Below are 66,605 nucleotides of genomic sequence, written 5' to 3' on the forward strand. Positions count from 1 at the left end.
TATATTACCAAGGCTTTGACTGGAATGTCATCTTTGAGAGAGATGTCTATAGACCCAGATGTGGTCAGAGAGCTTTAAGGAACTAAGATTGACTTTATGGAGCCAGTGAAGTCCTTTGGAAATACTGGCCTGATACCTTGCTTATAGGGTTCCCAGCAGCTTACCGGGTGAGTAAAGAATGCCACTTCCTGGCAGGTGCAGGAATCTCAGGATATTTCAGGGACCTTGAGAAGAGAAGAATGAACCCAAATCTATAAATTTTGCAGGTGAAGTCTGATGCCAAGTATTTGGCTTGGCTTCTTGGTCTCGAGATCAGAAGTTTAATTTGGAGATTCCTTATGAGAAGTTGCCGCCTATATGATTAACTTCCATTCTTTTTGCAAATAATAAAGCATTATGCAAATCATAAAATTATGCAAATAATAAAGGCCAACTTTGCTGAAACTAGACTTATGTTGCAAATAGATTGCTCTTACTTTGTTTATCTTTGCCAGAAATTGAGGTGATTATGGAGGGGAAAAATGTTTCAGTAGCACACCTTTGGGATTACTAGATTCTGATACTGTTCATTGTAAAGTGGACTAGATCCCGACTCTACCAGGGACCTCTAATGTCTGTTGACAACTCTCCAAACGAATGCTTTCAATTTTTGTCTCACCCATCTGACTTGAAATCATCGGGAAATGAAGCTACTCTTTTACCTGAAGCCCTACCAACGAAATATGAATGACTTAACCTAAAGTTTAGAGAAATCACCACAACAGCTCATGCATGGATAATCTTCATGCCAGATTGACACGGCCTGCTCTCACTCTGTCTAGAGGTGCTTCAAGATGGACACTTAAAAGTCATCTCAACTGGCTGCCTTCAGCACTCAGAAGCTGAGTTGATAATTTGCTCCAATCATTAACTAATGTTTTTTTTTATCCCCATAAAAATGTCTCTTATTTAATACCTGATTACTTGAACCATTGGCCCAACTTTGGGAGCATACCTGCATCGCTGCCTTCTGAAATGAGTTTAACTGAACTGACTTGTTGTCAGGACTAAGAGACTGTTTCAGTAAGATGAAATCATCTACCAACTTAGCCTCTGGACTAAGAAACTTTTTGGAGAAGTTTCAAAGGAGCAAAATTCACCGCCCCAAAATGAGTCTCTTTGGCATGTGGATAATTGTAGGCTAATTACTTTTAAGAAACCAAAGGCTCAAGAAGAACTTTTGATCTTACAGTAACTGCCTAAAGGAACTTAGACCAAGGATCTTCTCCAGAAAGGGAGCTACCACCATATCTCCATAGAGGATTACAGTATGATGTGAGTTAGGGGTACACAGGGAGGAAGTTACGTTCCATTGTTTCTGTATGGTCCAGCAGATATTTGTTTACAAAAAATGTACTCTTTTTCATCTTCTTATGAATTGACTTCCTTCCCTTATGAATTGACCCGGGGCGCCTGGGTGGCTCAGTCGGTTAAGCGTCCGACTTCGGCTCAGGTCATGATCTCACGGTCCGTGAGTTCGAGCCCCGTGTAGGGCTCTGTGCTGACAGCTCAGAGCCTGGAACCTGTTTCAGATTCTGTGCCTCCCTCTCTCTCTGACCCTCCCCCGTTCATACTCTGTCTTTCTCTGTGTCAAAAAAAAATAAGTAAACGTTAAAAAAATTAAAAAAAAAAATGAAGTTCCAGGCCCTTACCTCTTTCTCCTTAGCTCTGGATGGCATATAAGACTTAATTGCCTGACTGACTGGGGGCCTCCTATCCTGATGGAGCCCCTGTATGAATGCAATTAAATTGATTTTCCCCTGTTAATCTGTTGCATGTCAAATCAATTCTTAGACTAACCAAAAGAATATTGTAGGGTAGAGGAAACGTTTCCTGCCCAATATAAGTCCACGTTTATCTTCATTAACATATAGGTCAGTGAATAGGAAGAACTGGTTAGAACAAGAACTCTTAAGGAACATCTGGTTATTGGCAAAAGAATAGACAAATAGATCAATGGAACAGAATAGAGAGCCCAGAAATAGACCCATAAATACACTCAACTGATGTTTGACAAAGAAGCAAAAGCCATCCAATGGAGAAAAAGAGTCTCTTCAACAAATGGTGCTGGAACAGCTAACTGGACACCCACCTACAAAGAAGTGAATCTAGCCCCCAACCTAAAACCCTTCACACAAAGTAACTCAAAATGGACCATTGACCTGAGAGGAGCCAAGATGGTGGAACAACATGGAAGTTTTTTTGTGTCTCCTGCCCATGAAATGGACCATATACCCGAATGTAAAATGCAAAACTTTAAAACTCCTGGAAGACAACAAAGGAGACAAATCTAGATGACCTTGGATATGACAATAACTTTTTTACGTGTAACACAGCAGTATGCTCCATTAGAGAAAGAATTGACAAGACGGATTTTATTAAAATTAGCAACTTCTGCTCTACAGACGATGTTGTCAAGAGAATCAGACGACAAGTCACAGACTGGAAGAGAATATTTGCAAAAGTCCTATCTGATAAAGAGCATCCTGTCCATTCCCTTCATTCTGCTGAGGTCCAGAGAAGCAAAATGCCTTGTCCAAGACCACTGAGTGGGAAAGGTAGGTCTAAAATCAGGTCTCATCTCTTTCTTCCTAACTTAGGTCCCCAGGGATAGCCTTTTGTTGTCTAAGCCCCACCCCCCCTCCACCCCGCCACTTTGTCATGGCTCTCAGCTTCCTGGGAAATAGCCTTTCTGTCATAGTAGTTCCTTCTCCTGTCATCAAAATTCTTCAGTACCTTGCTGCTTTGGGAAACAGTAAACAAATGCATAGTCTGAAGTTAATGACCCACTTAGCTTAGGACATTTGCATTTCTAAGAGGTTGTTAAAGATGACAGTGTTTTAGCACAAAGACATGAATTCTCAGAGGAAGTTTCTGGGGTAGGCTGGTGAGGTTAGTGCGGTGACCTGGCCGAGATACCTCAAACCAGAGTCTCCATAACTCAGTCATTCTTTCTCCTTTCTTCCCTTCTGGCTGTCTTTCCTCCCAGGTTTTCTCTTCTTTTGGATCAGCAGCTGATTGTAGTGCTGCATGGGGTGGCTCAGTTCTTAAGGAAGTGGCTGTAATGAGGAAACCCTAGAGAGAACTGATAAAACAATCACGGGGATCCACTAAAAGGGTGGTCAGAGTATTAAGAGGAAGAGAAACAAAACCCAGCCAAGCAGAGAAGAGCAAAGAGCACCTTCTGTATCAAGTGGCCAGAATCGGAGAGTGTCTGGCACTGGGGTCCTTGGAGTTTATAGCATTAATTGGCCCTTTCCAAAGTGGGTCCATAGATAATGTTCCCCACTGGAAGCAGTAGACTAGACTCTCCCGGTCCTTTAATGACAGTTATGACTGATGGGGTTTTGGAGTGATGGGCGTCCAGAGCTGACAGCCAGGAAAGAATTCTTGAGAAGTCTTTGGCGTGCAAAAATGGTGATTTTATTAAAGCATGGGGACCGGACAGAAAGAGTTGCACTGAGGTTGTGAACAGTAACTGGTTATATACTGTGGAGTTAGGGGAGGTAAAGGCCAAAGGGAAACCTCCAGAGGGACTTTCATATGCTAAAGAGGACTCATAAAATGCCAGGGACCTTACTATTGTCAAGCTAAGGTTGTCTTTCTTCTAGCAAAGCATTATCGTTAACACAGTAGGAGTTCCTGGAGATTAGGCTATTGATACGATTGCCCTTTTCTTGTAATATTACTAAGATATTTATAAACTGAAGGAGTCTCATGTCCCAAAGGACTGTGAGCTCTATCAGTTAACCATTGGTTTTCTGTCCCTTTCCTTTGTCCTTGGGCAGCCAGGAGTGCCAGAGGACTATCACACATATCCTACCTGGAGGTGGGGGGTTGTTAGCTTGTGCTTGGCCCTCAGCTTGCCTTCTGCTTCCTCATCAGATAACAAATCAAAGATCACACAGCTCGGGGACCCTAGGTGGCTCAGTCGGTTCAGCGTCCGATTTTGGCTCAGGTCGTGATCTCACAGTTTGTGAGTTTGAGCCCTGCATCGGGCTCTGTACTGACAGCTCAGAGCCTGGAGCTTGCTTCGGATTCTGTCTCCGTCTCTGTCTCTCTCTCTCTATGTCCCTCCTCCACTTGTGCTCTCTCTCTCTCTCAAAAATAAATAAAGTATAAAAAAAATTTTTTTTTTTTACAGATTACACAGCTAGCAAGGGTGAGATTTTTGATCATCTGGGTTTGTCTGTCTCCAAAATTTATGCATGTAATCACTGGAATTTCTTGACTTTCTGGTGGGGGGAGGTGGGGGGGGACTTCCTGATTTTTAAATCGTCTCTGTGCTGACAGCTCAGAGCCTGGAGCCTGCTTTGGATTCTGTGTCTCCCTCTCTCTCTGCCCCTCCCCCGCTCATGGTCTGTCTCTCCCTGTCTCAGAAATAAATAAACATAAAAAAATTAAAAAAAAAAAAAAACAACGGAAACATCCAGGAAAACTGAGTGACTCCCCAAGATGGCCCAAGCCATCACTTTAAATGTTATCTTCAGCTAAAGACAAAAGAATAAAATTTGGAAGGGGGAACCAGTTATAGGAAGTTACTGGCAAAAGCACAGGAAAACATAAAGTTCTTACAGAGACTTAAGTCTGTGCCCTCTCCATTGATAAGGGTTTCTTGTGATTCAGAGTCATCCTTCTCATCTTGGTACAGAGAGAGACACCCTTAAAAAGTGGAAATTCCCTTATAAATGTAAATGTAAAGTTAACTCCTACTTGGTTTCAGACCTTCTCTTGTGTCTGCTCTTACTTAAAAATAACCAGCTCAAGATAATCTTTATGCTAAAGAGGCATGTTTTGGGGCAGCATATTCTGCTCCCCTTCACAAAAAATCAACAACAGCCAACTAGGCTTTTGCAAATAATGCAACTGCTTAAGCAAGAGCCAATAAAATGATTACCTTGCTTTGCTATCACCTTTTCTCTATAGAAGTCTTTCCCCAAGCTTCTGTCGGTGGACTGCTCCAAAACACGTCCAGATTCCCAACAGGAATTGATTTTTGCTCAAATAAACTAAGACATTTTAATATGCCTCGGTTTATCCTTTAACTGTTTCTTCATGTGCAGAGGATGATATACTTTACCTTCTGAAATTGTTGTGTTAAGGATAATATGTATAAAATACCTCCTCCCCGGTAAGCATTCATATGCTTACATAACTATTAGTTTTGGTCTCTTAATGTGTTAACTATATATTACTCTATGCTTTTGTTTTGTCAAATGACAATGAAGGAACAAGTTTGATGTCCTTTATTTTAGGGAGTCTGACATGATAGAGAATAATGAAGTTTTGGAGTGATGGTGGGGTGATCCAGAGCCAACGACCAAGAAAGAATTCTTGAAGATGTCTTTGGTGCAAAAAGGTGATTTTATTAAATCACGGGGACAGGACCCGTGGACAGGAAGAGCTGCACTGGGGTTGTGACAGTAACTCATTATATGCCCTCAGGTTGGGAGAGGGTCAGGGATAGATTAAGTCTAAGGAATTTTGGAAGCAAGGATTCCAGGACCTTGAGGGGCTAGCTGTTGGTGGAGAAACACTATTTATCACCTTTAATGAAACCTCAGTCTTGAGACCCTTCAGATGCATATGAGGGGCGGTGGGGGTGGGGGGGCATAAGCTTGGAGCATGATTGCCAGCATATAACCTGGGGCAGTTGAAATAAAGGAAGTGAATTACAGGATCCTCAAGGTTGGGACAGTATTAAGCCAAGGTTTTCTTCTGCCACTAGCAAAGTGTCATCCTTTTTGCAGCTGAGCTCCTAGAGGGAGGTCACTCTGCCTGTTTCAAGGACTTGTCAATGGAATATAGACAGTAAGGGAATTTAATTTTTCATTTGCCTTAGTTTCCCACATCACCATGGCAAGCACTTAAACCCCTTTCCTTTGTTCTTGGGTAGCAGGAGTGTCCCATCACACAGATCCCACCAGGGTGGGGGTGGGGTGGGGTGGGGTGCTAGTTTGTGCTTTGGCCCCTCAGCATGCCTCATGCTCAGTCATCAGAGAGGGGCTTCATTTGGTCCATTAAACTGAAGCACTGGAAATCACTGAGAAGTTTTTAATGGGCAGAATGACAGGATCAGCAGCATCGTGGACCAAGTGTGGTCTTTGGTGGCAAACCCAAAAATCATATAGGTTACCCCCTTTGCTAGAGCTCCAGAAATACAGACGATAGCATTATGATAGGAAAAGATAGGATAAAATATGCAGAGAGGGAAGGATTAGGATTTGAGGTCCCTGGGTGGGGAAAAACACTTATTTTGGAACAATGCTGGGAGTGTCTGACTCCCTCAGGCTTAAGGTTCCTCTTAAGAATGTAACAGGCCCCTATGGGAATGCAAGCTGGTGCAGCCACTCTGGAAAACAGTATGGAGGTTCCTCAAAAAACTAAAAATAGAACTACCCTACCACCCAGCAATTGCACTAGTAGGCGTTTATCCACGGGATACAGGTGTGCTGTTTCAAAGGGACGCATGCACCCCCATGTTTATAGCAGCAGTTTCAACAATAGCCAAAGTATGGAAAGAGCTCAAATGTCCACCGATGGATGAGTGGATAAAGAAGATGTGGTATATAGATACAACGGAGTAGTACTCGGCAATCAAAAAGAACGAAATCTTGCCATTTGCAACGACATGGATGGAACTGGAGGGTATCATGCTAAGCGAAATGAGTCAGAGAAAGACAAAAATCATATGACCTCACTCATATGAGGACTTTAAGAGACAAAACAGATGAACATGAGGGAAGGGAAACAAAAATAATATAAAAACAGGGAAGGGGACAAAACAGAAGAGACTCATAAATATAGAGAATAAAGGTTACGGGAGGGGTTGTGGGAGGGGGGATGGGCTAAATGGGGAAGGGGCACTAAGGAATCTACTCCTGAAATCATTGTTGCACTACATGTTAACTAATGTGGATGTAAATTTTAAAAATAAAAAACTAAATTAAAAAAATTAAAAAAGAATGTAACAGACCCCACCTACTCCCCCTCAGGTTTCCCTCAGGAATTTGACTGAAAGACCTAAGTATGGCCATAGGTCACTCCTCCTACAGTGGAAACCAGTCAATCAGGAATGGACAACCCAGCACCCAGAGTTATCCAGCCAATAAGGGTAGGAGCTGAGAAGGAACAAGGGGGAAGGGAAAGGGGTGGTGACCAGAACCTCCCAAAACGAGGCCCATGGCCTGTGATCCTCGGGCATTCGCTTTCTAATGTCCGCACTGTAAAGTGAGCTTTCCTCCTACTCTTACTTTCTGACCTTACACTCTAATAAGCTCTTGCCTGCTACTCATTTTGTGTCCATCTCGGTAGTCTTCGAAGCCGCGGGACAACCAACCCTGGGTATTGAGGTAAAGAAAATCCTGCAACAGCATTACATTTCCAAGTGGCAGAATGAGAAAGAAGAATGGCAAAGCAGGTGTGAAAGGGTGAAAGGGGGTCGTGATGAGAGGGGGAGGCACCAGGATTCTAATGCCAGTGTCTTGGGCGGAAGAAGTCCCTGCCGTGGTGTCAGCATGTTCTCATTCTAATGAGCTTGATTTTGATGTCTCTGGCATTTGTAGAGGACCAGATGTCAGGTGGGGCCTCCCTCAGTTGTGAAATATACACTCAAATTTCAACACTTTGTAATTTGGCAACAGTGGCAGCGAGGAGGGAGCCTCAGGCAAGCTGTCACCCGCAAACACAGGGCCCCCACCCCAGGTGTGACATTCCTCAGGCTCTCCTGGCTGCCCAGGAACAAAGGAAAGGGGAAAACATGGTTAGCTGATCAGAGATCACAGTCACGGAGCACTGGGGTCTCCATCAGTTTACAAATATCTTGGTAAATTACAAGAAAAAGGCGATCTTATCAATCGCCTAATCTCCAGAAACCTGTAGACTCGGTTTCTTGGAGCCCCAACCTCACCCTTCCATCGTGATATGGGGAACCAAGGCAAGAAGGAAATGGCAGGTGAAATTAAGTTTCCTTATAACTGGCAGCCCAGTGACAAATACTTGAGGCAAAAACAGAGTAGAACATTTCTCCAGGAACCCCCTACTGAGGTAATGTTAATGCCTTCCTAGAGGGAAAACAACCTTAGCTTGACGATAGCAAAACCCCTGGCATCTTTTGAGTCCTCTTTAGCATATGAAAGTCCTTGTAGAGGCTTCCCTTTGGCCTTTACCTCCCCCAACTCCATAGTATATAATGAGTCACTCCTCACTACCCCAGTGTCCCTCTTCCTGCCCGTGGGTCCTGTCCCTGTGCTTTAATAAAATCACCTTTTTGCACCAAAGACGTCTTTTTTCTTGGCCATCAGCTCCGGACCCCCACTACTCCAAAACCCCACGATTAGTAGTCAAGAATTCTTAGTAGGGTTCTATGAGTCTCACTTTTGTAAAAGTGTTAGGGACTCTCTTGCTCAAAAGTAGATCCCAACATTTAAAAACAGAAACAAATAAGACCACTTAATTCATGCTCTAACTGAAACCCATGGTGCTCATTTTTTGTTGTTGTTGTTTGTTTGTTTCTTTAGTAGGCTCCTTTCCCAGTGTGGGGCTTGAACTCAGGACCCTGATATCAAGAGTCATATGCTTCACTGACTGAGCCAGCCAGGTGCCCCCCATTGTGCTCATTTCTTATTGCACTTTCTTGAAGCATTGATGAAAGTATTTGCAAGGACCGAGAACATTCCAACCATCAGGCCAGAAAAGCCCTGATAGCAAGAGATGCTTAGAAGACCACCCCCATACACCCCTTTCCTGGTCAATGATCAAGAACACATACTGACCCCCACCCATGATCATGTGCTCTCCGCCTGCTCTCTTGTATGTACTGCCCCTCCCCCCCCACCTCTCCTTATGAAATTCTAGGTGTCCATCTTGTAAGTGAAGCAGTTGGTTGGGAAGGCTTGGTTGTCTGTCACCTCCCCTGGCTGCTGGCACCAAAACCAATTTTCCCCTTTCTCTTCCCAAACCTCATCTGTTGCATTATTGTCTTCTTGAGTGAGGAGTTTGGCTGCTTGTTAGGCCACAGTCTTGGCAAACCCAGACAGGACAGGTGACCTTGATTTGTCTAGGTCAATGAACCTTGGGATTCATTCCCCTAGTTGGAGCAGTTGGCCAGGGCAGTGCACCGGGGCTGACTCATTCATTTCCTGAGTTCGTGGCTGTGATAGATTGTTCAGTAACAAAAGCATCAGACTGGAACAGTGATTGCCTGTAAATGACCAAAAAACCTAAAAATGCCCGTGGGTTAAGATCTGATGAGAGTTCATTTCACAAGCAAGTGTAGTTATTTCTGTGGCAAAAAATAATTTAGGGTGATAACTGAACAATGAGGCTACTGACAAATTTCTAGAACCTTTAAACAATTTCTGGAATACCTAAATCAGTAAATAGATCCACATGCGTATAACCTAAGAAGGTTTAACATCACTTCTTACTTTATAATGCTTCCCATATAACTTAACACACCAAATAAGCCTAATTAGTTTACTAGCTCTCCTTCACAGAGGTGATAAGTCCTTTGAGGTTTCCAGGGACCCTGTAGGAAATCTCAAATCACAAAGACTCTATTTAGAATGATTTAGAAAAGTTGTCAAAATGGCAAAGGGTTTGAACATTTGACTCAATAACATCGCAGATCATTATGAAATAATACATAATTACCTATTTAATAAAAGTGACAATAAAAGATTTTAAAGGCAAATATGGAAGGTTACATAGTTATGAGCTCTTAATAAAATATTATTGAGCTTAATAAGATAATAAAAGAGCTAATACTTAGCTCTTTTAATATGAGCTAATACTTAGCTCTTTTAATATTGAGAAGACTGAATTTTCTTAAGTAATCAAAGACCTGAAAAAGACAACATGAAGCACAGGAAATTATTTTGGTAAGACACAAAATCATTGCTTTCCAGGTAGATTACCCAAAAGGTTAAAAAAAAAAAAACAAAAAACAACTTTCAGGAGCGTGGGTGGCTCAGTGGGTTGAACATCTGATCCTTGCTTTCGGCTCAAGTCATGATCCTGGGGTTGTGGGATGGAGACTTGTCAGAGTCTGTGCTGAGCGTGGAGCCTGCTTAAGATTCTCTCTCTCTCTCTCTCTCTCTCTCTCTCTCTCTCTCTCTGTCTCTCTCTCAAATAGAATAACGAAACTAAAAAAAAAAAAAAATCTTTCACAGCTCTTACCGAGAACAGACCAATATGGTTGGACCTAGAGAATATCCTAAGTGAAATAAGTCAAACAAAAATATCAGATGATTTCAATTATAAGTGGAATCTAAAAGGCAAAACAAATGAACAAACAGTAGAAACAGACCCCATAAATAGAGAGCAAACTGCTGGTGGCCGGAAGGGAGGGAGTGGGGGGAAGGGCAAAATCGAAAGGGAATGGGAGGTACAGACTTCCAGCTATGGAATGAATAAGTCATGTGGATGAAAGATACAGCCCAGAGAATATAGTCAATGGTGTTGTAAAGCACTGTATGGTGGCTGATGGTATTTACACCTGCCTGAGCATAGCGTAGTGTAGACTTGTCTAATCACTATGTTGTACACCTGAAACTAATGTAACATTGTGTGTCAACGATACTTCCATCAAAAAAAAAAGGGAGCTGACCAAGAGTCCAAGGAAACTTTGTCCTTTTGGAAGAGGACTTCAACTACCTTCACTTTGACCTCAAACTTTCTAATTGATGAAATGCTTCTTTAACTCAGCTCTGGCAAAAGACCTTGCGGGCAAAGCTTCCCGTGATGGGAACTGAAACTACCCCTCAAGCAATCAGGAGTGCCCCGAGCCAGCAAGACGCAGCTTGAGATTGAACCTAAGACAACGATGCACCTGACCTTGACTGCCCACATGCATGTACTCCCCCATCTTTGTCCCACATTTTCCTTATATAAACCTGGACGTATTTTCAGCACTTTGGAGACCGTCTTCGAGCCGTTCCTCTGCTGTCTTCCTGGTGGTGGCCTCACTGAAATAAATTCTTTTTCTTCTTTTACCACTACTCAACTCTCTGCCTTTGGATTTTGTCAGGGGCGGGTGGCCGGATCTCGTCTGTCTGGGACTCCCAGAGCCTGCTGTTCTTGTACACCTGCACCCCAGCTACATTTTCGACAAAGAGAAAGCCAAATTCTAATTTTGCATCGGTGTATTTTTTATATTAAAATTCCTTTTTCAACTTTATTTATTTATTTTGAGAGAGAGAGACAGAGAGAGCCGGGGAGGGGCAGAGAGAAAGGGAGAGAGAATCCCAAGCAGGCTTCGCGCCATCAACCCAGAGCCCAATGTGGGGCTCGAACTCACAAACCGTGAGACCATGACCTGAGCCGAAACCGAGAGTCACGCGATTAACCTACTGAGCCCCCAGGTGTTCCTACGTTAAAATTCTTAAAAAACAAAAAACAAAACAAAACTTAAATAGACCCATTCCAATCTTAGCCGGCTTGACCACACCTAAAATTGCTTTCCCAAGATTCATTTTCCATAAGTCTTCTATACATTTTTTATCTCCATTTAAAGTTTGTCCTGTTTGTTCCTCTTTCTCATTTTGGAACAATTATTTTAATTAGGACAAGCTTACTCTCTTTTTCCCTTAACAAAAAGATCTCCGTCTCTCATACCTCTTCTTACCAAAAACACATACTACTTTGCTTGCTTAGAGACGTTTCCCTTATTATTTCTTGTAGATTTAATTACATATATTAATTAGAATTCTTAACCCTCAGAATCCTTAATTCTTAGTGAAAACTAAGAGGTAAACAATTGTGGACTGTTAGGCTAGCATTCTTTGGACTGGCAAATTTACAAACACATTTCATAATTTCTAGCATTTTCTTCCTCACTCAATGTGGCACCAACCACGTTTACTAATACACCCAGACACCTTTACTTACTCTGTAAAAGGAAGCCAAAAGTGGATAAACCTCTGTTCAGGAAGTAACGTTTCAGTATTTTATTTAGAAATGATCTAGATAGGCAACAGATACCCATCATTTAACTTATCTTAGTACGACATTAAGATTTCAAGTTACCGAAAAGATTTTGGAAAAATTTTTTTTTACATGTATTTATTTTTGAGAGACAGAGAGAGACAGAGCACAAGTGGGGGAGGGGCAGAGATAGAAGGAGACACAGAATCCGAAGCAGGCTCCAGGCTCCGAGCTGTCAGCACAGAGCCCGATGCAGGGCTCGAACTCACAAACTGTGAGATCATGACCTGAGCCGAAGTCGGACGCTTAACTGACTGAGCCACCCAGGCGCCCCTGGAAACTTTTTTTTTTAAGTTTATTTATTTATTTTGAAAGAGAGAGAGAGAGAACATGCACGGGAGGGGCAGAGAGAGAGGAAAAGAGAATCTCTAGCAGGCTCCGAAATGTCAGCGCAGAGCCCCATGTGGGGTTCAAACCCAGGAACCGTGAGATCACGATCGAACATTTAACCCACTGAGCCACCCAGGCGCCCCTAAACTTTTCCTTAATATTTGTGAAAAGTTTAAAGATTTTTCATTCGCTTAGTTTCCAAATAGCCTTTCCTTTTCTTTCTTTCTTTTTTTTTTTTCTGATAAGAATTGCTTTCCTAAACCTTACACTTCACAGAGCTAGCCCAGATAAGGGTTCCTAGAGAAGAGTGGGTAGAATTTTCTATCTTGAAAGCACAGGGAAAGAATGCAAGTTTCTTCGAGAATGACTTCCATTCCGTAAATTAGAATTCGACAATACCCACAAACCTTTTGAAATACATAGAGGAAGTTTTGGAATCAGCAAAAGGGTAGGTGGGCTTTGAATTGCTCATAGAGCTGACCTTCTGTTCTTGAAAGATTCAACAAGACAAAAAGAGCTGTTTTTAATTCCTCAGAGAATTGGGTTGCAACCTGAATGACATTTAAAGGGCTGGCCCACTAGGCCAGCTACGTTTTCTTCAATTTGCTTCTTTATGTCAGGAAAAAGATCTCAACTAATTTAGAAATCAGAAGAACCTATGTTCTAGATTTACAGTTCTTTGTTGTGGAATGTTTTTCTTCTCCTCCGAGTATGTAAAGTTTCTATCGGGAGGCGCCTGGGTGGCTCAGTGGGTTAAGCATCCGACTCTTGAGTTCAGCTCAGGTCATGATCTCACAGTTCGTGAGTTGGAGCCGTGCATGGACTCTGTGCTGACAGCAGGGATCCTGCTTGGGATTCTTCCTCGTTCTCTACCCCTGCCCCGCTCGCAGTCTCTCTGTCTCCCTCAAAATAAATGCATCATCTTTAGGAAAAAAACAAAGTTTCTACTGGGCTCTGATTATCCGCTTCAAATTTAGTCAACTTCTGATCATAGAGCTACTTAAAAAATCATTTCAAATATCTTGTCCGGTTTCAGCTAGAACAAACTGTAAATGTTCCTGCAGTATTTTTTTTTTTTATGTTTATTTATTTTGAGAGAGAGAGAGAGAGAGATAAAGAGTGAGCAGGACAGGGATAGAGAGAGAGGTAGGCAGAAAATCCCAAGCAGGTTCCCCATTGCCAGTGTGGAGCTTGACATGGGGCTCCAACTCACAAACTGTTGAGATCACGACCCGAGCCAAAATCAAGCGTTGGAAGGCTAACCAACTGATCCACCTAGGCACCCCATTGTCCCTGCAATATTAAACAATCCCATGGACCTAAGAGGCACCCCCAAAGAGGGTGCAAAAGGTATTAATCCTCCCAAGATCCAGAGCCACTCCCAAAGACAGCCAAAAGAAGGACTTAGACAATTCTCTGAGAGCTGGCAGCAGTTGGAAAGACTCCAGCTAGAGACAGGGGCAACCCATGTTTCTGTCTAGCTGTATTTTGGGGGCCTCCAACCTCACAGTTGCCACATGAAGTTCTCAGGACACAAAACAAATAAGAAGGCAGTAGATGCTCCTGAGAAAGAAAGATTTGGGAAGTAATGGATACCCCCAAACCAAAGTCACAGGAGCCTGAATTTAGAAAGGAAAAGACAATGCGAAATTGTATTTTCTTCTCTTGGCCAGGCACTACAGAGATGGAGGAGAGCTGACTCAGATAAGAATTCTCACTCTTTGGGGCTCCTGGGTAGCTCCATCAGTTGAGCATCTGGCTTTTGATTTTGGCTCAGGTCATGGTCCCAGGGTCGTGGGATCAAGCCCCTGCATCTCTCTCTAAAAAAAAAAAAAAAAAAAAAATTCTTACTCTTGGCCAGTTTTTGCCAGTTTCCCCAAGATCCCATCTGCAGATTCTAGACTGAGAGGGATCTGAAGTCGAGGGTAGCTCCATTATCTATCTGAATTTGGAAAGGTTTTCCACTAATTAAAAAAAAAAAAAAAGTTTGTTTATTTTGGCAGAGAGAGAGAGAGAATGAGAGAGAATCCCAAGGAGGTTCCGAGCTGTCTGCACAGGGTCTGACATAGGGCTCTATCCTATGAACCATGAGATCATGACCTGAGCCAAAACCAAGAGTCAGACTCTCAACTGACTAAGCCACCCAGGTGCCCCTCCACTAATTTTTTAAAAATAGCTTAAAGAATTTTTTTTTTAATGTTTACTTACTATTTTGAGAGAGAGAGAGAGAGAGAGAGGGAAAGAACGAGTGTGAGCAGGGCAGGGGCAGACAGAGAGGGAGACACAGAATCGGAAGCAGGCTCCAGGCTCCGAGCTGTCAGCACAGAGCCGGACGCGGGGCTCGAACTCACAAACCCTGAGATCATGACCTGAGCCAAAGTCAGATGCTTAACCTACTGAACCACCCAGACACCCCTAATTTTAATTTTAGTTTCCCCTCGGCTATTTAAGGGAATAACTGATAGCAATTGACTGGAGAATTCCTCTGAGGGTAGATACGGGAGGTGTCCATAAGGTCACTACCTTGTCAGGCTCGTGTTTATGGCCTTGTAGTCTTTTCAGAGTGGAAGGCAATTCAGATAAGGAACGAGTAGGGTGTGAATACGCGAGTGAAAAAGGGGAGTCATGCTAGTCTCACAGTCTTTTGTTTTAGATGCCTCTTATGTCCTTAACTTTTCATTGGCCTTTTGCAGTGAATCTCTCAACGAAGTTATTTTCGAATCTTGAAGACTTTTGGAAGCTTCTTCACGCCAATTAAAATAGGTAGCCCAGCACTTCCGTCGCCATGACCATGAACAGCGCAGGGGAGGCCTGCACGGACAGGAAGCACCCGTAAGATAAGTGCTTTAATCACTGGTTTGCCGAGAGGTTCCTCAACGGGGACGGCTCTGGGGACCCGCGCACCGACCTCTTCAAGCGCTACCAGCAATGTGTTCAGAAAGCGATAATGGAGAAGGAGCTTCCCATTGAAGAACTAGAATTCATAGATCACAGTTCTTCTTGACCTTGACGGTCACCTTAAAAATAGACTCCTTGAATCAGGAAGTAGAGGGCACTGGGTTTCGTCAGTTAAGGCTGTGAAAGTAGCCATCAGTGTGAATGAGGAGTTTAGGAGGGAGGAGGTTTCTTTCCTCCTGGATTTCCTCTCGCTTGTAAGAGGATGAACCATCACTCTTTGCTTCGAGATGATTTCTCGCATACTCTGGCATCTTGCAGGCACTCTTTGTGCTAAAACGGAATGATTTCTTGGGATTGTGGTTGCAGTGCTTGGTCTGGGATCAGCTCCGAATGTCCTTTGTATGGAAACACTGATAAACTTGTCAGGATGATGAAGATTGCCTGACCTCTTGAGTTTTGCTGCAAAGGACATTAGGTACACGGTCCTGGGGTTATGACTCATGGAAGCAATTGGTTGGATCTCTCTTGTCCCTCAGGGAGCTGATGCTCTGAAATGGGATCCCAGCACAAGTTTTAATCAGCGCTCGGGAGCACGGCTGTATTTGTACATAACTGTTAAGATCGCTGGCGGACTGGGTTGGCCAACAGGAAGACCGCTTGAACAGAGTTCCCTGCCGTAAGACGAGGGGTCAGATTTCAGGTTAAGATGTGAAAGCTTGAAAAATGTTGCAGTAAAAACCATTTCAGAGCTCACAGTGTAGCTGAGGAGTTAAGATCCTTGGAGTCACTGTGGAGGAACATCCTGCGTTGCAAAGATTTGCGGTTGCCAGCTTTCAACCCAGGCCGATTAATTAGGCCAACCTGTGTTTATCAGAAAAGTGCCCAAATGCTGCACCTGGTTAAACGGGAGAAGAGTTTGCTGTATTTGCCTTGTAAGGTCTGTAATTATGAAGATGGAATGAACTGTAACGTCTAGTTTTCAGTAAATAAATAAATAAATAAATAAATAAATTGATTAATTAAAAAATAGGTAGCTCACTCTGTTTGAATTGGAAACCATGGGGCGCCTGGGTGGCGCAGTCGGTTAAGCGTCCGACTTCAGCCAGGTCACGATCTCACGGTCCGTGAGTTTGAGCCCCGCGTCAGGCTCTGGGCTGATGGCTCAGAGCCTGGAGCCTGTTTCCGATTCTGTGTCTCCCTCTCTCTCTGTCCCTCCCCCGTTCATGCTCTGTCTCTCTCTGTCCCAAAAATAAATAAACATTGAAAAAAAAAAATTGAATTGGAAACCTTACTTTTAAGTGCACTTCTTGTTTTCTTTCTTGTTTTCTTTTTTTTTTTTTTTAATGTTTATTTATTTTTGAGAGAGAGACACACACCCAGGGGGAGCTGGGGAGGGGCGGAGAGAGAGGGAGACTCAGAATCCGAAGCAGGCTCCAGGCTCAAACCCATGAACCGCGAGATCATGACCTGAGCTGAAGTCCGATGCTTAACTGACAGAGCCACCCAGGTGCCCCTCAAGTGCACTTCTTAAATGAATGATCTTGCCTTATTAGAATGTTTCCCGGAATAGCTGTGGTCATTCTTGTGTGTTTTAGTAAGACTTTGCCATTATTTATAGATGTCTACAGCTTCTAGGACCGTGGTTCTCAGACATCAAAGACGCAGGTGTGCTGGCAGACGACAATGCTTGATTCTTTGAAAATTGAGGATCCCATTTCGTTAGCCAAGGCGTGGGTCTCTCGGAGCCAAATTAATAACCGAGGGGGATGTGCCACTGGGTTGAGGGCTGTGTAGTGTTGTCCAGCAGACATCAGTGCTTGGGAATTTTCTTGGGTTAGCAGGTGACCTAGTGTCGGTCTAAACTGTTCCATGACCAAACTTCTGCTAGCATGGGAACCTTAGATTTGGGTGGTAAGTGCTCTAATGGCTTTTAAGACCTTGACCCATGCCTACTAATTTTGTGGCTTTGGCTTCCAAGATTCTCATTAGCAATAGATCTCTTATCCTTTTTACAAAGATTATCCCCCCACCTTCACCCCCGAGAATATTTCTTTATAGTGGCAGACACTCAAATGGATTTTTTTTTAAATTTTATTTTTAAGTGATCTCTACACCCAATGGGGGACTCGAACTTACAACCCCAAGATCAAAAGTCACATGTTCTACCCACCGAGTCAGCCAGTGCCCCTCTAGTGAATTTCAGCGGTCTGCTTGTGTCTTCTTAGATTTTGATGTGCTGTCCACCAGAAAGGTCCACATTTTTGTCTCTGTTTATTTCCTTAGGTCCTCCAACTCTTTATGCTGTGGACTTGCCTTGAGGCTTTGCACGTCCCCCTAATGGCTCCCATCACACTTTTCTTTGATTGAAGAAGACCCACTATTTTCCCTTGTTGAAATAATCCTCCTTAATTCAACCAGACTTGCTGTCTCAGGCTGCCTGAGCACCGTCCCTGAGACCTATCAGCACCTCCGAAAGACACTTCCCTTGGAGATGAGGTGGACTCCAAACCCAAATATGGTGGCTCACTATGTCTCACCGTGAAAAATTCGGTCTCTCACACCCTGATTTTCCTCCTGGAAGGAGTAGAACAAACACACTTGAAGAACTCAGCGTATGAAACGGGCAGAGCTCAACTGGAAGGAAGTTTGCCGGAGATCCCAGAAAGCAGCCAAAGGGGCAGGGAATGAAAACGGCTCTGTGGAGACCTTCGCCTGCATCTAGGCACCAACCCCAGATTCTTAGTAACCGTCTTGGGCTCCCATCCTCATTGGCAAGACCGCCAAATGACAAAACTAAAACAATTAATAACGAGTTCAATGTCCTTTATTTAAGGGAAAACATTCCATGGGTTGGGGGAGTACAGGACCTCACAAGCAGTAGAGCACTCTTCCTGAGGGATTTGGGGGAACAGTGAGTTTTATAGATCATTGGAAGAGGCAACTAGGAAATGGCCTGATCAGCTGGAAGGTTGGAGATTTCCCTATAAGGCTGGCAGTTCCCTCTTTTCTAGGATATGGAAAGCTAGCCAAAGCCACGTAGATAGATTGTGATTGGTGTACATGAGGTTTCCTTGACAGGTGTTTCCTGTAAGCACAGGCTGACTTAGATTTAGATTTTGTGACGTGGGCCAGGCCACTGGCAGGGGGGCTTCCATTTTGTGAGTCTCGAGATACAAATTAACCTGATTGGTTTCTAATGATATGTTTCAAGTATTGATGTCCGATCATTGGTGTCTTGTCACCGGGGAAGAAATTCACCTGAAAATCAGATAAGGGCTGGAAATAGATTGGGGTTAGGAGCATTGAATGAAGCCAGTAGTAAAAGCCTGCAGCTGATGGGCCGAGGCTGTTGAGGTTTCTGAAAATTACGGGGGTGAGAAGAGGTGTGACGGTGTTATTTCCTTGAGTATTAAAGCTTGCTTCCTGTGAGGGCATTTGGGAAAGAGGCCCCAGGAAAGGGCCCTGAGAAGAGAATCTTATGTTCTGGGTATGAAACGGTGATGAGGATGGTGATAGCAAGAAAAGGAAACTAGCCTTCATTGGGTACTCATGATGCACCAGGCACTTGGCTAGCCCTCCAATTTTCATTTCTCTTCTAAAAGAACCTTGGATGCAGTGGTTCTCAACCCAGGGCAACTCTGCCTCTGAGAGAACATTTGTCCAAGTCTAGAGACATTTTGATTTTCACAACTAGGGTGGCCCCTGGCATCTCGCTGGTAGAGGCCAGAGGTGCTCTTAATTATTCTACAATGTATAGGACAGGCCCTCCCCGTGAGAACCGTTTGGCCCCAAATATCAAAAGTACTGAGGCTGGGAAATTCTGCTTGAAGGGTAGTCCTGATTACCTTCTTCTTCTTCTTTTTTAATGTTTATTTATTATTTTTGAGAGAGACAGTGCAAGCAGCGGAGGGGCAGAGAGTGAGAGGGAGACACAGAATCCGAAACAGGCTCCAGGCTCTGAGCTGTGAGCACAGGGCCTGATGTGGGGCTCGAACTCACGAACCGGGAGATCGTGACCTGAGCCGAAGTCGGACGCTTAACCGACTGAGCCACCCGGGTGCCCCTGATTACCTTCGTTTTTACAGATGAGCTATCTGAGGTTCTGAGAAGCTACCTAGCACTCAAAACTAGACTTATCTAGCTCCAAGGCCCGCGCTGCTTGGCCATAGTGACAGGGACAGGGATGGGAACGAGGGTGGCAAAGATAAAGAACCAGGGCACAGCTTGGTGCTCAAAAGATCCCTGTTGAAGGAACGAGCAAAAGAACGCATGTCCAAGGGGAATAAGGGGATGGGGATCATCATCCTGATTCCACCTGACACACCTCTTTGTTCTTGTTCCACCATCCAGGAGTGAGTCAGGGATTGGATAATAAAGAAAATCAAATGATGGTGGGCGCCTGGGCCTCCAAATGGAACTAGAAGTCAGAGAAGACTGACTCCACATTCTTTCCCACTGCTTTTTCTAAAGACCTGGGAACAGATAGGAGGGTCCGAGCTGAGCTTGGGTGGCCATTCCCCTCTTGCTCCCAGAGGCTGAGCCCGGCTGTGTCCCAAAAGAAGAGGAAGAAGTTGTTTCCCAGTTGCTGAAATTTCTGTGAATTTGGAATTGGGCTGAGCCAGATCCATTCTGGGAAGCTCCGAATCTTCTGGGAGGGAACGGTTGAGAGGAAAAAGGGTGGAAGGGGAGGGGCCTATGGTAAAACAACATTTCTTTTCACTTCCTCTTTGGGACTTCAGAATTGGTCTGTCCTCCCCCCGGGTGGAATCGGTCAGGCCTCGAGAGAAGTCTGGGACTGCCACGCCGGTGCTGCCAGGGCCACCGTGTGCCAGGAATTGATGCAGATCCCTTCAACCCGCCCCCTCCCTGCTGCCCGGAGTGACCGAGCCGAGTGTGTGCCCTGCCCCCCTTTGGGCGACATGCTACTGTGGACAGCTCTGCTCTTCTTGGGTGAGTCCGGGTCCCCAGAGGCAGGTGCACTTTCCTACCTCAGCTGCTGCCACCCTGGTTGGGCGGAGGTCGGGCGAGGATGAGGGGTGGCACGGGAAGCCCATCAAGGAAACGAGGAGGGTGAAGGCCCGCTGATGAAGAGCAAACTCGGACAACCCGGCTGGCCTTGGCAAACAAGAACACTGGCAGTTTTGGTGGTTGTTTTTAGTGTCTTTTGCCCAGGATCCCCGGGGCAGTCAGGTCACTGGTGCTCTGCCACTCATTACACCCGAAAAGTCCAGTGACCTAGATTTGAGTGACTAATGAGTGGCCAGCACGTTTCCCTTCCTTAGAAATTTGTGTTTCCCAGGGACCAGATCTCAGGCGGGAGGGCTAAGGCTGTCTGAGACAAGGGGTAGGGAGGAAGCAATAGCCATTCTCTGTGCCCCTGAAACCACTTCAGGCAGCAGAAGCCTCTTCTGTTCATGTGTCAGATTTCCCTGGGAAGGAGCACAAGAGGGTCTGGGTTATCCAGGGAACAGGGGCTCAGAGGACACCCAACCTGGACAATTCTGGAATCGCCCATCGTAGGACCAGAGAAACCACGCATGCCTCTTTGTACTGCACACACGCGCGGGGCTAGGTCCTGGGTCTGATCGTGGAGAAAGCCAGAGTCCTAGGCCAAGATGGAGAGCCAAAGACTGATGGTGCCGGCTGGGCAGAAGTCGGGGGAGACCAACTAGGGGAGCTCTATTGCCGGGATTGTCTCTCCAAGCTCAACTGCTAGAGTTTCCAGCCTCAAATACACCTCAGGATGGCCCCAGAACCCCGCAAGTCAGGGACTCTGACTGATAATGAAATCTGGGCATCTCTGGGAGCCCTCGGCCCTCAGTGCTGAATGATACCGGGATAGGGGGTGGAGGTGAGAAAGAGAGGGTGTTCCCTCAGGAGCAGGATAAAATGGACTGAAGGGGCAGAGCATGTCAAAAGGGCGCTGGACGGTCTCCTTTTTCACAGGGGGAAGCTCAGGCCTGGAGAGGGGCTATGCTTCTCTGCTGACAGTGCTACTGACGTGCAGGTCACCTGGTCGACACTTGATGTTTTCTCCCGTTTGCCCTTTTGCTAAGTCACCGAGGGTTTGGTCCATTTTTCCCATTCTTCCTTGGGCCACCACATTTAGGTCTTCGTCACTCGATCACTCAACTTTTAGAACGGCCTCTGACCCCACCTCGAGTCTCTTGTCTCCTCTACTCTGAATCCATGCTTTACACTGAGGCCATGACCTCTTCAAGTACGGCCACAGCTGAGTCTTGGCACTTCAGAAACGCCTCCAGTGCTGCTCTACTGAATAAAGCCTCCCTTCTTTTTTGTTCTTTGTTTTTTTAATGTGTATTTATTTTTGAGAGAGATAGAGACAGAGCACCCAGCAGGGGAGGGGCAGAGAGAGAGAGAGACACGAATCCGAAGCAGGCCCCAGTCTCTAGGCTGTCAGCACAGAGCCTGACGCGGGGCTCAAACCCACCAACGGTGAGATCATGACCTGAGCCCAAGCCGGACGCCCAACCGACTGAGCCACCCAGGCGCCCCAGTAAAGCCCCAATTCTACCCTCTTAACCATGTTCCCATTGCCCCAAGTGGATCTTCCTCTCCAGCCAGGCAATGTGTGCATTGCGTTTCCTGCAGAATTTCTACAGATTCCACAAACTGCCCTGTTGAAACATTAAATAAATGCTATGTACAGGCCCTGTTCTACGACTTGGGGATTTACCAATGAATAAGACAGACGGCCTTCCTGACCTAAAGCACGCGGTCTTTGTCTCCCTTACAATGATTCTACCGAGGGTGTGTTCCCTACCATTTGTTGAGTGTGGAATGAATAAATGGCCGATGACTTCTCTCTGCTCTTCTCATCTTTTTCTTGTTTCTCCTCTTCCCCTCCTCGTAGGCTCTACTTCTTTATCTGCTCTCCTGTCCCGCACTGTCCCTCTCGCCAGTCCCACACTGGTTTTTAGCTCTCACCTCTACGTCAAAGCTTCCAAACCCATCCCTCTTGTTTGTATCAACTACAATTGCGTGTTTCCACCTGCCGGTTGGATGCCTCCACATTGATATGCCAGCTCAGAAACAAAACATACTCAAACTCAACTTAACATCTTCGCCTTACGAATGCACACCTCCTCCTAACACATATATCTGTGCGAACGGGAGTAACTTTCTCCTAGCCATCTGCTTACATTACCACCGTCCCCGGTTCTGCCTCTTAAATTTCTCTCGTGTGTGTATCTTCTTCACTTCCCATTGTCAATACGACTGTGGCCCCTCTTATTTCCCACCTAGACTCATTCAATAAGCGATTTCCAGAGCCTTGGCCAATACAATTGATACGGCTACTGCCCTCTTTGAGCTTACATTCTCCTGGGAGATATAAACAACAAGTAAGCAAACACAGAGGCGTAAATATAAATTGGAAAGGGCCGTGAAGATGTAAACAAGATACTCTTATAAGAAAAATCCTTGTGGGGAAGAAGAGAGGGCGGCTCACTTAAACAGGATGATAGGAAAAGTATTTTCTGAGGAGGTGACCTTGAGCTGAGACTTTGAGCATAGCAAGGATCTAGCCATTGGAAGAGAAAAAGGAAGTAGGTCTAGAGAAGAGGGATGAGCTTACACAAAAGCCCCAAGTGTCAGGAATCTAAAGAGGAGCTCAGTGAGTAGGGGAAGAGGGCCTCAAGATGGGAGGGGAGAGGGGAGCAGAGCCCTTGCCCTGTGTGGCCTCATAAAGATGTACACTTTATTTCAAGAGCAAAGGAAGGCCCTTGAAGGCTTGCAAGCAGGGGAGTGATGTTATACGATCTGATACTTTTATTATTATTTTTTAATGTTTATTTATTTTTGAGAGAGAGAAAGAGAGCACGAGCAGGGGAGGGGCAGAGAGAGAGGGAGACACAGAATCCGAAGCAGGCTCCAGGCTCCGAGCTGTCTGTGGAGAGCCCAGCATGGGGCTTGAACTCATAAACTGTAAGATCATGACCTGAGCCAAAGCCAGATGCTCAACCAACTGAGCCACCCAGGCGCCCCTCTGATCTGATATTTAAAATTTTTCTTAATGTTTGTTTATTCTTGAGGGAGAGAGAGGGGGACAGAGTATGAATGGGGGAGGGGCAGGGAGAGAGGGAGACACAGAATCCGAAGCAGGCTCCAGGCTCTGAGCTGTCAGCACAGAGCCCGACGCGGGGCTCGAGCCCACGGACCGCGAGAGCATGACCTGAGCCGAAGTGGGACGCTTAACCCACTGAGCCACCCAGGCGCCCCGGATGTGATATTTTACAAATAACTCCGGCCTTTCTGTGGGAAGTGGATTGTAGGGGGACACAGGAGTGAGGAGAGGAGTTAGGAGGTGGAAAAAAGCTGGTGGTGACCTAAACCTGCACGGCAGTCACGGGCACGGAGTGAAGCCGACAGACTCCGGGCCTAAGCGGGAAGCAGAATCAACAAGATTCACTGATGTGAAAGGGGGTGGGGGGCTTGGGAGAAGGAGGGGAATAGAGGTGAGTTGCAGTTTCCAGGGTTGGCTAACTGGGTAGGTAGTGAAGACGTACAATTTCGCGGGGAAGAACGGGAGAGAGACGTTAGAGCGAACCGGCAACGGCAGAGTCCAAACTGCGGCGAACGAAACAGTGAATGGAAGGAGTAGAAACGAGGGTGGCCCACGGGGGAAAAAACATTTTTGAGAAATCTGGCTCTGAAAGGGAGCAGAGAAACGCTTTTAGAATTGCATGTGGGATCAAGCGAGAAGCTTTTTTTTTTTTTTTTTCTTTTAATGAAAGATCCTGGGATATGTTTACGTTGACGGGCCAGACCCGGATGAGAAGGAGAAATTGATGATGCAGAAGAGGGTGGGAGTAACAGAGAGAGGGAAATGCTTGCCAGGGTGACGGAGAGGACAACACAGCCTGGAGACGGACCAGGGAGAGACGCAGGGAGGCTTTGCCCAGAGAACAGGGAGAAAGGAAGTTGGACAGAGGTGCAGACTGAGCTGGGGGAAGGCGTGAGGTTTCCTACCAGCTTTTGTTTTCTGTGAATTATGGAGGAAGGAGTCGGGCTTTAGGAGAGAAGGGTTCCAAGGCAGAGGGCAGGGAAGTTTTGTCAGCGAGAAAAGATGAGTGTTACTGGGCAGCAGAGCAAATTTACTGGAGAAAATTGTCCGAGGGACGCCTGGGTGGCTCAGTTGGTTAAGCGCCCTACTTTGGCTCAGGTGGTGATCTCGCGGTTCATGGGGTTCATGGGTTCGAGCCCCGCGTCGGGCTCTGTGCCGACAGCTCAGAGCCTGGAGCCTGCTTCAATTCTGTGTCTCTGTCTCTCTGCCCCTCCCCTGCGCAGGCTCTGTCTCTGTCTCTGTCTGTCTGTCTCTCTCAAAAATAAACATTAAAAAAGAAAATTAAAAAAAAATTTTCAGAATGACAGTTCAGTGTCCTTTTGAATATGGTGACCGCAAATTTATAGAAACATCCATCTGCCTGCTTGTGTAGGTGATTTTAGTAACACACAGCTGAACCAGTAAAGACAGGGACAATACAGAGACAGCCAAGGGTAAGGAAGTTAAGGGGATTTGCATAGGGGGCCTTTTTTTTTTTTTTTTTTTTTTTGAGGGGATGCTTTGTAATGATGAATCATCAGATCTAAACTCCAGGCTGATCTTTGCTTTTCTCTCTTACAGGTCCAGTCCTTGGGACACCTGGTAAGTGCTCCCCCCACATCCTCTCCCTCCCCCAGCCACCTTCTTCCTCTACTCCCAGCACCCCATCTGGAGGTGCCCTGAATGCACCAGTAACCCCATACTGAAGTGGAGTCTCCCGGAAGATGCCCCGCCCCCTCCCCTCCTTTCTCTTTCCCCTTCTCCCAGGGAAGCAGGGGAGCCTTGGGGGCATAGGTGGCTTCAGCCCTTCCGGTTCCCTGCTGGTGAGCTGTAACTCGTCGTCGTCTCTCTCGCACCTTCCTCTCCCCAAGTAAAATCAAGAGCCCGGACAATTTTAGTTTCAGCTGCATACAAAATCCCATCATCTGCCTGGGATGTCTCCGCGTGTTGATAAATTTTCCACTTTGGGTGTATCTGAGGGCTTCAGGGCCTGTTTCCCTGGAGAGAAATAGGAGGAGAGACCCCTGGGTGCAGCTTGCTGAAGCAAACTCTGCAGGGCCTTCTTTCTCTCTGCCACTAAGCTCCCCAGGTCCCAGGCCCCCCAGGGGGTGAGGCGGAGGTTCTCCCTGGGGCACTGAACCCAGGATCCCTAGACTGCCCCCCCCCACCCCAGCCTTTCTCTCTCTTTCTTTATCCATTTGAGGCCACAGATCCTCCACTGAACCTGGGTGAGGATAGGTCTAGTCTAAGGGATAAAGATTGACATCAGGTCCGAACGGAAACCTGATGTCTGCCTCATGCCTGACACTTTCACCAGATGCTCCCACGGTCTTCATCCAGCTCTGCAGAGACTTTATCCACAGTGTTCACATGCCTCAGGTTACAGGGGAGGAAAGTGAGTTCCAAAAGGGCATGTATGTGGAGTGTGTGTGTGTGTGTGTGTGTGTGAAAGAGAGAGAGAGAGAGAGGAAGGAAGGAAGGAAGGAAGGAAGGAAGGAACAAAGAAACAAGGAAGAGAAAGAAAGAGAAGAAAGAAAGAGAGGAAAGAAAGAAAGAGAGGAAAGAGAGGAAAGAAAGAAAGAAAGAAAAAAGAAGGAAAGAAAGAGAGGAAAGAAAGAGAGGGAAAAAAAGAAAGAAAGAGAGAAAGAAACAAAAGAAGGAAAGAAAGGAAAGAAAGAAAGGAAAGAAAGAAAGAAAAGAAAGAGGAAAGAAAGAAAGAAGAAAGAGAGGAAAGGAAGAAAGAAAGAAAGAGAGGAAAGAAAGAAAGAAAGAAAGAAAAGAAAGAGGAAAGAAAGAAGAGAGGAAAGGAAGAAAGAAAGAGAGGAAAGAAAGAGGAAAGAAAGAAAGAAAGAAAGAAAGAAAGAAAGAAAGAAAAGAAAGAAAGAAAAGAGGAAAGAAAGAAAGAAGAAAGAGAGGAAAGAAAGAAAGAAAGAAAGAAAAGAAAGAGGAAAGAAAGAAAGAAAGAAAGACCTGCTTTGGATGGCCCCCGGTGAGATACACTTCCAGAATGTTTGCCTTGCCCCTTCTCCCTTTCTCTTACCTCTGCCCTATCTTTCTGAGGAACGGCGACACTCTCTGAGGGGACCTGGCTTCCCAAGGGCCCCTGCGGTGGGGTGTACGAGTAAAAGGAGCTGCCTACATTTGCAGAACGGTTCTGGGCCGGGTTCCACGCTTGATGTCCCCAGCGGGACCTCAGGTGCTTGAAATTCGGGGCCCGCTTAGGCTCTTGGGGCCCCTTTTCCTCATGCTTCCCCTTCTCTCTGCCCCGGAGCAGGTCTCCCGAAGGCTGTGGTGGACCTGGAGCCCCCGTGGATCCTCGTGCTCCGGGAGGACAATGTGACTCTGAAGTGCCAGGGGGCCCACACAGCCGGGGACCACTCCATCCGGTGGTTCCATAATGGGAGCTCCATCCCCACGCAGGTCCGGCCCAACTACAGCTTTAAGGCCACCGAGAAGGATAGAGGGGAGTACGCGTGCCAGACGGACCAGACCAGCCTCAGTGACCCCGTGTATCTGGATGTGTTTTCCGGTCAGTGGAGGAAGGCCCCGGGGACGGTCCGGGAGGGCAAGGAGAGACGGAATCTGCTTACAGAGGTTTTTTTAGGGAAGCGAGGTGGCCTGTTTACCGGGAAGCATCGCCGTGAGCTGTTTGAAGTTGTTTTCTCCACTTGTTTCCCTTTTCACCCACCCCCTTTGCTCGGTGTGTGTTCCTAAGAGATTCCTGATTGAGCGAGAACCTTACGAGGGCTACAAACAAGCAGCCCCGGGGTGTGAGAGAAGCAGAAGGAAATTCTGACTGCATAGAAACCCATTTTTGTAGCAGTCACGGAGCGCAGACGGACCACAGCTGGGTCCCTGGCCTGGACGTTACCAGCTACGGTCTGCCCTGGGGCCTGTTTCCTCATCTGCTCCTGGGGGCTAATTATGCCTCCTTCCCCGGGTCCTGGTGGTACCAGCATTTCCCTGCCCCCTGCCCTCCAGGCAACTTGACCTGAAAATTGTGTTTTAACTATCTTTGCATTTCCAGCCCCTGACAAGGGCAGGCCTTAAAGGATGTTTGCTAAACAGAGGACCGTTTATACAAAGCTCCGGGCAAAACAGTAGTTTCTCCCTGAAGAAAAGCCACCAGGCAATTGAGATGCACACCGTCCCTGTTACTCTTCCTGTCGTCCCTTTCCCTCACCTGATTCCCGAATTTTCCTCAAAAGCACGGGGCCTGCTGCCCACCCCACCCCCACGGCCCACTCTCAGCCCAGCAGGAAGTGACAGGCCTGGAGGGAAAGCTCTGAGGACCGGCAGGGCCTTGACCTGTGTGTCCCTGTCCCTCCAGGAAGGGAAGGAGGTGAGACAATCCCCCTCAACCAAGCCCCCCCAGCCCCTCCCCCCCCCAGTGCGTCCGCAGCCAGCCATTGGAGCAGGGAGGGGCTGTGTGCGCCTTCTCTGCGAGGCTTCCAGAAGATTGCAGAGGACTTTCGTTCCCAGATTGACAGAAAGGCCCTTGGATTACCCGAAGAACATATGGGGGCCGCGAACACGAAACTGGGCCCTGCCCTCAAGATCTGCCCCAAGACCCATGTGCTCAAGGAGACCTCAGGTGGCCCGCTCGCAACCCAGCCTGAGGCGGACACTCCCCAGTATTCAGGTCCAAACCTGGTACGAGCACAGACTTTGCAGGGAAGGAAGGGCCAGTCACCTAGACAGGGAAGAGATGTGCAGGAATCGGTTGCTGGGGCCACGTGGCAGCAGCTTTGGCTTTTTCTCTGGGCTCTACTTTATTATTATTACTTTTTTAAGTTTATTTATTTTGAGGGAGAGAGAGAGAAACAGAGCACGTGAGCAGGAGAGGGGCAGAGAGAGACGTAGTAGGGAGAGAATCCCAAGCCGGTTCTGAGCTGTCAGCGCAGAACCCGACTCGACGCGGGGCAGGATCCCACAAACCGTGAGACCGTGACCTGAGCTGAAACCAAGAATCGGATGCTCCACAGACTGAGCCACCCGGGCGCCCCTCTACTTTAGTTTTTAAAAGCTTGACAGTCTCAGCATTCCTGCCTACCCTCGTCCCATCTTCTGAAAGAGGCAGTCAGTCCAGGGGACCAGGGCCGCCTGGCCTCACCCCGGAGTGCAGTGTCCAGCCAGGGTCCCGGTTCTCCGAGAGGAGGAATCTGCAGAAGGGAAAGGGGAGGAAGTGGGTGGAACGCGTCTCCCCAGCAGGAGGGGTAGGCTTTTCTAGCCGGTGGGACCCAAGTAGCAGGATTTGGTGTCATCCTCTGTGCCCAGATTTCCCGCTGTAGCTGGGGCACCCCCTGGGTACTGAGTATCTCTTCCTGTAACCGCGGCAGGGTCACCAGCCAGTGTAGAGACTTGGTTGGCCTCATTCTGGTTGGGGCCGGCCCGCGCCTGGCTGTTGTCACTCTTCCCGCCCCCTCCACCCCCCTCCACCCCTACCTCCCTCTAATTCTGCTCTCTTCTTCCACCTCTCTTTCCAACTCGTGCTCAGCTCTGTCCTCCGGCTTTAGAGAAAAGGAGTGGGGTGGCTGGTGGCTCAGTTGGTTGAGCATCCGACTTCGGCTCAGGTCATGATCTTCGTGGGTTCAAGCCCCGCGTCAGCCTGGAGCTGACAGCTGGAGCCTGGAGCCTGCTTGGGATTCTGTGTCTCCGTCTCTCTCTGCCCCTCCCCTGCTCATGCTCTGTCTCTGTCTCTCTTTCTCTCTCTCCCTCGCAAAAATAAAAATTAAAGAAAGAAAGGAAAAGAAAAGAAAAGAAAAGAAAAGAAAAGAAAAGAAAAGAAAAGAAAAGAAAAGGAGTACCTGGGCTGAGGTCAGGAGTACAAATATCCCTCATAGGCTCTGTTCCCTATACAACAAAATTACTAAATATTTTTTTCTTCCTCGGTAAAAGGATGAAAATTGGGGGGGAAGGGGTACGCAGCAGGCTAGTGCCCCGCCCATGACAATGCTGCCTTCAGGCAAAGACCCCGCTGAAGTAAAACTCCACGTTACCAACATACGCCAAATAAACTAATATTTCTTTCATGTCCATGATTTCATACTCTCCCAGAAGATGCGTGTCGCTGCCGTGTCCCCTCACATGTTACCTCCTAGGTCAGACTGGATCTCTCCCATCGCTCCCCCAAGGAAGGGACCGCATCCTGGGGTCTTTTTTTTGGTGTTTTGTTTTTTCTTTTTTTAATGTTTATTTTGAGAGAGAGAGACAGAGCATGAGCAGGAAAGGGGCAGAGAGAGAGGGAGACACAGACTCTGAAACAGGCTCCAGGCTCTGAGCTGTCAGCACAGAGCCTGACGCGGGGCTCGAACTCACAGACTGTGGGATCATGACCTGAGCCGCAGTCGACAGCTTACCTGACTGAGCCACCCAGGCGCCCCCCCCTTTTTGGGTGCGGTCTCTTGTATCCTTCTCACAAGGGCCTCCTGGGCAGGACGGGGCTGTAGCTGCCCTCTCTCAGGACAGGAAAGAGAAGACGGGCGTAACCTGAACACCTACTACGTGCCAGAAACTATTGTAGATGCGTGGTATTACGTCATCCATTTTCACAGCTGAGGAATCTAGAAGAGGCCCAAGATTGCCGAGCTCCCAAATGATGGAGCCAGCTTTGGAGACCAGGGCCGCTGGATTGCGATCTCAAGCTCTTCCCTCCACACACTGTGTCCCACCAGTAAGGACAGGGTGGGTCTCAGAGTTGAGTCAAGACCTGCTGGGTCCTGGGGTCCCTTTGTGTCTTTCAGATTGGCTGGTGCTCCAGACCCCTAGCCTGGTGTTCCAGAAGGGGGAGCCCATCGTGCTGAGGTGCCACAGCTGGAGGAACAAGCCTCTGTACAAGATCACGTTCTTCCAGAATGGAAAATCCAAGCAGTTTTCCCCCATGAATTCCACCTTCTCCATCCCACGGGCAAACCTCAGTCACAGCGGCGAGTACCATTGCACGGGACTGATAGGGAGGAGTCTGCAGGCGTCACAGCCCGTGGCCATCACCGTCCAAGGTGGGAGCCCCATCAGGATGGAGAGAGGACTGGGGGCTGGACAGTTATGGCCGAGGTCCTACGGGCCTCCTCGGAGGCCTGAGAAATGCCACAGCCGAAGCAGTTGGGCGCTGAGGCAAAGGGGGGAGGCACGGGGCGGGGGGGCTTGATAAATATTGGCCAAGGGGCAGCAGTAGGGGCTACGGTTCAGAGCCCCCAGCCTCAGGTCCCAGCTGAAAAGGCTGGGTGCCGCTGAAAATGCAGGCGCCTACTAAGGACAGCAATGGCACAGAGCTCCCTCATTGGTGCAGAGGTTCCTTGAGCTCCTGGACGTCCCCAAGAACTGAGGGTTTCGGTTCTTCTTAGTTCTCGTGCCATGTACATTGGCTTGCTCCCCAAGGCACGGCGTGTCCCCGACAGTTCAAGGTCTTGCTGGGTCCAGTGGTGGTGCTTCCCACCAAGGAAGGCTTCAGGCCCCCCTCCCTTCTCTCCCTGAAGCTGACAGGAGCCCTTCCCTCTGCCCCCACACAGGCCCTCGAGTGCCTCTAGGAGGCACCTGGTGTGGGGGAGGCACACATCCAGCCACAGCAACCCCATTCAGGGGAGGTGGGGGAGGAAGTGAGTGTAGCATCTGCAAGGGACCCAGACACAAAGCAGCTCCCAGGGAGAAGCCCTGAGCACTGTGGGAGGTGGGAGAGTACTGCCTGTCCTGAAGTCTCTCCTCTTCAGGGTCCAGTTGGAGCGACTCCTCAGTGACGGTGATGATTGCGGTCGCGGTCGCTGGCATTGCTGCCGTGGCCATCCTTGCTGCCGTTGTGGCCTGGTTCCGCCACAGGCAAAAGCAGACTTCAGGTTTGTGGCTTCTCTTGGTTCCTCTTGTTATCAGTTCCTACTTGGCCAACGCCCTAACCCCAAACATTTCCAGAACCCTTCTCTTGGGGCTAAGAGAATCTTTGTAATTCGGACATAGCCCCTTGTTTTGTTTTGTTTTTGTTTTTAGTTTATTTATTTATTTTGAGAGAGAGGGAGAGGAAGAGAGAGAGAGAGGGGGGCAGAGAGAGAGGGAGAGAGAGGATCCCAAGCAGGCTCCTTGCTGTCAGTGCAGAGCCCAGTGCGGAGCTCGATCCCACGAACCGTGAGATCATGATGTGCGCTGAAATCAAGAGTCAGGTGCTTAACCTCCTGAGCCACCCAGGTGCCCCCACAACCCACGTTTTATTCATTCATTCATTCATTCATTCATTCATTCAACAAGGCTCGAACGAACTTGTGTACGTGCACAGCGCCGTGCTAGGCAGGGGAGGCTAAGTCCGAGCTCCGCTCTCAAGGAGCTCACCGTGCAGGGGCAACGACAGATGTGGGAACAGCAGAAGTACAAGCGAATCGTTACAACTGGGTGGGATGACAGCAATGGTAGAGAGTTGCAAAGGCTATGGGTTCAGAGGACACGAGAGCCCACACGAGGCAGCACGCGGTGAGCCATCAGAGAAGCTTTTTCGCGACGCGGTGGCACATGTAGTGACCCACGCGCACGTGGTGGGGCCAGACCACCCGAGTTTAGATCTTGGCTCCACGGCTCCCCCGCTTTGTGGGCTTGGGTGAGTTATTCCCCACCTCTGGGCCCCCGTGTCTTCATCTGGAAAGTGAGGACGCTAATCGAACCCACCTCGCAGGATTGGAGGAGGATAAACGAGGCTGAGCTCTCACGACGGTGCCGAGTACCTAGCAAACAGCACGCAAGTAAGAGCCGTTGTCATTATGGAGGAGGCCGTACGTGAGGGGAGCAGTTAGCCAGGCCAAGTGGGCCGGAAGAGCATTCTAGACATGGAAATGGGGAACACTGCAGCTGGGCTGGGACTTGAGGGAAGGGCAAGGAGGGCGCTGGAGGCAGTTGGAGGCACTGAGGCCATGAATTGCAAGGCACGAAGGAAGGAGGCCTGAGTCAGGCAGGCAAATGGACGAGGGCCGGGTCACGCAGACCGCGGAGGCCACATTAAAGAACGAAACTGTGTTCCAAAGAGGATGGCAAGACCACAGGAGGGAAGTAGCCGTAACTCCTCGCTCACTTCCCCTCAGCACCACCCAGCACAGTTTGCCAGGCAGCCTTCCGTTCACTGATGGGCGCGCTGAAGATTCTGGGCCCTTGGAAACCAGTTCCTTCCCGCTTAGCACTAACGCAAAGGAGCTGAGAGAGGAGGGCAGGTGCCATAGAGATCTAATAGGCAAATCGTTGCTGTTCATCACGTGGAAAAGCCGGCTTGCTGGAGAGGAAGTCGGAAGACACCCAGGGGAGGAAGGCAGAAAATGACTCAGAGCCATTGAGAGGAGGAAAGACTGTTACTAACACCTCGCAAAGCACTTTGCAAGCCTGCACCTCAGCCACTGATGGCAAGCAAATGCGGAGATGCGGAGAGAGACACTGACTGGGAGAAAGTAGTGCTTTTTTAAAAGGCAGAACGAGCCTGAGAAAGATGCCTCGGAGGGGCCTTTCTGGCGGTCCCAGGAGACGCCACGGTTAACCCAAGCGCCCAACCTGTCTCTCTGGACCAGGCCCTTTTACAGGCAGGGCCTGGGCAGGAGAGCCAGGGCGTGGGGAGGAGTCTCTGTGGGGGAGGGGTCTGTGTTGGTTCTAATCCATTCCTGCCCTGGGTCCTTGTCCCAGGACTCAGGCCCCAGCCCACAGTCCTACTAACCTTCTATGTGCACCCCCCCCCCTCCCCCCTGGCTCTCCTAGGATACCCTGAGCACAGGGAAATGGGAGAGACCCTCCCTGAGGAACCAGGTGAGTGCAGCTCCCCGCCTGGGGGCCTGAGGTGCCCTGCCTGGGGCTGCCAGGTGGATTGGAGTCAGCAGGAAGCGGCTTGTGTGAGTTCAGCTGGGAGCGCAGGAGAGGGAGGGGGCAGCGGGAGGAGGACAGGGGCTCAAATCGCTTGGTCAGTTCTGAGACTAACTCCTGGGCCTCAAGAGGACCTCACGGGGGATGAGGGGCAGAAGACCACCTGTCCCAGATAGAGAGGGGAGGGCCGTGTCCGAATTTCGGAGCCGGGAACGCTGGGAACGTTTCCAGAGCAGGAAATAAGAGATATCTGGGCCTCTCTGTGGGGGTTGGCCAAGCTGGCACGGGACAGAGGTTAGAAGTGGTAAGACTGAGACAAACAGGATTGAGAGGAAAGGAGGGGGAGGCCTAGGGAATACTCCCAGGACATGGTGAGGAGTCTCTGGGAGTGATGGGGTAAGGGTGGGGCATCAGGAGGAGATCTGGGCTTGAGGAAGTTCTAGAGGACTGGGTGCATTCACCAGTGAGCTTCACCTGTGGGCAAAGCTTGGTTCTGATGGCCACTTGAGTAAGTTTATTAAACATGGATGTGGTCCTAGCTCTGTCATCATCATCATCAGGTGGAATCTTGAATGTTCCCCACCATGGGGGTGCAGGGACCTCCCTGAGGACAGGAGTGGAGTGGCCTGGATGACCTCGAAGCCCTTCCAGGCCTGACACTCTGAGAGTCAGTGGCCATTCAACCCCCGGCTGAGGTAGGAACAGGAGTATTCGAGGCGACCTCCTGACTGTAGTTTAGCTGGAGCATGAGGGAACCCAAGACATTCTCAAGGGGCTCCCCAGCAGCAGCAAGAGAAGAACAGGAGGCCCTCGAGGACTCTGGGTCAGACGGCAGGAGTGTGACTCAGAAAAGAACCAACAGATTCGAGAGCTTGAGCAAAATGGCGTTCGTCCCGCTGTGCTTTGAGCAAGGCCCTTGCGTTCTTGGCCAGGTCACGCGGGGACGCGGGGCCTGAGCCCACACCAGGCCAAAGCAGATGTAGAATAAAGCCCCAGCACAACTGGGACAGCCACCTGGAGGTCTGGCTCCGTCCATACCGGCATAAATATATTCCACAAGTATTTATTTCACAGCCAGGCACTGGGGCTGGTTGTTTCCCATCAGCTGGCGAGGTTGCGGGGATTATTGAGAAATGTATTGGAAGGAGAATTGGGGAAGAGGTTTGCCCCAGAATTTGCAGCATGGCGAACAGAGACTCTTTGTGTTCAGAGGGCGAGTGGAGACACTAAACGTATTGTCCCAGACCCTCCAGCCCCTTCCTGAGGAATGCTGCTTCGCAGATACTGAGGCTACTTCCCGCCCTGGCGAAGTGAGCTTTTTGGCAAAACACATGTGGGAATTTGGTGTGTTTTAGCGATTTACCAGGGAGCCGACTGGCCTGATTTGCTTGCTTCCCTCTTTCCCTCCCTCGCTTTCACCGTTGCGCTTTCTTTCCCTTTAACGTCAGGGAGCATCACCTTCTTCTGAGAGTTCCCAGCAAGATGCAGGGCATCTGGCCAATGCCCAGACGCCCCCCCAACCCCCCCCCCCCCCCGGTCTCCTGGGGTTGGCAAAAATCTGGACTTGACTTCCCTGTGATACTGAACAGCTCCCAGCTCTTCCCCGGTTCTCAGATCCCCCAAGCTGGCCAGTTTGCCTCTAGAAAAAGTCAGCCACTCTCTGAAACGCACGCGGCACAGACTGCCTCCTTCTGCCAGCTTGGCCAGGGTGGGGAGCCTGGGTGGTGAGCGAAGCTCTTGGCCTACAGGTCCTTCTTGCAGGTCTGGTTCGGGCTTTGTCTTTGCAGCCTCTGCGGCAGTGTGGTAGGTCCTCTTCTGCAACAGTGCCCTGGCTGATCTCTGTTCTTGTTGCCCACAGCCAATCTCACGGATGCTGAAGATGCCGCCAAAGTTGAGGTGAGCTGTCCCAGCCGTCTCCTTCTCCCCCCTCTTCTGCTGCCTCCATCCCTGTGACTCTCCTTTCTGCTTTCTCTAGGCTGAGAATGCCATCACCTATTCACTTCTCTTGCACCCGGAAGCCATAGAGGAAGAAGCAGAGGAGCCGGATTACCAGAACCACATTTAATCTCCGTTGTCTTGCCTGAGACCGGGGGAGGAGAATCAGAGGGGCCAGAATCGGAGAATCAGAATTCTTGCCTGGCCTGAACTCCCCTTGGGGAGGACAAGAGGCTGCTGCGGTTCCAAAGAAGGAGAAGGACTCTTCCAGAGCGACCTGTGTGAATCCTGAAGCTCCCTGTCCTCAAAGATAATACGGCCCCAGATAACTGACTGTAGTGAGTCCTTCTGCGTCTCTGTCCTTCTCACCATCGAGACTCTTCTGCATACACCCACACGGCAGATAAAAAATTACATTTATTAAGAGATTGTAGCAACATGGGAAATATTTATGTCACAGGCACATGAGAAACATTACGGGAGTATGTACAATTTCAGAAATGATGAAACAGACTAACATTGGCCAACACATTAAAAGTGGTTGTTTCAGGGTCATGGCGTTAATTATGGGTGCTTTCCATTTTCCTTCCTTATTTTTCTACACGGACCGTGTGTTCCTTTTATAATAAAATACTATAAAAACAACTTTCCCTTTCCCTTTTAAAGGCCGTATTGGTTGGAGTGTAGACAGGTCTATTTCTTTCCAGCGATATAAATCTTGGGCAGGTGGTGATGGGAAGGAGGTGGAGGAGAGGGAAGATTTGGAGTATAGGGTGAGTGTCCCACTTAAAACTGACTACTCTTGGGGCACCTGGGTGGCTCAGTCGGTTGAGCGTCCGACTTCGGCTCAGTTCATGATCTCACGGCTCGTGAGTTCGAGCCCCGAGTCGGGCTCTGTGCTGACAGCTCGGAGCCTGGAACCTGCTTCTGATTCTGTGTCTCCCTCTCTGCCCCTAACCCACTTGCATTCTGTCTCTGTCTCTCTCAAAAATAAATAAACATTAAAAAAAATTAAAAAAAAAAACTGACTACTCTCAGCAAACACATCTTCTGGTTTCCATGTCTTCTTTCTTTTCCTCTGATGGCAAAGAAAACAATCGCTTTGTTTTGTAACACTTGTTCTCAGGAAGCCAAGCTTCAGATGAATCCTCAGGAGAGATTGCTGACTTCCTGTTGCTGAGGTCCTCCTATATTTACCAGCAGGACATGACCCTCTCAGAGAAGCCATCCTGGCAGGTTCGAAACACGACCGACAGCTCCCCTGAGGGTTTGGTGGGTGCCCTTGGAGCGGCCTCATTTTCCTGGGACGCTAACACAGCCTCCTTGAACAGCATCCTTGCATTTGGGATTTAGCAGCTTCCTTCTCGGTATAGTTTCCATATCTTTCTAGGATACATTTCATAGTCCCACAATCAGATTTCACATGCACATAGTGTTATAATAATAAGGAATAGTAATGCAATAACCTAATTACTAGGTTATTGAGGGCTTACTTTATGCCAGACTAGGTGCTTTAGAATTAGAGAGTTTCAGAGTGTTAGCCATTCACATTTCTTCTTCCTGTTCACATGCTCATTTTTATGGGAATAATGTATATCTATTTATAAATTTCCTGGTAGCAACTTATTTCCAAAAGGAAATCAAGATCTCTAGGTAAATTATTTTACTACACTAATATTCTTTGCATAAAATTAAAATACAGGTAAGCAAAAGAGATCATTAAAATCACCTATACGCCTAGTAACTGGAAACAGTCAATGCCGACATTCAAAGGGTGCCAATCCGTGTTCCCATCTGTAGCAAGAGGTATATGTATTTTAAAAATCGGATCACATCGTATTTTCACGTGTGCATAAGTGCACATAGACAGAAATTCATGCTCACTCTAAGTACGTAGCGCAAATAATACAGGAATATATCAGGTAAAAGCAAATGCTCCCTTTAACCATCCCCATATTGTTCCCCTTTCTGTGGGTAACTGCTCTTGAACATGTGTGTATTTCTGAATTGTTTGGTATGCATCTAACACATATTTACGGTCTTTTTAAGACCAGAAGTGGGACCATATTTTACAAATGCTTATGCAGCTGGTTTATTTCGATTGACCGCATATTACGGAGTTCTTTCCATGGAACTTTTTTCTTTTTAAGGATTATATAGTGTTCCACAGTGCAAGTACTATACCACATTTTGTTTAGCCAACACTTTAAATGTTACCAATTTTTCATTGTTACATACAATGCTGCAATAAACAATGCTTTGGGCGGGGGATATTTTTGACTGCACGTGTGACTGTTTCTGAAAGATAAAGTCCAAAATGTAGCATCATTGGCTCAAAGATACTTTCATATTGTCTCTAAGAAAGCAGCCTCCGTGCCCCACCCCACCCCCCGGAGTATATTAGGGTGCCCAATTCCTGACGCCCTTGTCCATGGTGGGCATTTAAAATTTTACATTTGTGCCAATCTGATTATAATGGACTATGTTACTGTTCCTGACCTAGCATGAATTTCCCCCCAATTTTCGTAACAGACGATTTTGCTTTGGCACGATTCTGCTGCCTCTGTCAGTCCATGTGGGTAGGTAGGCTCACTGTATACCTATCGGATCCCAGAGGACAGCATGCACGCCAGTGGGTCGAGCAGGTGCCGTCTCCCTGGAATTTAAATCTGGAGATTAGGGGGGGCCTGGGTGGCTCAGTGGGTGAAGCACCCGACTTGGGCTCAGGTCATGATCTCACGGTTTGTGGGTTTGAGCCCCTCGTTGGGCTCTGTGCTGACAGCTTAGAGCTTGGAGACTGCTTGGGATTCTCTCTCTCTCTCTCTCTCTCTCTCTCAAAAATAAATAAACATCAAAAAAAAAGTAAATCTGGAACAGATTAGACCATGACGGAAGGCAGGTGAGGTTCATTCATCCCAGTGACGCTGCCTGGATGAGACCAACTTCCTACATCCTCGAACCTGCCCTGTTTCTTGTACTTTCTAAGGTCAGTCATCTTCCCCTTAGGATAGGCAATTTAGGTTTGATAGATTTCTCCTATAATATTACATGGACTCGATACCCTTTTTTGGGATACATCTTTGACAAACTTTTGTTCCCTGTTATTATTGGTCTCATCAGGCTTTTCTATCTCCTTTGGAATCAAGTTTGAAGAATCATCCATTTTACTGGTATGCGGCTGTACACATTTTCTTCTATTTTTTGGTAATAGTTTATGTGTCTGTCCACATAAATCGTTCCCCCTCTCATACCTCACTTTGGAGCTCTCTTTCTTTTATCAGCAAGATGATTTCAGCTGGAAATAACAGGAAAGCATGATTCAAATTGGCTTAAACAGTGAGGAAATGTATTATCTCACACAACAAAAAGTCTAGAGACAGGATGTCTCCAGTACATGACTCTGGACCCAGTTTTCTGCAATTCTCTGGGCATGGCCCTTGGGCTAGCAGCAAGATGATTCTAGCAGCAACGAGCATCAGACCCGAAATATAGAGAAAGAAAGGGACCAAGTACCTCTTCTACATGTCTCTTTCTTGAGTGTTGAAACTTTGTCCAGCGATCTTGCCGTACCATATTGGTCAGGACGGGGTAACCTGCCCATTTCTAAGTCAATCACTAGAAAGGGGAATGAGATTGGCCACCATAACTTCCTCAGCTTACCCATTCTGAGGTGGAATGACTGTTGGGGAGGCAACCCCCTTGACCACTCTATCTGTTTTAATCACACTTGCCAAAGGTTCGTCTGTCTTCTTAGTCCTGTCATAGATTTTGTCTTATTGATCAGGTCTTTGCCTTTTATTTCCTCATGCATTATTTCCTTCCTCCACTTTAGATTTACCTCATTATTCATTTATTTCTAAACTTCTCTTTTTTTTAATGTCTATTTGTTTTTCAGACAGAGAGAGAGCAGTGCAGGGGCGGGGCGGGGGGGGGGGGGGCGGGCAAGGGAATCTCAAGCAACCCCTGTGCTGACAGCAGAGAGCTCGATTCAGGGCTCCAACTCACAAATGAAGTCATGACCTGAGCCAAAGTCAGATGTTTAACCTACTGAGCCACCCCGGTGCCCCTAAGCTTATGTTTTTACACAAACTCACAAAGGCTATCACTTTTCCTCTTATTGTTATCTTGGCCACATTCATTAGACTTTTGTATGTATTCCTGTCTTTGTTCCTTATTTCTAAATAATCTATAACTTCAGTTTCACTCCCTTCTTAACTCACGGTTGATATAGAAGCCTGTTTTATTTTCTTTGTGGTTTTCTTTCCAAGAGGAATAAGCATTATCTCCTTTGTTGTTATTTTCCACTTTCGCTGCACGGTGATGTGGCCTATGCGATTTTTTTTCCCATGGAAATATCTTTAAATGTATGTGGGAAGACAATGCTTTCTTTCATTTTTATTTTCTATTTTTTCTTTTTTGCTTTCTTTCATTTTTAAATGATTTTTTTTCAGTTAAAGGAACACACACACGATTTGAATTGTATAATAGAATGCAACGCATGTAAGAAGATAGCTGTTTATTGGCCCTTTCCTCACACCCCTCAGCCCTGTTCCCCAGAGGCAATTAAATAATAATAATTTTCAACAATTTTAGCTGTGTCTTCCGTTACTTTACCTCGGTATGTAATATGCTGCTATTTCTTGATTTTTTTCAACATTAGATATTATCCATTTGAACTCCTACCATACAATATGAAGATTGCTCTTAAACCATCATTAGTAACTTCCCTCTTTCCTTAGCCACCGCTCCAATGCAGCTTTATCACAATTTATGGCTGCTGCTCGTTACTGAGACACACAGTGTTCGCTGATTACGTTTCCTTTCCCGAACAATCTTTTCCTCTCTAGAGATAATAGCTGCTTCATTTTTGTCATTTGGTTAGTTTTCTATGTGCCTATTATTAGCTTTCCCCCAAAGTTTTGAAAAACATTCTGAAGCCATTTAATACTGTTTCCCACATGGGTAAAAGCACCAAGAAGTTTTTTGGTTTCTTTTTCTTCTTTCTTTCTTTCTTTCTTTCTTTCTTTCTTTATTTGATTTTCATCAGCAAAAAGTGTCCCCTGGGATCCACGGGTCTTTGACACTAATTTGGATTGTCTTATCTCTAGGCCCCCTGCCATGCTGCTGTCCTGGGACTTCCTTGCATCTGTCTTTTGTGTTAAACCTCTTTTTTTCCTGAATCTTATGTCTTCCTTTTTTTTTTTTTTTTTTTAATTTACTTCCTTGCTTGGCTGAAGCACCTTTGCCAGGGCAAAGAAAAAGAGTGTCTGGGTGGTATGCCAGGTGCCAATGATGCCCCAGCTGTCGACCTATTGAGCTCACCTGAGTTCATCTGCACTTGCTAGTGGGTTTAATTTCTCTTGAGCGTTTAACTTTGGTGGGGGAAAAATTAGTCTCCTGGAAACACCCACCCCTCCTTGGATGGAAGAGAGGCTCTAAGTGTCTAATTTCTCCTTGTGTAGACTTTCCAGCTAGCCTTTTATTTTCAAAATCATTCCTGATCTATATATTGTGTTGTACCTAATTCCTCCTATTCCTGAACCTTTCAGGAAAATCATCTTGCTTCTCATTGGTATGTTCCTCATTAGGGAAATAAACTCGATTCCCTACAACCCAATTTTCTATAACAACAGGACCAAGATTAGTGGTCATCACTTTACTTCATAGATATTAAACAAAACATTGTTGTTTAACGGTTGAATATGAGAGATATCTTCATACTTAAAAAAATTTTTCTGAACATTTATTCAATTTTTTTTTTTTTTTTGAGAGAGAGAGACAAAGTGCAAGCAGGGGTGGGGCAGAGAGAGAGGGAGACACAGAATCCAAAGCAGGCTGCAGGCTCTGAGCTGTCAGCACAGCAGAGCTCGAACTGACAAACCATGAGATCATGACTTAAGCCAAAGTCAGATGCTTCACTGAGTCACCCAGGTGCCCCTAGACATCCTCATACTTCAGTTGATCTTAATCAGACTAGTCAAAGGCCTATGGCTTTCGCAGAATTAACTTTTGATATTTTGATCAAGTCTTCTGTCTTGTTTCTTCTAGCTTGCACACTATAGTCTCTTCTTTTTTAGTCTTAATTTTTAGTCTTAATAATATCCCCTTTCTTGTTTCTAATACTTTTATATTTTTAAATACCAAGGAATATATATATTTTTGAAACCATCTAAGATATTTACCCCACTAATGTGTTCTCTGTTTACTGTACTCCTGTGTCCGCTTGAATTAAAAATTCCTTATTTCTCGTCTTTTATTTTTGCAAAAAGCATAATTTTGACAGAGTTTAATTTATAGTTTATACTACACATAATATACATATAACTTATGCTATAAATTATGTTTATACTATGGTTTATACAACGAGATGGCTTAAGACTTCATCAAACACCTCGTTACATACATTTCTGTAACTATGTGAGTCAAATAAATTAAACCCATCAATTTATGATTTCCACATACCCAATGAAAGTCAGATCATGACCTGAGCCAAAGTTGGACGCTCAACCAACTGAGCCACCCAGGTGCCCCTGAGGTTAATTTTTTAAATTTTTGGTAGAAGTCTCCAAGAAAACTATCTGGGCCTAGAGATTTCTTTTGGGGGAGTTTTAAAGTCATGAATTCAATTTCCTTTATAATTATAGGGCGGACTTTTCAAGGAATTGGCCCATTTTACCTAAGTTGTCACATTTCTATGTATTAAATTATTTATAGTTTTTCCTTATTGTCTTCTTGACATCTGCACTTTGTGTAGTGATATCCTCAGCTGCGCCTAGATATTGGCAATATATGTCTTCTTTCTCCGGTGTTTCTTTTCCAGTCTTGCTAGAGGTTTGTCCATTGTACTAATCTTTTCAAGAAAGATTGATTTTCTCATTTCTTACCTTCATTGATTTTCTCTATTGCTTTTCCGTTTTCAGTTTCATTGTTTTTCTGCTCTTATCTTTGTGCTTCCTTTTTTCTTCTTGTTTGGATTTACTTTACTATTCTTTTTTTAGGGAGCTTAGACTATTGGTTTAAGATTTTTCTGTTTTCTAATACATGCAGTTACTGCTATATATTTCCTTGTCAGGGGTGCCTGGGGGGCTCAGTCAGTTAAGCATCTGACTTTGGCTCAGGTCATGGTCTTGTGGTTTGTGGGTTTGAGCCCCACATCGGGCTCTGTGCTGACGGCTCAGAGCCTGGAGTCTGCTTTGGATTCTGTGACTCCCTCTCTCTCTGCCCCTCCCCTGCTCATGCTCTGTTGCTCTCTCTCAAAAAATAAATAAATGTTAATAAAAATTTACATTTCCCTCTCAACTCTGCTTTAGCCATGTCCCACAAATTTTGATATATTGTATCTTCATTTTCATTCAGTTCAGTGTATCTTTTTTAAAATTTTGTGGACTCATGGGCTATTTGGAAGTCTGTTGCTTCGTTTCCAACTGTGTAGAGATTTTTCTGTTCTCTTTCTCTTATTGATTTCTAGTTTGATTCCATTGTGACTGGAAAACACATTCTGTATGTTTTTAACTTTGTTGTTAATTTTATTTTAAAGAGAGAGAGAGATCACACGAGCAGTGGAGACGGACAGAGAGAAAGAGAGAGAATCCCGAGCAGGCTCTATGCTCAGCGCAGAGCCCGATGTGGAGCTTGATCCCACGACCTTGGGATCATGACCTGAGTCGAAATCAAGAGTCAGACGATCAACCAGCTGAGCCACCCAGGTGCCCCTGTATGGTTTTAAATTTGAAAATTTGTTGAGTAGTTTTTTGGGCCCAGGCTATGGTCTATTTTAGTATATACTCTGTGGACACTTACAGAGAATGTGTGTTCTCCTCTTACTGAGTGGAGTATTCTACAAGCATTGGTTAGGTCTCGTTGGTTGATGGTGTGGTACCTTCTTCCATATCTTTGTTGATTTTCTATCCAGTTGCTTTTACAGTTGTTGAGAGGACTGGTGAAGACTCCACCTGTAACTGTGGATCTGTCAACTTTCCTAGTCTATCGTTTTTGTTCCACGTGTTTTGCAGCTCTGTTGTTTGGTCCATATACATGTGAGATGTCTTTTATGGGTTGATCATTTTATTAATATGTAATGTCCCTCTCGGTCCGTGGTAATTTCCTCTGCTCTGAAGTCTACTGATGCTTTCTCCAATGTTTTTGCTTTTGTTCTTTAAGTCTGTGTTTTGTAATCTCTACACCTAACATGGGGTTCAAGCTCACCACCCTGAGAGGAAGAGTCACATGCTCTTCTGGCTGAACCGGCCAGGGGCCCCAGTTTTCTAATGCTTTTGTGGGTGGTGGTGGGGCCATAGTTTTTTCCTGTGATGTTGCTGAAGTGGAACATTTATTGTCTAAATGTTTTCTGTCATGTTAAACTGTTCCTTTCCCAGTCCTTTGGCTAAAGAGAGCAGACTTTTGCTGGGGGTCCCCCCTCCCCCCCCCCACCGTGCCATTGCATTTCTGGGTTGCTGGCTTTTTCAGCTCCGAGTCTGGCATATATAAAGCAAAAAGAGGGGGGCCTGGATGGCTCAGTTTAAAGTGTCCAACTTCGGCTCAGATCATGATCCTGCAGTTGGTGAGTTCAAGTCCCACATCAGGCTCTGTGCTGACAGCTCAGAGACTGGAGCCTGCTTGGGATTCTGTGTCTCCCTCTCTGCCCCTCCCCTGCTTGCACTCTACCACTCTCTCTCAGAAATAAATAAATGTAAAAAACAATTTTAAGCCAAAAAAAAAAAATCCAGGGAACTTACCTTCGTTTGTTCCTTGGGTTCCAAGATCCCTAGCTGGTTTGCTTTCTTCTATTTATTTATTTATTTATGTATGTATGTATTTATTTTAGAGAGAGAAGGGGGAGGGAGGGGCAGAAAGGAGAGAGAGAAGAATCCCACAGAGCTCACAGAGTATGAAGCCTGACACAGGGCTCCATGCCACCATCCTGGGATCGTGACCTGAGCTGAAATCAAGAGTCAGACACTTCACAGACTGAGCCGCCCAAGCTCCCCTTCTTTTAAAAGGTTTTAAAGATCTTATTTTTATATGTAATGTGCAGAATTTTTAGTTGTATTTAGTAGGAGAATAAGGAAGAGTGCCTGTATTCTATATTCCCTACTTTAGACATCTAGAGCTATATATGTGTGTGTGTGTGTGTGTGTGTACATATATATATATATATATACATATATATTAGAGCTTTATATTTTTAGTATACATTTTTAATCTTATGTTTTTTACCAGTACATAAGATTAATCATGGTCTATATTCCTGAGCTTGTTGGGTGGGGGGAACACCTAAGAAGAAAATTAACCAAACTATCAACAGGAAAAGTCTCTAGGTAAAAGAAATACAAATGATTTTTATTTCTTTATTTTATTTTTCTGTATTTTCTTCACTTTCTACAATTAGCATGTATCATTGCAAATAACATTTGGAAGCTTGATATCCTATGTGCCTTATGTTGTTATATTATTAAGAAAAATCTGGAATAGCATGGAAGGGTTTTTTTTGTTTTTTGTTTTTATCTCTCATCCCTGAAATGTGGCCAGATCAACACCAAACCATCTTGCACACCTAGAAAACTGACCTGGGGATTAACACAAGCAATCTGCACAACTTGTACTACAGAACTTAGCAGAAAGGGAAAAATTTTATTTTTATTTTCCGTCTTTATTAAAAAAAAAATTTCCTTTAATTTTTTCAACTATATTTTTTACTTTATTGTGATTTTTTTAAAATTCGATTTTCATTTCATTTGATTGTATTCATTTTTTTCCAATTTTCAATCATTTTCCTTTTTTCCCCTTCATTTCCCCCTTTTCTTTTCTTTCCCTTTTTACTCTATCAAGCTTCTTTCAACAACCAGACCAAAAGACATCTAGGATCTAGCATCTTTTATTTGATTTTTTTGTGTTGCTTTTAATTCTTAAATTTTTTTTTTACTTTATTCATTCCTTTTCCTCCTTCAGAATGATGAAACGAAACAATTCACCCCAAAAGAAAGAACAGGAAGGAATGACAGCCAGAGATTTGGTCAACACAGATACAAGTGAGATGTCTGAACCAGAATTTAGAGTCACAATAATAAGATTACTAGCTGGGTGAAGAAAAATCTTAATCATTTCTACATCATTTCTGCCAGTAAAACAGAGTTTTGTAAGCCTTCTTTTTGCTTACGGTGATAACAAACAAAATTGCAGGCTTTAACCTTAAAAAAAAAATGCAAGGTTTCATAACTATTAAAAGGAGCCTTAAAAGAGATGAAATAAATGTCCCTTCTCTTCTGAATCAATAGAGGGAGCATGATCCTTCTGTATCATAAACCTGGCCCAAAGAATCCAACTCGAGAAGGTGTCGAAGTAAAGACTTCTTATGGGAATATCAATCCTGTTATCTTGAGCGGAAAAAGAGACTTGTGTGAATATTCCTAATTGTTTACCAACTTCTTCTGTTAATATCAACCTGTCTTTGGAAGTAAAACTTTTTTTTTTTTTGCTTTTTCTTTTAATCAAGTTTTTAATTTTTTTTTCTTTTGCAAATTTTTACTTAAATTCTAGTTATGGAAGTAAAATGTGACTAAGGGCGGGCTTGTGGAAGAACTTCTTGAAAGATGGCCATGTTCGGCGAAAATGACCCTTCAAAAGGAAACCCATAATTCTACCTGGTTATCTTATTTTTTACTTTGTTGCCTGGGCAGTAATGTGGTAATTGACATCTCTGTATTCCTGCACAGAGTAAATACTTGTAAAATTGCTCTATTGACCCTTGAGTTTTTTTCATGTGTGTGTGTGTTGTGGGGGGAAAGCCTGTGGTTCTGCTAGAATTATTACTTCAACAAAGAAATTGAGAGATGTATTTCAACTAACACATTTCATTAACCAATACACAGAGCAACTGAGAACTGAAGACAGGCCCAAATAAAGCGGCCAAGAGAAGGGAGGTAGACTGTCATCTTGGGCCCCAGCAGGAGCCGGCCTGCCTCTGTGATGCACCTCTAGGCAGCTCAGAATTTCTCTGTTTTGTTGGATGAATCTGCAGACCCATCATGAAAGGAGTCTGCTCAGAATTCCTCTGTTTTGCTGGATCAGCCTGCAGACCCATCACAAAAGGAGTAAGAAAAAAATACACGCATATGTATTTTTTTAATCCTCTATGGCCCAAGAACCTCAAACAGTATTAATTTCTCCAGGAGAAAAAAGCTCAGGGCACTATCCTCCGTGAAATAGCCTTGATTCTTTCATTTGCTGCCGGCAGTCAAGTTAAAGGAAAAGCTCAGGACACGATCTTCCAGGAAGATGTGTGTTTTCCTCATGAAACTGAGGCTCACCTGGCAGCAGAATGAGTTTCTCATACTTCTAGTGTCCTGGGGACAAGGGATCGGCTTGCTTGAGGAACTGGAACCACTCCCTGAGAGGGAAACAATCGAGCGAGAGGCTTGGTGCATGGGAGGCTCAGAGCATCCTTGTGCTTGGTTTCTGAATGTATGTTCTAAACTCTATGCCTGTGGGGTGCATGGGTGGCTCAGTCGGTTGAGCGTCTGACTCTTGATTTCGGCTCAGGTCATGATCTCACGGTTGTGAGATCGAGTCCCTTGTGGGGCTGAGCATGGACCCTGCTTGGGATTCTCTCTCCCTCCCCCTCTGCCTCTCACTCTCTTAAAATAAATAAAGAAACATTAAAAAAACACAAACAAAAAAACACGCATCTGGGGCATGTCAGTTGATGTCTGGCTTATCTGGACACTTCCAGCTTCTATCTGCACAATCTGAAATAGACCTGAGAGTATTCTTTTTGTTCCCCTCCCCCTGCCTCCCTCCTTTTCTCCCTTCCTCCTTTTTTTCCTCCTTCCTTCCCTTTTCCTCCTCCTCCTCTCCCTCCCTCCCTTTATTTCTTCTGTCTTTCTTTTATAAGAAATGAACAAACAGTGGAATTCTCCTACACTGCTGGTAGGATCGTAAAATGGCCCGGTGACTTTGAAAAAACAGTTTGACGGTTTCTTAAATAGTTAAACATATAGACTTGAAATTATAAAACGCTTAGAAAAAAACATAGCGCAGAAGTTTTATGGCATTGAACTTAGCATTGATTTCTTGGGTGTGACACCAAAGTTACCAGCAACAAAAGGAAAATAGACAAGTTGGACTTTCTAAAAGTTAAAAATTTTGTGCATCAAAAAACATCCACATAATGAAAAGACACCCCCCAGAATGAGTGAAAACATTTGCAAGTCATAAATCTGATGAGGCGTTAATGTCCAGAACATACAGAGAACTCTTAAAACTCAACAAAGAAAAATCAGATTTTAAAATGGGCACAGAATTTGAATAGACATTTCTTTTTATTTTGTTATGCTTATTTATTTTTGAGAGAGAGAGAGTTCGTGTAAGTGGGGAGGGGCAGGGGCGGGGGGTGGGGGGACAAAGGATCCGAATTGGGCTTTGAGCTGACGGCAGCGAGCCCAATGCAGGGCTGGAACTCACAAACTGTGAGATGATAGCCTGAGCTGAAGTTGGATGCTCAACCGACTGAGCCACCCCCCCCCCCAAGAGCCCCTGAATAGACATTTTTCTAAAGAAGATAAACAAATGGGCAATAAGCACATAAAAAGATGTTCAATATCACTAATCATTAGGGAAATGCAAATCAAAACTATAATAAGATACTGCCTCCCACCCATTAGGATGGCTACGCTCAGAAAAACCAACAGAAAAGAAGTGATTCTACTGATGTGAGGTACTTAGAGTAGTCAGGATTACGGAGACAGAAGGTCGAAAGGTGATCACCCTTCTACTGGGAAGATGAAGAGTTCTTGTTTAATGGGGACAGGGTTTCAGCTTCACAAGATGAAAGCCTTACGGGGATGGATGAACGTATTTAATACCACTGGACTGTATACTTAAAAATAGTTAAGATGGTCGATTTTATCAAGATGGCGTATTTTACGACAATAAAAAAATTATGCAAATTACACAAATACACGCGTTTTTACTTTTTACTTACATAGAAGAGTAAAAATTCAGAAATAAAAATGTTAAACATACACCTACACCTCATGAGCCAGCCAGTCTACTCCTAATTACTCAATACAAACGAAAGCTACTAAGTCCTGGGGATAGAACGACAGCATGGTGGGGGCGCCTGGGTGGCTCAGTTGGTTAAACGTCTGGTTTGGGCTCGGGTCATGATCTCACAGTTTGTGAGTTTGAGCCCCGCGGCGGGCTCTGTGCTGACAACTCAGAGCCTGGAGCCTGTTTAGGATTCTGTGTTTCTGTCTCTCTCTGCCCCTCCCCCACTCACACTCTGTTTGTCTCTCTCTCTCTCTCTCAAAAATAAATAAAACATTAAAAAAAAAAAAAGAACTACAGCGTGGTAACTAGAGCTAATAATGCTGGATTGTATATTTGAAAGTGGCTAAGAGAGTAGATCTTAAAAGTTCTCGTCACCAGAAGAAAAAATTTGTAACTATGTGTGGTGATGGATGTTAGTTAGACTTAAGGTGGTGATTATTCTGTGATATATGCAAATATTTAATTATTGTGTTGTACACCTGAAACTAATATGCTATATGCCAATGATATCTCACTATAAATAATTGACTAATTAAGGAATTAAGAAAGACAGTGTGCATGTGACAACCTGTACAGGAATGTCCATCACAGTTTTATTTATTTTATTTGGGGCTAAAAATATTTGCACGATCCAGCCAGAAAGAGACATGGAGGAAACACAAAAACACAATGCTAAGTGAAAGAAGCCAATCTGAAAGGTTACACGCTGTAGAAGTCCAACTCTGACATTCTGGAAAAGGCAAAATTATGGAGACAGTATAAAAAGACCAGTGGTTACCAGGGTTTGGGATGAATAGACAGAACACAGAAGGTGGTTAGAGCAGTGAAAATACTCTGTATGATACTATAATAATGGATATAAGTCATTACACATTTGTCCAAACCTATAGAATGCATAACCCCAAGAGTAAACCCTAATGTCAACTATGGATTTTGAGTGATGGTAATATACCAATGTAGGTTCATCAACTGTAACTGATGTACCACTCTTGGGAGAATGTTGCTAATGAGGGAGTCTGTGCATGGGCCGGGGACACAGGGGTACCCTCTGCACCTTCCCCTCAATTTTGTTGTGAATCTAAAACTACTCTTAAAAAATCCTGTTTAACATCCTATACACATACACTCACTCACACACACACACACACACACACACACACACACCTGACCTGAAGAATGGCAGATAAGGAATTAAGGACCTCTTGTCCAAGCCCAGCAAAAGGCTAATAAAAGAAATTCACAAGAAAAAAAAAAGAAGAAAGCAAGTCTCAGAACAATCAACATAATGTGATTCTATTTATTAAAGGTTCAAAAGTACAAAGTTATTGCAACGATAAAATAAAGGGAGTGACAGATACACCATCAGGATTGTGGGTGATGATCATGGGGCAGGAAGTGTCATCAGAAGGGACCCACACCGTACTTCATGGATAATGGCAATATTCTATTTCTTCCACTGAGTGAGGGCACAAAACTGCATATTGCATCATTAGTCTTTAGACCTTCACATCTTTATAAATATTTTTACCTACTCAATAAAAAAAAAAAAAAAAGAAAAAAGAAACACCAGCCCACTAGTGACAAGCCAGGTGCAGCTGGGAATGGCAGCAGTCTAACTGGTGTTGGGATGGGGTGAAGGCAGGGACTTGTCCCAGTTCCCCGTGAGGGTTCTGGGATGATCTTGGTGGCAGGGCTCCCTCCGTGAACTGGATTTCGGTCTTCATAAGCACATCGCAAGGCCCGGGGTGGCTTTTCCCCACTAACTAGTTCATTGATTAGGCTTCAAGGGAGTAAAATTTCCCAGAGACCGTCGTAGGAATTTAAGTGCGGAGAATACGATAGCTTCGCCCCACATCTTCAGAGGCCATCTCGTTTCCCATATTGAGATCTCGTGAGTTGATGCAGACGGTACAGAGGAGGGTCTCTATCCAGTCATGACACTGTGGCAAGGGCAGTTAAGTCGAGAGGATGCCAAAGAGAGGGAAAGATCTTTGTGGTTGGTTTAGAAGCCCCTTAAAGACCTATCTAACCCCGGGACTCTGTTTTAGGGAGTGTTAGGAGTGGAGGTCCATCTAAACACATTTCATTTTCTTGATTTTTATTAGATCCGGCCAAGAATTTTCTTCCTCTTCTGAGGCTTCAGAGTCTTTCACATCACGTCAGCTGCAGGGCTCACTGCCTCACTGACTCTCCCCACGCCCATATTTTCAACCCCCACTGGAGTCCCTGGGGCCACCTGCACAAAAATACATGTCTCTCAGAAAATGGAAAATCTATTCTAAATGCTTATTTTAGATTGAGAAGTATCCGTTCTCTCATGGCCGTGTTGCCAACAGGTCTGCTCTGATCTGTGGTTTTTGCACAGCTGAAGGGGCACGCTGGCCCTCCCTCTGACTTCAAGCAGGACTGCGTTCTCCCATTTCTGATGATTTGTTTCATCTCAACGTGGGTGTTATGCTGGGGAGGGGTGAGGAATGCGGTCCCTGTGACCAGAGGCCTGGGCCCTGCCATTAAGTAGGCCTTGAACAAACAGCAAACATTCGGAGGCAAGGACAACGGTTCCCATAAGGCCACCTGGAGCTGAAGAGAGATGCTAGGGCCTCCCTATCGCCCTTATTCCTGCATCTCCTTAGGTTTCTCAAGCTATCAGATGCCTCCTATCTCTGATTTCCTCAGGATCAGTGGCTCAAGCTTTGGCCCTGGGCCTGAGCCCTGGGCTTACTGCTGTGTCTTCTAGAAGTCAATGTCCTTCTTTCCTCTCCTCTTTCCCAGGGGGCTCTCTCTGCTTCATACTCAGATTTCCTGAGTTAGGATATTCCTAACATATTCAGTTAAAAAAATTTTTTTAATGCTTATTTATTTTTGACACAGAGAGAGAGAGAGACAGAGCATGAGCAGGGGAGGGGCAGAGAGAGAGGGGGACACAGAATCCGAAGCAGGCGCCAACCTCTGAGCTGTCAGCACAGAGCCCGACGCGGGGCTCAAACTCACAAGCTGTGAGATCGTGACCTGAGCTGAAGTCAGACGCTCAACCGACTCAGCCACCCAAGTGCCCCTGAATATCCAGCTTTAATCGTGCCACAGAAAATGCCAGCAGAGACATGAGACTAGAGAAATTTGTGCACAAATCTGTGTGGGCTTTGGATGGTTGGAGCCTACAAGGGACTAACCCGATATCTGATTGGGTGCCATTACTGATCTTCCCGCTCTGTCACTCTGGTCACTAGAAACATGTAAGGCTTGCGGCAGGATAGGGCAGGACATGTGAATTCTCATCATTGCTTTCCCAGTGAATGTCTGTGTTGCCTTCAAGCAATTTCCTGCTTCTTGCCTGTTGTTTCACTAGTGAGATGAAGGGTTAGTGCACTGACCCTTGCCAGAGTGCCACAAAGGCCAAAAGGAGATCAGACAGTTAGGTGCTTTGGAAGGTCTTGAGCTCTATGGGGGAATTCTTGAACAACTGAGAGTGTTACTATTTCATCCATAACCCTTTGGTTGTAAATGATCCTGGAGCCAACCTAGCTGAATCTGAATGATGAAAGCCAATCACAAAGTTGAAAATAGACCCCAGATGCAAGGAGATGAGACAGTTAGATTAACTTCCTCTTTTCTAATTTGAGAGGTTTCATGTTGAAGAAAATCAGTGCGTTAGAGGCTGCTGGAGACCTAAACACAGTCACCATGAAGCTGGGCTGTGTCTGCACGGCTGGGGCCTTCCACTTTTCTCCTACTATGCTCTGGGCAGGCCCGATGCTGCTGGGTAAGTGAAATGTTTGAATGCTGGTGTGGGAACAGAGATATGCCTGACTTGGATCAAGGGAAAGAAACATGGACTGACTTTGGCCCAAAGAAGCAATGTTCAGGTGGGACGTGAAGGATAGACGTTACAAAGTCCGGTGTGCTGGCTTGAATGGCCCTTTCTGAATATAAAAATCTGCAAGCCTTTCCCATTCTAAAAGTCCCCTTGACTATGATGCTCTCTATTTAGCTACCCTCTCAATTCTTTTCCTTCTTCTTCTCAAAGATTTCTTGAAAGAGTAGTTTGCACTTGTTTTCTCCACTTCCTCACTTTTCACTCACTCATGCCTCAGTGCTCCCAGTCTGGCTTCCACTGGAATCAGCTTTGCCCAGGGTGCAGTGACTTCTGTGTTGACTTCACCATTTTCCATTTTTTAATTCTTATCCTGCTGGACTTCTCTGCCGCATTGGGCAGTGTTGGTCACTTATTCTTTCTTGGCATTCTCTACTCAGCTGGGTTCCACTCACCATTTTCTCCTTGTACTCCATGTACCTTTCTTTGTCCCTTTGGTGTCTTCTCCTCTCTTCCCCTTATAGACTGGTGTTTTCTACGGTTGCATTCCTGCCACCCTACTCCTCTCTCTCTTCGCACAATCTCCTTAGTGAGCTCATTTATCTCTATACTTTTTACCACTACAGCTATCTATTTAAGAGTCCACAGCCCGATCTCCACCCCTAATTGTGCTTCTGAGTTTCAGTCCAAGATCAAATTTTGCACGAGACGTATCTACCTGCATGTTTCACAGGCATCTCAGCACAATATGACCAGAGCCAAACTCACCTGTTTTCTTGGCTCCTGCCTCTCCTGATTGCGTCTTTCGCTATTTCTGACCTTGGCTCATGGCATCCGCCCAGACATCCAGGCCAAAAATTGGGGAGATAACTTAGACACTTCCTCTCCGTCCCCTGCATAGGATCCATCAGCAAGTTTGGCAAAATGAACCTTCTAAACTGTTCTTAGAGCCAGTGCCTTCCTTGAAACAGAACTAATAGTATCCTAGGACAAGCCGTCATCATTTCTGATTTTGGATAGTCCAATAACTTCCTAAGTAATCCCTGTGTCTCAGCCTTGTGTCCTTAAAATGGATTTTGCACTCTGCAACCAATGCACACAAGGCCCACCATAGCCGGCCCCCATTTCACCTCTTCAGCCTCTACCCTTACCTGTAAATTATGCTGTAATAAACCCTAACCTGCTTATATTAATTCATTCACACACTGGACTCTTACCTATCTCCAAGCTTTACTTATACTGCCTGAAATGGTCTCTTCCCTTCACTCACAAGCTTCCTGGTATCCCTAAAGATTCAGCCGAGGTGACATCTTCACCAGGGAACCTTCTTTGAACCCTCCTTTCTGCCCCAGTTGCTGCCTATCATACCTCTTTGTCATTAATTTCCTCCTCATGCTGAAAGAATCTCTTCATGTGCCTGTGCCTTCCACCAAACTGAGTTATTTGTAGATAGGGACAATGCTTTATTGGTTTTGTTTTTTAACCTTGTCGTGTTCATGCTTGAATTTTTAACATCCTACACTGTCCCTGCACAACAATTTTGTTGAATCATTTTATTAAACTCATAGAAACAGGACTGGGTGACCATATGACGATACAACGCCGGCCTTATGGCGAGAACTCCAGACATTCTGGTTTCAAGCTGTTCTTACTAGCTCTATGTCGCCTTGGAAAATTCACTTTTTGTATCTCTGAATTCCATTTTCTTATGCATAAAATGAGACGAATACCTACCACAGTTTTTTGAGTGAAAGTGCCTGGCAGCCCACAAGTTCATTTTCAGAAAGGAATGGCGGTGGAGTCCAGTTGAGTGACAGCAGAGGAACTGAAAAAGGTAGCATCAGGGTGGTGAAGGGACCTGAGAGCGGAGCTAAAGAAAACACCTGGTACCGGTGTAATGAGAATTAGGAAGTGGAGAGGGCCTTGCTAGGAGAAGTTACAGGGTCAAAGAAGAGTACTGGGACTCTGGGAGTGGAAGAGAGCAAAGGCAAGTGGGTCAGGAAAGAACAGATTGAAGACTTGAATATATGTGAACGGCCGTGGAGGCAGAAGAAGGGGAGAGGGATTAAGGGACAAGAAGCAGTCGTGAACATGGGGAAAATGGAATTTACTTTGCCTGAGTCAACCATGGTTGAAGAGATGCAGTGAGAAATCCTTAACTGTGTTAACCTGAAAGCAAAGAAAGAATTGTTCCATAGTCACCAGTACAGCCTGGGAGGAGAGGCTTGGGATAGAGAGAAGGACATAGGGAGAGCTCTAGAGTTGCCGTGGAAAGTTCAAGTCCAGAGGACATCAAGGTAGAGATGGGAGAGCTCTCCCAAAAGGAAGAGCAAGGAAGAAGGAGACACAGCTAGGTATTGAAAGCTCTTGGGTAGATGATATATTCAAGGATGAAGAGCCAGGGGAATGTTAAGAAAATGAAAATATGGAAGAACCCCCACCCCCCCCAAGGAAGGTCCGAGGATTGCAGTAGATCAAGTCTAAACAGTGAAGTAAAAAGAACACTGATTTTGGACTCAGGTATACCTTACTTTCTTGCTCCATTCTCTTTTTCGAAATTTTGAATAAGTTAGTTAACTATTCTAAGCCTATTTCTTTTTGAGTTATAAAATGAGAGTGAAATCACATACCTACAAATCTTGTGAAGATTAAGTAAAATAATGTGTAAAAGTGCCCAGCAGTGTCCGGCACCCAGTAAGTGTCAAAATCTGACCATCTCCCTTTCCCTTTTGTCTTGCATCTGCCTGCTCTGGGGTCATAGTTGTCTTTGGCTTCTGGTTTCATGCACCAGCGGCTGGATGTCCTGCTGGTGAGTTCACATGCCTCCATCCCCTCCCCACCCTCTTCCCCAAACCACAGTCCGTTCACTAAGAGCACCTGGAAGCCAGTGAATCAAGTCAGAAGTATGGGTCAAGAGACACATATGGGTTTTGGCGTCTCCCCCTTATCACTGTGAAGAGGATGATTCCCCCAGAGAGGGAGGGCTCCTTGTGGAAGGCAGTTTTCTGTCTTCTTCTTCCAAGTCACGGCATTGTTTTCTGGTCTCAAACCACGCTCTCCCCAGCTGCCAGTTTTGAGACACTGCAGTGTGAAGGACCTGTCAGCACCCAGGACAGCAGCTGCGATACGGAGGAGGACTTGACGAGCCCAAGGGAAGTTGACTTCCAGTTCAAAGGCTACACTTTCAGTGAACCCTTCCATCTGATTGTGTCCTACGGTGAGGTCTTAGGAGGGACAGTGCAGGCCTGTTCTTTCTCCCATTTTCCAACCCTGTCCTTTCAGCCTGACGGCCCACTCAGGAGGGTGCCCCCAGGAAACTCGCCATGGGATGGGATAGAGTAGCCCCTCGCCTTTATCCATGGGAGATATGTCCCAAAACCCCCAGTGGGTCCCTGGAACTGGGGATAGTACCTAAACATACTATGTTTTCTCTATACATACATACCTGTGATAAAGTGTAAACTAGGCACAGTAAGGGACCAATAAGAGATTAACAACAATAGCTAATAATATAGAATAGTTATAACAATATACTGTGATAAGAGTTATGTGAATGTGGCTTCTCCCTCTCTCAAAATATCTTATAGTACTAATACTAATTCTTCTCGTGATGATGTGAGATGATAAAGCGCCTATGTGATGAGATGAAGAGAGTGAATGACATGAGCATTGTGATATAGCGTTAGGCTACTATTGACCTTCTGATGACATGTCAGAAGGACAATCATTTGCTTCTGGACTGCAGTTGAGTATGGAAAGCCAAACTGTGGTTAAGGGGAGACTACTCTACCTTCTTCCCCATATTCAGCCCACAAAAGTGAGGGTTTCCTCAGTCTTAGCTCCTAGAGAAGTTGTTCCACAATCCCAACCAGGGGTTGGGTCCCTGAGAAACTTTAGACGGGGTCGGGGGGCGGTCTGTGTGGGCAGCACTGGGGGAAATCCCAAGGAAGGCAGGGGGTCACACTCAGCTCTTGCTTTGGGTCGCAGACTGGCTGATTCTCCAAGGTCCAGTCAGCCCTATATTTGAAGGAGACCCACTAATTCTACGCTGCCAGGCCTGGCAAGACTGGCCACTGACCCAGATCACCTTCTACCGAGATGGCTCAGCTCTGGGACCCCCTGGACCTAATAAGGAATTCTCCATCGCCGTGGTACAACAGACTGACAGCGGGCACTATCACTGCAGTGGGATCTTCAGGAGCCCTGGTCCTGGGAGACAAGAAACAGCATCTTCCGTGGCTATCAAGGTCCAAGGTGAGACCTGGAGGGAATGATATTGTAGCAGAGACAGGTATGGAGACACAGAGGGACCAAGACAGTCTTTCATTGGATGTAGCGAGATCACTGGAGGCTAAGGAACAGGTTGCTGGCAAATGCAACCTGTTAGGCGTCAGGAGGGGCATCATCTCAGCATTATGTTCGCAAGTCAGCCAGCACTCTCCAAGCTCCGCCCACTTCCTGCAGCTCTATCCTACAGATCCATGTTCCCCAGTGTTCGCTGTTTGGGCATCTGGACCATTGTCAGATTTGCCCACCTCTGGGTCTTTTCTAATCTCATCTACTTGAAGAGAGAGAAGATTCCAAATGTTCAAATGGAGCTTTTCTAAGAATGCTCATTGCTGATGGAAATAGGGAGAGGAACACGTGACGGGGTTCTTTGTGTACAATAACCTTTGGCGTGTAGGTTAGCACAGCATTTAATAATGACCTCAGCCAGCACGCATTCTGCCATGTTATCCTAAATCATGCGGTACAATGTTATCTGCTGTATTCGTTCTTTGTCTAGCATGAATGCAAGATGGCTGAGTGCTTCTTTCCCCCCATCTCTCCTCCAGAACTGTTTCCAACCCCACTTCTCAGAGCCGCCCCCTCAGCTGAGCCCCAAGAGGGGGGTCCAGTGACCCTGAGCTGTCAGACAAAGCTGCCCCTGCATAGGTCAACTGCCCGCCTCTTCTTCTCCTTCTACAAGGACGGCAGGACAGTGCGCGGCAGGGGTCTCTCCTCAGAATTCCAGATCCCCAGAGCTTCAGAGGCACACTCTGGGTCCTACTGGTGTGAAGCAGCCACTGAGGACAACCAAGTTGGGAAACAGAGCTCCAAGCTGGAGATCCGGGTGCAGGGTAAGTTAGTAGGTATTTGTCTGGCCTTTGTGAAAAGTGAGGGAAAGGAAGACTGGACCCATGGGCCAGCGTTTGGTGTGAACAGGTTAAGAAAGGACACAGAGGAGGCAGGAGCAATAATCCAGAGTCTTCCAGAGATGGAAGAGAGCACAGACAGGGAACTTCTCCCTCACACCATGGTGCACACTTCACCAAACCAAGACCTGAGCCAGCTCCACAGCTGCTGCCTCAGAGGCCTTGTGCTCCCTACCTGAACTCTGGGCATCAGCAGGAACATAGTATCTAGAATGAAGATGAGGTCGTCTGGGGTTTGTGTTCAGTTCTGGGACCCCCAATTAAGAAGGTTGCATTTGGCCTGATATAATATGCCCAGAGGAGGTAACGAGGGCAATGACTGGGCTTAAAGCCACGTCGTAAGAAAAATAATGGGGAGGGGTGGAAGATGTTCATCTTGAAGAGGATGTGACCCAAGCAGCCAGCAGAGGTGTCCTCAAAACACTGAAGGCTGGCACAAAGATGAAGAGTTGCACTAAGGTCACATATAGTGAAGAGGTTGACCTAGGACCAGGTACCACATCCATGCTGTAGGGAATTACGTTCTGAGAGTAGGCTAATATGCATGTGCCCGTAATGTTGATGCCTCATCACTGAAGAGTTTCAAACTGAGGTAGCCAAGTGTCAGATTCAAACTTTGACCATGAGGGGGTCCTCAAACCTCTGTTGTCATTAGATCTCCCTCCCCCCCGCCCCCACACACAAAACAAGAAAGCCACTTTCAGAAAACAAGAAAGATTGACCATGAATATGAGTCTAGGGACAGAGCCAGACTTCACTCTTACATGTGCCTCCTACCCCATAATGCAGGACCCTCCAGCTCTACTGCAGCCCCCACCTTGAGTCCAGCTCCTCAGAAATCGACCGTTCCAGAATCTACTCCAACCGAGTCACCTGGACCTCACCCTCCACTGTCCACTCCTTCTAAGAATCCAGGCTTCTCCTCTCCTCTGCGGGTGCCAGACCCCCATCTGAATCACCAGATGGGCATTCTTCTCAAACAAATGCAGGATATGAGAGTTCTCCTCGGTCACCTGGTCATGGAGCTGAGGGACTTATCTGGCCACCTGAAGCTTGAGACCACAAAGAGTCATGCCAAATAGGAGTAAACAATCCACTCGCAGTTTTGCCCAACTACTCCCGATAAACTCAACTTTTTCTACCTTTCCTCTTTCTGTCCTATACATACACATAATACCCACAAATAACTTCACAAATTGCCCAGTGTTACGGTAGAGTAACAGAGACAGATGAGTAGATGTAAATTTGCACAAGGCGATCATTGGAGTCTAACTAGAATTGTGTATTCTCTCACAATGTGACAACATAATCCTGTTGTCTCTAAACCAGGAGTTGCCTTCTGCTGCCCAGACCAGAATCTGGTGATTGAAAGAAAATCAATGATATGGATTTAGTGCAGCGATCTCAATCGGAGGCAACCCCGACCCCCAACCAAGGGGATATTTGGCAATGTCTGGAGACATTTTTGGTCTTCACATTGCGGAGGGGGGGGGTGCTACTGGCATCTAGTGAGTAGAAGCCAAGGACACTGCTACACATCAGGTAACACACACTGGACAAGCCCCCACAGCAAAGGATTATCTGGCTCAAAATGTCAGTAGTGCTGAGATTGAGAAACTTCAACCTAGTGGAAGCTAGGTGTTAGGCTCTGGGGTGGGACTTTACCTCTTTGCTGGCTGCCCCCCTCCAGCATCGTTCAGCAAATATTGATTACATGCTGGTATTTTGTTGGCCTCCACCACATACCAAAGTTTGTTCTCTGTTAAGTATACTCATAAGATAGTGTCCCTGCCTGTAGAGGGTTTAGACTTTGGGATAGAGAAGCAGTAATACCCTTTCCCATCAAACAATTAAAGCAGGGTATTGGAAAATTTCCTGCAGGATCCTACTGGACTCAGAAATATGTGATTGAGCATAACATTGCCAGAACAGTAATTATGGGTTTTAATACACTTGTGTCTGAAATGTTTTTCTTTAAAAAAATACATATGTCTATTTTGGTACCATAATAAGACTTTTTTTTCTACATTCGGACTGCTACTGTGCATTCACAGCCAATGAAAGATAGCTTGACAGCTTTTACGATAACCTTTGGTCGGTGGGTTAGCACACCATTTAACAATGACCTCAGCCAGCACGCATTTTCCCATGTTATCCTAAATCATGTGGTACGATGTTATCTGCTCTAGTCTTTCTTTGTGCCATTTATTCTGTGCAGTTTTGACCCATAATGATTTGTGATCTCTCCAGACATGCCACAAAGAAACGAAGGAATAGAATCGTGCTGGATATTAAAACTTGAGTTTTGTGGTGGTTCTTAAATACACGTTTTATGGTGGTTCTTCGTACTCTAAAATTCATGTTCTCTGGTGGTTCTTAACACCTTCAGGGTGAAGGATCAGGAGGCAATTGGGAATTGGTAAAAGCCCATAAACATCTTTGCAGTGGGAGGATCAACTCACAACTGTGAATGGGAGTTGCAAGAAATGATGACCAGAGATATTCCATGACTTTGGTGGCTTTGAAAACAGGGAAGTTCAATTGCCAAAGGATGGTGCTGGATGTACCTCCAAAGATACTATGTTATAACCATCCTACTTGGAGTTTATCTCAGCTAATGGTATCATTTTCATGAATGCATCCTGCAAGCTCTCATGCTAAACAAGGGATTCACGTACAGATAATAAGAGCTATTAGAGATCAGAGAAGGAAGAAATGGATACAGCTGGCTGAGATGGGTGTCACGCTCCTCAACCGTGGGTCTATGTGCACCTCTGTCATCACGCTGCATTTGAATTTGTTATTATCCTTATTATTTCTATTCATTGGAGGGTGAGCTCTTTGAGAGCTCCTGGAGCTCTTTGTTCTTCATTGGTTCTTTGCTGTCTAGTTTAATGAGGCATAGTTAAGCTCTAAAATTCTGTTTAGTTGAATTGAGTTGAACCAGCACAAGGGAATATATCTTGAAGAAGATGGGAATGAGTGGTTTGTCTGGCATCAGAAAAATCTCCAGACTCTGCCCAGGGGACCCAGCCTACTTGGAAGTTGGAAGCCTCGGGGAGAGGATCTCCTATCATCAGGGATGAGGAAGGCAAGACAAGAGCTGAAAGGATGGGGGCGAGGGGCTCTTACCTGTCTCCATCTGCCCTTCTAGCCTGGGGAGTTTGGGAGGGGGTGGAAAAGAGGAATTGTTACACTGGGTCTGGGTTATGGCCAGTGCAGTTTAGGGTTCTGTAACCCACAGAGGTCCCAATGCGGCCATGCTAGATGCTGCCTCTGGAATCAACACTAGGTAACAAGCACCTCCATTATCCTGGAAAATTGAATACTTGCATACACTATAACCCAGAATCCAATGCCCGGGTGTATATGCCCCAAATAGATTTCAGCATATGTGTATCAGAAGACAGGTATAATAACGTTCATAATTCTTACAGATAGTAAAAGCAAAATTTTGGAATCAATTCAGTTGTCCACCAACAGAAAAATGGACAAATTGTGCAACTTTCACAGAATGGAATACAGTACGACAGTAAAAATTAGCAAACCATAGTTAAAATGAAGCAACATAAAAAATATCGGGGATATAACTTTGAGTGAAAAAAACAAGTCCCAGAAGATACCACACAGTGTGATGCCCTTTATACAAAGCTTAAGAACAAGTAAAACAAAAGAATATATTGTTCAGGCATTCACATATACGTAGGATAAACCTTTTAAAAAGGCATGAAAATGGAAATACCAAGATCAGGATAGTTACCTTTGAGGGGTTGACTGGGGAGATCATGAGGGAGAAATGCATAGGTAAATACAAATTATTAGTGATTTAAAAAATCTTCTGAGTAGAAATTTAAGTCTCCTTTAAATATATATCTCTCTGTACATATCTTCAAATTCCTATGTGTTTTCTCCCTTTAGCTTTTCTTAGAGGTGATAAGAAGCCAAGTTTACCTCCTACAATGTGGAGTTGTTCCTTCCTTTATCGCTCCTCAAGGAACCATACCACCCTATTAAAGACTGTCCCACGTACCCTCGGTATTGCTGGATTTGGTGAACCTTTGTTTGTTGACCTTAAAGTCATGACTATATATGTTTCATACATTTTCCCCAGCCTCAATCAAGTCAGACAAACTAGCTCTTTTTTTTTTTTTTTTTGCAGTACTGAAGAAACTTCACTTAATCTAACATTTATGTACAGAGTATTGTGCTCTTAGAAAAAAAAAGAAGCCGCTATATAGGGGAAAAGAATATAAATTTAACATGATCTCTGCTCTCAAAGAAGAATTTACTTGGGGCACCTGGATGGCTCAGTTGGTTAAGTGACCGACTCTTGATTTGGGCTCCGGTCATAATCTCGCACTCCATGTTGAGCCCCACGTTGGGTTTCTCTCTCTCTCTCTCTCTCCCTCTTTCTCAAAATAAATAAATAAACTTAAAAAAAAAGAGTTCCCTTGAAGTTTGTAAAGTCTAAGTTGATCACACTATATGTTCCTTTATTCCTTTATACATCTGTGGGAAAAAAACAACAACAGCCTCTGCACAGGAAACAGTAAACAGAGTGAAAGGGGAACCTCTGAAGTAGGAGAAAATATTTGCAAACCACGTATCTCGTAAGGCATTCACATCCAAAATATATAAAGAACTCATACAACTAAATAGCAAAAAACCAAATAACTTGATTTAAAAATGGGCAAAGGACTTGAATAGACACTTCTCAAAATAAAACCTACAAATGGCCATCAGGTATCTGAAGAGGTGCTCAACATCACCGGTCACCAGAGAAATGCAAATCTAACCCACTAGGAGATATCCCCTCGCACCTGTTAGAATGGCCACTATCAAAAAGACAAGAAGGGGGGTGTCTGTCTGGGTGTTTCAGTTGGTTGAGCTACTGACTCTTGATTTGGGCTCATGATCCCAATGTCGTGGGATCAATCTGTTGGGCTCCGTGATGAGCATGGAGCCTGCTTAAGATTCTCTCTCGGAGCACCTGGAAGGCTAGTTGGTTGAGCGTCCGACTTCGGCTCAGGTCATGATCTCACGGTTTGTGGGTTCGAGCCCCATGTCGGGCTCTGTGCCGACAGCTCGGAGCCTGGAGCCCGCTTTGGATTCTGTGTCTCCCTCTCTCTCTCTGCCCCTCCCCCACTCATGCTCTGTCTCTGTCTCTCTCTCTCTCAAAACTAAATGGATATTAAAAAAAAAAAAGTTAAGAGGCGCCTGAGTGGCTCAGTCGGTTGAGTGTCCGACTTCAGCTGAGGTCATGATCTCATGATTCATGGGTTCGAGCTCCATGTGGGGCTCTGTGCTAACGTCACAGAGCCTGCTCGGAATTCTCTCTCTCCCTTCCTCTCTGCCCCTCCCTTCTCTCTCTCTCTCTCAAAATAAATGCATAAACATTTTTTAAAAACTAAAAAAAAAAGATTCTCTCCTTCCCCTCTCTCCTGCTTGTGCCCATGCACTCTCTCTCTTGCTCTCTCTCTCTCTCTCTCAAGACAACAACAAAAAAGACAAGAAGTAACAAGTATTGATGAGCACGTAGAGGAAAGAGAGCCCTGGGCACTGCTGGTGGGAATGTAAACTGGTGCAGCCACTATGGAAAACAGTGGGGTTCTTCAAAAAAAAGTAAAAATTTTTAAATTTTTAAAAATTAAAAAAAAAAATTAAAAATATTCCCTACGAACAGGAACCCCACTTCCGGGTATATGTGTAAAGGAAGTAGAATCCGTATCTCAAAGAGATATCTGCTCTTCTGTGTTCAATGCAGCCCTTCTCACAATAGCCAAAGCATGGAAACAACCTAAATAGTGCTCAGTGTGTATCGAAAGACGAACGGATGAAGAAAGTGTGAGATTTATGTGTGTATGTGTACATGCTCACACACACTCACACACACACATACACACGCCCACAATGGAATAGTATCCAGCCTTAAAAAAAATCCCGCCACTCCCAACAACATGGATGAACTTGGAAGACGTTAGGCTAAGTGAAATAAGCCAGAGACAGAAAGACAAATCGTGTGTGATCTCATTATGTGTGGAATCTGAAATCGTCAAACTCGTAGAAGCAGCGAGTAGAATGGTGGCTGTCAGAGGCTAGGAAAGAGAGGGAGAGAGAGAGAGAGAGAGAGAGAGAGAGAGAGAATGAGGACGAGGAATCAGTTCGCGAGATCATGGAGGCTGAGAAGTCCCATGACCTGGCATCTGCAAGCTGGAGACGCAGGAAAGTATAATTCAGTCCTAATCCAAAGGCCTGAGAACCAAGAGAGCTGATGATGTAAATCCCAGTCCAAGGGCCAGAGATGAGAAGATGAGATTTCCCAGTTCAATCATAGATGCAGGCGGGTGGGGAGGGGGCGGGGTGGAAATGGTGGTTGGGGCAAATTTCTCTTAACTCTGACTTTTGTTCTAAAAGAGAAAATGGGGGTGGGGGGGGGTGGCTGGGTGGCTCAGTGAGTTAAGCACCCGACATGATCTCCTGGTTCCTGAGTTCAGCCCCGTGTGGGGCTCTCTGCTGTCACTGCACAGCCTGCTTCGAATGGGGCACCCGGGTGTCTCAGACGGATAAGCTGCGGACTCTTGATTTCGACTCAGGTCACGATCTCCCGGTTTTGTGACTTCGAACCCCACGTTGGGTTCTGCACTGACAGTGCAGATCCTGCTGGAGATTCTCCCTCTCTCTCTCTGCCCCTCCCCCTGCTCGCACTCTCTCTTTCTCCAAAATAAATAATAAACCGTTTAAAAATAAGAGAAAATAATACCTAAAACACAATACCATTTATGTAAATCAATAACGAGATATTTCTCACAGATAAACATATGCGTGAATGGATGCGCATGGGGAGGAGAGAAGGGTCGTGTGAATAGAGGTAATAATAATCCTTTCTGAAAGGCCCCTTGCGAGGATGAAATGTGTCAGTAATATGGTGTCGGCCGCAGACAGGATGCTCACCCTCCAGTGCTCCCGGAGAGCGGGCTGGTGCCCTTACTGTCAGCAACAGCAGCCTTGTCATCATCATCACTGAAAGCATTTTAGTCATCAGAATTCTTATCAGAAGGTGGCATATCTTGCCCAGAAATTAGGTCATGATAAGCTCCAAAGAATTGCTCAGGTAACAAAATGATAATTGCTACATATCTCCATATAGCAAAGGGGTGAAGAATTGGAAATTCTGCAGGGGAAAGTCTGGCATGGAGAAAAAGATCCAAGTTGGGGAAAATGCAAAAAAAAAAAAAAAAGCCTACTGTAACCAAATGTTGGGGGCCTCCAGGTGGCTCAGTCGGTTAAGCGTCTGACTCTTGATTTCCGACTCTTGACCTCGGCTCCGGTCAGGATCTCACGGTTAGGTTCATGAGTTTGAGCCCTGCATCGGGCTCTGCACTGACAGTGGGGAGGCTCCTTGGGATTCTTTCTCTCTCCCTCTCTCTCTGCCCCTCTCCCGCATGCACTGTCTCTCTCTTTCTCTCTCTCAAAATAAATAAATGAACCACAACAAAAATGAAATGTTGGGTGGGAGATTCTTCAAGTCCAATTCTGAGCAGTGTGTGATGGGCACCGTATGGATAGGTCTAGAGATTTTCAGGGAGAAGATACGGCTCATGAATATGTGGGTTGATTAGGTTTCTTGTGGAATCTGGTAAAGAGGCTGAGATCTGTGTTCTGAGTGATAAGAAGCCCCAAGAGAGGCTGCTTGCAGAGAGCAAGGACAGCTGACAGGTGCATTACATTCTGACCACGGGGGCGGTGGCCTGGTGCAGAAGTCAGACCCCTGAGTCAGGATGTGGTGAGGCCCACACTGGCCCTAGAGGAGGAGTCAGGCAGGGTGTTTGGGAGCCTTGTCTAGCCGGGGCACCCCTAAAGCAGGCAGTTTATAATCTCTGTTCCCAGTATCGAATTCTTCTCTCCCTCCCTCACCCCTGAGCCTGTATCAGGTTCCTCCCTCTTTTTCAGACCCATATGACTACCTGTCTTTTATCAAAACCTGCTCTCACACAGGATCTAAAGTGGCCATCAAAACTTAAATGGCCAATCACATTTCCCTAAGAGGCATTTGCATTTTTAACAAAAACTGACACCTTAAGAGAAACTTGAGGGAATTCTCAGACCGGAGCTTAGGCCGGCCATCAGCCAGCAAGAGGGGAGAGACTGTGTTTAAGAGGTGACAGCATCTGACAATCCTTTTGCTTCCTGCCAGAGCTCCAGAAGAGGGAGGTGCCCCAGTGCACTACAGGTGAGGACAGGAGACAGTCCAAAGAGACATACAATCAGGTTGGAAACTTCATTAAGTATTTACATGAGAATTCAGGTGCCCATTTGCCCAGGGTATGATCACATAGCTCGGAAAGCTCGAGAAGTAGAGCTGGGAGGTTGGACCTGAGAAGCTTCCGAGGGGCTGATGTGGTGACTTCTCTGCCACAGGTAAGGAGTCCCGGAACAGGGGACACAGGTAAGGAGTCCCGGAACAGGGGAATGGTTGGGGGAGGCGTGTAGGCATGGTTAGAAGGAAAGAAGGCACAAGTGAGTGGAGGTGCCATAGGGCGAGATCACTGGGGTGGGTAGTAAAGAATTTTCGCATTTCTGAGGGTTTAAGTTTTCCAGAAGGGAGGAAGAAGGGGAAACACATTGCATTTCTATTCTTTTTTTTTTTTTATTTACTCATTTTGAGAGAGTGAGAGAGCATGAGTGGGGTAGGGACAGAGAGAGAGAGGGAGAGAGAGAATCCCAAGTAACCCCACACTCAGTGCAGAGCCTGACACAGGGCTCGAACTCACAAATCGTGAGATCATGACCTGAGCCAAGATCCAGAGTTGGCTGCTGAACTGATTGAGCCACCTAGGCACCCCATATTTCTTTTTTTTTTTTAATTAAAAAAAATGTTTTTAATGTGTATTTATTTTTGAGAGAGAGACAGAGTGGGGTGGAGGAGGGACCGAGGGAGAGGGAGACACAGAATCCGAAGCAGGCTCCAGGCTCTGAGCTGTCAGCACAGAGCCCCACGCGGGGCTCGAACCCATGAACCGTGAGATCGTGACCTGAGAGGAAGTCGGATGCTTCCCTGACTGAGCCACCCAGGCGCCACCCCCTCCCCCCATTTCTATTCATAACTGGAACTTCGGAAGACAGCGACACAGAAGGTGGTTGGCGAATCACACATTTCCATCCACTCATCTGTGGGCAGCTGTGAGCTCTGGGTGCAGGGAACCCGATGTCAACCTCACTAGGCCTCACACCCATGTTTGTCACCAGGGAGCCAGCATCATAAAGGCCCTGGGTAGACCCTGAGGACATGAAGAGGTATTTCCTCAACTGAGGCTTACAGGGCCAGCTGGAAGGTGGGGAGGAGAGAGAGTGGGAGGGGGGTGTCAACGGGAGCCCGAAGGTGGCAGGGTCGCCTGCCACCGCCTGGGGTTCTCTATGGCTTCCTCGGGCCGCAGACGGCATGGGTTCTGCTCAGCACGCCTTCTCTACAGAGGCTGGCGCTGGCCTG

General features: G+C 46.0%; 3 protein-coding genes and 1 long non-coding RNA gene across 7 annotated transcripts in view; all 4 read left to right on the plus strand.

Moving 5' to 3' along the window:
• The first annotated feature begins 507 nt into the window (after positions 1-507).
• Positions 508-10,166, plus strand: LOC128778815 (uncharacterized). The gene is made up of 3 exons (XR_008424533.1): positions 508-2,597; positions 5,295-5,398; positions 8,562-10,166. It is a non-coding gene; the product is annotated as an uncharacterized LOC128778815 (long non-coding RNA).
• Positions 10,167-19,965: 9,799 nt separating this feature from the next.
• On the plus strand, positions 19,966-35,710 carry FCGR2B (Fc gamma receptor IIb). Of its 4 annotated transcripts, none has more exons than XM_019465784.2 (8): positions 19,969-20,202; positions 24,899-24,919; positions 26,592-26,846; positions 30,061-30,315; positions 31,024-31,146; positions 33,029-33,159; positions 34,989-35,026; positions 35,106-35,710. In XM_019465784.2, the coding sequence occupies exons 1-8, from the start codon at positions 20,091-20,093 to the stop codon at positions 35,152-35,154; spliced, it is 984 nt and encodes a 327-aa protein (XP_019321329.1). In that variant the 5' UTR covers positions 19,969-20,090; the 3' UTR covers positions 35,155-35,710. The 4 variants fall into 4 exon arrangements, with proteins under 4 accessions (XP_053764910.1, XP_019321329.1, XP_019321330.1 ...); XM_019465785.2 differs by having other exon boundaries at positions 19,970-20,202; positions 33,029-33,076; XM_019465786.2 differs by lacking the exon at positions 33,029-33,159 and having other exon boundaries at positions 19,971-20,202.
• Positions 35,711-51,742: 16,032 nt separating this feature from the next.
• On the plus strand, positions 51,743-59,440 carry FCRLA (Fc receptor like A). The gene is made up of 6 exons (XM_019465783.2): positions 51,743-51,872; positions 54,685-54,732; positions 54,988-55,140; positions 55,911-56,177; positions 56,759-57,043; positions 57,908-59,440. The coding sequence occupies exons 1-6, from the start codon at positions 51,794-51,796 to the stop codon at positions 58,198-58,200; spliced, it is 1,125 nt and encodes a 374-aa protein (XP_019321328.2). The 5' UTR covers positions 51,743-51,793; the 3' UTR covers positions 58,201-59,440.
• Positions 59,441-65,361: 5,921 nt separating this feature from the next.
• Positions 65,362-66,605, plus strand: part of FCRLB (Fc receptor like B) — a 6,244-nt gene continuing 5,000 nt past the window's right edge. The window contains exon 1 of the mRNA XM_019465778.2: positions 65,362-65,536. The gene's annotated coding sequence lies outside the window, so the exon portion shown is untranslated. The remainder of the gene's footprint in view (positions 65,537-66,605) is intronic.

Source organism: Panthera pardus, unplaced genomic scaffold (genome assembly GCF_024362965.1).
Source record: "Panthera pardus isolate Hobbes unplaced genomic scaffold, ASM2436296v1 HiC_scaffold_21, whole genome shotgun sequence".
Taxonomy (NCBI): Eukaryota; Metazoa; Chordata; class Mammalia; order Carnivora; family Felidae; genus Panthera; species Panthera pardus.

Bases quoted from the DNA above. Each gene is read 5' to 3' on its own strand.
- FCGR2B (XM_053908935.1), top strand. From the start codon at position 20,091: ATGCAGATCCCTTCAACCCGCCCCCTCCCTGCTGCCCGGAGTGACCGA. The intron at 24,920-26,591 runs GTAAGTGCTCCC...GCCCCGGAGCAG, and splicing joins TCCAGTCCTTGGGACACCTG to GTCTCCCGAAGGCTGTGGTG. The intron at 26,847-27,525 runs GTCAGTGGAGGA...TTTCCTCAAAAG, and splicing joins GTATCTGGATGTGTTTTCCG to CACGGGGCCTGCTGCCCACC.
- FCRLA (XM_019465783.2), top strand. From the start codon at position 51,794: ATGAAGCTGGGCTGTGTCTGCACGGCTGGGGCCTTCCACTTTTCTCCT. The intron at 55,141-55,910 runs GTGAGGTCTTAG...TTTGGGTCGCAG, and splicing joins CCATCTGATTGTGTCCTACG to ACTGGCTGATTCTCCAAGGT. The intron at 57,044-57,907 runs GTAAGTTAGTAG...CCCATAATGCAG, and splicing joins GCTGGAGATCCGGGTGCAGG to GACCCTCCAGCTCTACTGCA.